At 27.9% G+C, this 72,089-nt stretch overlaps 1 protein-coding gene across 30 annotated transcripts; it reads right to left on the bottom strand.

The window, feature by feature from the left end:
- Positions 1 to 4,517: 4,517 nt before the first annotated feature.
- LOC147812585 (disheveled-associated activator of morphogenesis 2-like) lies at positions 4,518 to 57,972 on the bottom strand. 30 transcript variants are annotated; one of them, XR_015433429.1, is made up of 13 exons: positions 57,498 to 57,608; positions 56,420 to 56,519; positions 53,044 to 53,126; positions 51,963 to 52,102; positions 49,001 to 49,084; positions 41,065 to 41,126; positions 35,036 to 35,222; positions 32,136 to 32,253; positions 30,084 to 30,172; positions 23,327 to 23,456; positions 20,916 to 21,017; positions 10,667 to 10,810; positions 4,518 to 5,529 (listed from the first exon to the last, which is right to left on the bottom strand). XR_015433429.1 is itself a non-coding variant. In XM_087162386.1 (11 exons), exons 9-11 carry the CDS (start codon positions 30,087 to 30,089, stop codon positions 16,799 to 16,801), a joined length of 324 nt encoding a protein of 107 aa, XP_087018512.1. In that variant the 5' UTR covers positions 30,090 to 30,172; positions 32,136 to 32,253; positions 35,036 to 35,222; positions 41,065 to 41,126; positions 49,001 to 49,084; positions 51,995 to 52,102; positions 53,044 to 53,126; positions 56,420 to 56,519; positions 57,498 to 57,608; the 3' UTR covers positions 16,790 to 16,798. The 30 variants fall into 30 exon arrangements, 19 of the variants coding, with proteins under 19 accessions (XP_087018512.1, XP_087018508.1, XP_087018513.1 ...); XR_015433427.1 differs by lacking the exon at positions 23,327 to 23,456 and having other exon boundaries at positions 57,608 to 57,972; XR_015433433.1 differs by lacking the exon at positions 32,136 to 32,253.
- Between the last annotated feature and the right edge of the window lie 14,117 nt (positions 57,973 to 72,089).

A 72,089-nucleotide genomic window follows, 5' to 3' on the forward strand; every position in this document is an offset into this window, starting at 1 on the left:
TTGAGTCAGCTACTTTTAAAAAAAAATCTTTCTTGTGTTTCAAATTTTATAAATTAGAATGTCTTTAAAGATTAACAGAATATTGTTTTTTAAGTTTATACGATTGTATAATATTTTTATACTTAATTGACTGAATTAAATGATAAATTTTATATTGTCTTTTGAGCTAACAATATGTCTTTGTAAATCTGTTCTGGCTCTTTCTTTTAGTATCTTTCTTTTTTTTATGTGTCACGTTGATGCATTCTTTTATATATATATATATATATATATATATATATATATATGTTACGGCGAATGATCGAAATAGGTGGTTGTTGACTTTTACTGGTGAATGTCGAGAAACACCAAATAATTAGGTGACAGATCGAATATTTCATTACATTGTTGTACATTCGGACCCTCACCGGTGTATGTCAACAATCACATAGTCGCTGCGGTGAATGTCCGAAGTATTTGTTATATCCAATTTTATTCGTTGATATTATATTTATTTGATATATTTATTCTGTATTTTAATACTTACTGACGATAGATTAGAAGAAACATCAGTGTTTGGAGTATCGGGGCAAATATATACCGGGCAATGGCACTTGACCTTAAAAAAAAACATCAGTGTCGGGTATACCGGGCAGTGGCACTTAACCTTAATAAAACATCAGGGTAGGTTATACCGAGCAAATGTATACCGGGCAAATGTAAATGTTTGGTCCGATACTCCAAACACTGATGTTTCTTCTGATCTATCGTCAGTAAGTATTAAAATATCGAATAAATGTAATTATATCCAAGAATAAATTCATATCAAATCGAATGTAATAAATATTTCGGACATTCACCAAAGCGACTATATGATTGTTGACATTCACCGGTGAATGTCGACATTGTCGAGATTTCGGTCATTCACCGTAACATATATCTAACGTCGTTGCCGAGAGGAAGGATAAAAACAGGTCTTAGGCAGGGAAAGAGGGCACAATATTTAATTTTTAGAGAGAGAACAATCATCAAAGTGACACAAAATCCTTGCGTTCTTCGATAAAAGTAAGTTTCCCAAAACTGCGGCTTTTCTTCAAGTCAAGTGCTAGTTTCTATTGTTCAATACTTATCAGTATTTCAATCAAATGACTTCTACTAATGTACTATTGGACATATTTTCTAAATTTAAGAAGTTTTTAATTAAATACAGTAGCATTAAATTCGAAATTTATTTAAACTGAAACAGTTGCAGTGAAATAGTAGTAAGCTTGTACATAAAGTGAATTAAGTACCTTGGATAGATATTCTATAAAATAGCAGCTTTCCCTTAATATGCATCTTCAAGAAATGATAAATAAATGAGATACATTTTCTTTTGATAATTTTTATCTTTTTATTTATTTTTTAGTGGTAAGTAAGAGTACAGCATATGTAAAAAGTATAAAATAGGACGAAAAAAAATTATAAAGTTGGATCAGACAATTTGAAGCATGCATATTTTTTTCATTAGATCTTTCTATTTAATATATAGGTTTAACGAGTTGCTTTGCACTAATTGGTATAAAATAATTGCTATATGTTCTTTATGTCCATTATCTAATATAGCTATAGTTTAAAATTGTTCTATGCTATCCCTTCGAAAATAAATTTGATATTGAAGTACATAAATGATTAAAACAATTTTCTGCTCCTAATTAAAAAAAAAAAAAACTATATATTTATTTTCTGATTCTTTAAACAAGTTTTTTTTTATCAAGCTTAGTTCTTTGAAAGAAAATTTCATTGATATTTAAAATCGAACAATTTAAATCAAATTAATTTAGATAGTGCTTATTGATTAGTAGATGCAGTCTTAATCTGTTTATCAAATATATGTGATTATGTATATATTAATATGTTGTTTTATTGTTGTGTTATTCTAGGTCCTGTTTTATACTAAGACGTACTTATAGAAGCTAATGTTGGCTGGAAACTTGTAATAAATTGTCACAATTTTTTTTACTGATAAATGAATTGTAGTGGTATCATCAATGAAGCATTTTCTACCCCAGATAAAAGTTGGATAAAAATAAAAATTATTATTATAATATCTGGTTATTGTAACTAAAATTGTCCGCAATATAAAGAAATGGCTACCTTTTTAAAATGTTTGACTTATGAGCAGGATTGTTGATTTTGCAAATTCTTATGAAAAAAAGTCAGCTTTTATATAATTTATTTTTGTTTTGTTAAGACATATCTCTTAAAAAAATGCATAGAAGGAAAATTATTCAACAATCAAAGAATATTTTCTAATTAAGGATTAAGCTTTTACTTAAATATATCAGGATGAAATGAGAATTGTGTATTACAGTATACACTCAATATTGTGAAAACCTTGTTACGTCAAAAAAATATTTTTCTCCTTGACATTATACATCCACCAATTTTAATTTGAATTCCTATGTTGTAGAGTTTCTTCTCAGAACATTATGTTGATTTTTTTTAAAAAAAAAAAATCATTTCTATTTAATGCATAATTATTTTTTTCTCACTTTTAAAAATAAAATTATTGTTGTGTTTAAAATTATATGTGAATGTACATTTCTGAAGCATTGATGTTAATTCAATAGAAGGGAATATATAAATTTTCTGTAATTTTTTAATCACTTTGTATTTTAGAGTAAATAAAAAAGCATTAAACACCTATCAAAATTGAAAATAATTTATGATTTTTTAGTGTTTCTTAAATACTGTTGAGAAATACATAAAGCTAAAGGTTAAAGTAATTTGTTAAAAATGGTTTAGAATTACATACTCGCTCCTGTAAACATGAATAAATATTTCATAATAATTCATGTTTAAATAAACAATTTCCTTATTCAAAACCATTTTCAACAAGTGTGTGATTTAAGTTCTCCAGCAAAGTTCGTCTTCTAAAGATAGGAAAGTAATCGCTATATTTTTTAAAAATAAGTGGTTGTAGTTAACTATATTTATAATAAAGTAGTTGTAATTAAGTACAAAAATGTAGTTTTTTTGCACATCTGTATATGCATATATACTATAAGTATATGCATACATATTACTTGCTGCAAATTTATAATTAGACTAATGTAATCTGCTTCTGTTTTGTGATTTCAAATGAAAATACAGTTTTCTAAATTTAAACCTGTTATTCTTAAAATCTGTTTTGGTAAAACAAAGATTATTTTTTATACAAGCATTTAAATATTTGATGAAAAACACTTGGTATATTAATATAACAAAATCTATATTTTTGCATCTCTGTTTTTTGTGCCAAGATATCACTTTTGAAGTGACAATTAATATACATAAAAAATTGGGGAGTGTGGTAATGAATTGGCCACTCATAATATACGAAAAAGTATTTTTATTTACATGAAATAAATTTAAATGCTGCCGATAAGTGGAGTTACTTGCTCTGTCGAACACATCAAACGTGAAAAATTTGTGACTTCTTTTTTTTTCTCTGAACAAAATACTACCTAAAAAATATCTGTTATTTGATGACAACTACAAAACCCTTTGTAGACTAACTTTAAATGTGTCAATGCTTGAATTTAAATGATCTTCAGAATTCTGAATACATGTGCAATAAGTATACGTTCGACTGAATGGACCTCCTTTGCCCTGATTATGAAGATTATTCTGCTTTTGCTTGGTTTTTTTTCCTATTTAGAATTCTTTTTTTTTGATGTATGAAACTATTAAAATGGCTGTTAAAGATTTTAGATTAAATGGCAGTTCAAAAGGCATAATTGATATTCATTTCTGAAGAAAAATGTTGCCTGATGTTAAATTCTTCAGAATATTAGTTTATTAAAAATTGATTACTTGAAATTTAATTAAAATAAGTTTTTGTTTCAGATGGACAGTGTTTTCAAGTCAAAAACAGACCAAGGATATAAATTTTAACTGATGTAAAATTAATTTTGATAAATCATTATCTGTTATATTTAGTTAATAAAAGAAATTGATACTTACTTTTTAATAGAATTTCATGTGGCCCATTCATAACTATCAATGGCACATTCAACCTCACGTGTTGGAATTGAATGGGCTAAATTTCTATTTTTTGTTTATCTATTATTCACAGTAAGTATTCAGTATTCAGATAACCAAATATATAAAATAAACATAAAATCAAATCGAAAATATTACAAAACTAACTGAAAATTGACTCATTTATGAACACTCTCTCCTATGAGAGATTTCCTGGTTTATGAAAAACAAAAACGACCTTGTTTTGTTAAAAGTAAATTATTTAATTTGTCACATGCTTCCATCGTGAAAAGCAGTACAAATATATACTAATTAGTCCTCACACTACAGGCTCCAGAAAAAGCTGTATTGCAAATGTTGTAAGATTTATAAATTCATTTTTTCAGAAATTTTGAAATTCTCTCTACATCATTTTTCTTAAAATGTATAAATAAATATTTCACACCAACTAATTTATGTGAACACTCATTAGACTTAATATGCATTGAACAAAATTAAAGACACAATTTAAAAAAAATAAAGACCAAATAGTGTTTTGCTTTTTATAAGTATTTATTTCATGAAAGATAAGAGATACATTAGGCAACATACTAAGTAAGCTGAACAAAATAAACAAATCACAAATTTTCAGCTCATTTTAAAATGAGAAAATAAATTGTGTAGCATGGAGTACAGCTTAATTTCAGAAATTATTTAAATACTTCTTTTATATGTGCACTACAGGTCAATACTCTCAATTAGACTTCGTGTTCTGTCAATCCTTGTCCTTGAATATTTCTTATGGTGCAAAAAATTTATTACATGTCAAGTTTTGTTTTAGTTTTTCTCATTTTAATATTCACAATAAATTTTAAATCATAAAATGAAAGTAAATTAGTTTTTATATCTTTAATTGAGCTATCAATGCTTTCAAGAATTAATTTTCTGGTGAAAAGCCAATCCCAACATAAGTTGTGATACAGTTGAATAATGGTGGAAATTTAATGATATGTCATGTCATGGCATGATACTGCAGAATTACACATTTTGAAAGTTGATTCTTGTGAAAATTTTGAGTAACTTACATTCGTCAATAAACATATAATACAGGGTTAAAGAATACCTATAATCACTCAAATAAAATAGGGCGAAATATGCAAAATTCCTAATAAATTAATTTCATTTATGTAAAAGTATGGTGACTGAAGGTAAGAAATGCTAAAATAAAAAAAGAGGAATCAGGAATTATAAATAGGTTACAAAGAAAAAAAATTTAAAATACATGAAACTTAAAATATGATCTTTGAAAATAAATATTTTACTGCTAGCTAAGTAGGTTTGTAAAATAAAAGTAATATTTACAAAAAAATAAATAATTCACAATCTCTGACCTAAAATTGAATTAATTTTTTTACAGAAAATCAAACTAGAATAAACTTGATTGCAAAGGATTAGTCAAGGGTCCCAATCCTTCTTTCCGAAACACGAGTGGCAGTGCCTTTCTATGTGGAAATGTATGGAATTAGGTTGCCGGACGCTCTTTCACTGTGTTCCATATAATTTTTGCTAAAAATAAATGAAGTCTTGTTATAAAAAAAAATACTCTCTTAAATAAAAGGAATGAAACCACTCAATTTAAGGAAAAAATTAGAATTAAAACCTTTCACGCTATTAAAAGGATGCGTAAAATCAAACAAATATTAAAATATTTGAGAACTTGTTTACTTAAAGAATTAAAGTTTACTAATAAAATCTTCTTGAAACAACTAAGCCACACAAAAAATTATTAAAAATTTCTCAAATAAATAAATATAAAGCTAACTTTTTAAAATTTCTCAATATAACTCATGATAACAAATTCTCTCACTATAGAATATTTTACAAAAAATTTTTTTTTAAAAAAAAGAATTCAAGCATCCCCATAAAAAAAATTTTCTTTTTTAAAATATAAATAAATAAAAAACAATATTCTCTGGGGAAAAAATTTTTCTTTAAAAAATTAAAATCAAGAACTTTAAACGTAGGACAAGATATACTTTAATTGCTTAAACCTTTCTTGCTTATTTAGTTAATGGTATACTTTAGTTACTTATATGCATACCATGAAAAAATACATTATTGAAGAAAAATAAGTTTAAATCTGCAAAATAATAATAACCTAGTTCCAGAACTAAGATTTATTTAAAATCAATTTAACAGAATGCGCGGATAAAAAACAGAGATTGAAGTTTGAAGAAAATATTAATAATTAATTGAGATATATAAAAAATCAAATATATTGTCTGACAAGAAAAACATGCTATTGAAATAAAATCAAGAAAAAATAGTTAAACAAAACCAATAAGCTAAATATAAATTTTATCTTTTGTTCTAATACTATTATTCAATTTCAAAATTTAAATGAGTATAAATACAGAATGATAAAGCATTACTTAATATGGTAAGACAATTTATACTACTAATTGGCAAATGAAAATGAAATGTATTTGACTGAATTATAAATGACTAAGTAAATTATCAACTTACGTGGAAAAAAAGACATTTTGTTGTTAATATTTTTACAATTCATAAGCTTGCAATAATGAAGTGATTGAAGTGGTACGTGAATGATATAAGTGAATAATGAAGTGATGTCAATAATGAAGTGATTGAAGTGGTAAGTGAATGATAGAAGTGAATAATGAAGTGATGTCAATAATGAAGTGATTGAAGTGGTAAGTGAATGATAGAAGTGAATAATGAAGTGATGTCAATAATGAAGTGATGTAAGTGAATGATATAAAATAACAGTCTTCACGCATTCATTTACAAAAAAACATAACTTTTTTTTTAACGAGGGAAAAAATTTATAAAGACTTTTGGACGAAAATATATATATTTTTTATTAATTTATAATTTTGTAATGCTAATATTATATTTTGCACAGCCAGTTTGCTAATGTAAATAAATTTGCCCAAATAAAGATACTTAATTATTTATAAAAAATATTTCATAAAAAGAGAACGTGTTTTTTATATACTAAAACTGTTGAAAAGCTGATGAAAAATAAAAAAATGGTTTATTTACTTAAATGTGTTTAATTATAGCAGCTTTACTGTTCATTATAAAGAAACAATATTCTAATTTACTGCTCCGCCAATCAAAACATATATGTAAGCATTATTTCCCAGTTTATATGTATAAAAAATTTGCTTACGAAAAGTACTGAAATGAATTTTAATTTCAATAATTTTTTAATTTAGTAAGCTTGCTTATCGCTAATAGTTAATAAAAGGTTTCAGTGCATATTTGTTTTTTATTATGAGGAGCAGAAATAGTTTTTAATAATTCAAAATAGATATTGATTACTTGATTACTGTTTGAAATCACCAGATAAGTATGTTTGAAGTTCTTGAAGTAAAAAGAATGTGGGAGAGAGACGGGAAGGAAGCACATTTTGTTCCCTACCCCCAATTCTAAGATACATTCTTTTCAAGTAGCGAAAATCTGCCCAGTAGGTGGTCCTTGATTGTACAGATTCTTTTGGCGAGAAAGTTTTTGAAAAAAAAGAGATGAATACTCCTTTTTTTAAAACTTTCTCACCAAATTAATCTTTGCTTAGTTCCTAGTCCCAAAGGGGTCTACTTTCTTCTTTGCAAAAAGAGAAAATTAAACACTTTAAAAGAGCAAGTAAGTAAAATGTTTTTTCTCTTCAGCTAATGCATTTATTTTATTAATCACATACTTTTCATAATTAGTTTTATTCGTTTTAATTGTATTTGTTAAGTTTTTAGAAATTATGTTTTATAACAATAATTCTTTAGTTGGCTATTTCATTTTATGCTCTCCTGTAAACTGCTAGTTTAGTTTTAAAATGAATTAGAAGATTTTTTCATAAATAAAAGTTCAATTAACTCTATCTAACAAAAGAAGAATTTATAATTTCTTAGTCATTAATAACAAATGTTTCTTTCATTTTTCAGAAGCATTGCTTAATTTAATAATTTGCTTAATTTCGGTAGCCATTTTTTTTCTTTGAAGGACTGTAAAAAAATATTATTTGAATAATCTAAACCGAGGGTGTCAATTATTGTTTCAAAAAATACTTTTGATTAGATATGAGAAGTAATTTTAAATAATTTTTAAACCATCAAAAAATAAATAAATAAAACAAATATTTATAAACAATTTATTTGTTTTGATACTCAATATAATATATTTTGTTTACTAAATAAATGAATAACAAAATGATATATTATATAGAAGGACCTTATTTCTAATTTTTATTTTGTTACTTTTATTTTTATTTTTTTTGCATTTAATGAATTGCTGTAAAGGTATAAGAACATTTCAAATCTTTATATTAAGTTTAATTTTACAATTAAATTTGTTATAAAATGAATTAATTTGTTATAAAACTATTATTACGTTGTAAAATTAAATTTGTTATAAAATTAATTTACTTCAAAATTAAGGTTCAATTATTTTGAATTGAAATTAGAATATTATTTCATGGTTATTATTTTAATTTACTATTTTGAGTTTTTATCTGTTTTTATATAGTTGTTAATTCTAAAATATACCGTTCAGCCTTCACCTTTAAAAATTTTGTTTTTAAGAAACTTATATTTGACACATTTTCAACAATAAAGTAACTTTAATTAATTGTTTAATTAAAATTTAATTTGTGATGATAACTGTGTAGATATAATCCAGAAATTGTTGGAAACTTTCCTCAAAAATTCAGGAAATTTTATTTCTAAAATTGAGTGGGAAGCCTGAACAACAAAAGCTTTATTTAGAATTTATCCATTTATTTTAATTCTAATTGGCTAATGTCTTATTTTTTCATACATATCTTATTCTTTTTCTAAATTAGAATCAAAAAAATTGTAGGAGAATTTTTTTTACTTTAAAAACAACTTCATTATTTTAGAAAAATATTTAACTTATTATTATTTTGTAATTTTATTATAATATTATTAAATATTTAGTAGTTCACATATTTTATCCAACTTCAAAAAACGATGCATAATAAGTTAAAATTTCAAGTCTAATTATTTACTTTAGATTTAGACCTGTCCTCTAAATTTTCCCCTACAATTCACGACTAAATTTTATAGTCTTTTCCATTGATAATTATTTTTAATCAAAATCATCAGTAGTTTATGCTAAAATACAATATGCATTGGGCATAAAAAAGATAGTTGTTAGACATGCAACTTATTGTTATTACTAAAAATAAAAATATTTGCCATAATTTTAATACATGATCTTTCTCCTTCATTTAAATCAAAATTAATTTCATTTAAGTAAAAAAATTATTTTTAACAAAAATTATAAAATATAAGAAATAGTTTTGATTTTGTTGATTTTTAACTGTTTTTATGACGATCATATTCTAATTAATTCTTTTTCTTTTATGGAAAGAGAGGATGAAAGATCCAAGAAATGCCAATCCAGTAGTCAACAGAAAAGGTAAGAACATATAGTGAAACATTATTTTGTCTCAGTGACATGAACTTTATCCCATATTTTGTGAAATAGGGTGACCCGGGGTAATTCACGATCACTCTGCTTCTAGGGAAAATAATGATCACCTAAGTTTTATTTACAAAAATATAAATATATTTTTTTAATTTGAGACATGGACAAGAATGCTTGTACACTTTCCTAAAGTATAACTACATTTACTTAATAATAGTTTTTTGTTTAATCTAACAAAATAAGTATCTTTTAAACTGCTTTCTGTATTTTCTATTTCAAAGATGGGTTTCAAAATGTGTACATTTCTGCAAAGATCCTCCTCCTTCTCTTAATAATAAATATTTTGAGTTACTTTCTTTTTCTTTGATATAAAAATAGTGTAAGCTTTTGTTTAATTGTTTCACCTCTACTGTAAACATTATAATTGATTATAGGAAACTCTATCAAATGTTGCCCCTTATAGATGGGGTAATTATTGATCACTGGGGTAATTCCTGATCATTGTCATTTCTTCTTATAAATAGTATAAAAAATTGCTAATAAATAGCTAATTGACTTTTCTTAAATAACAGTTCATATTTATTAAGTGGGGCAACTATAAAATATATTTTAACTGTAATCACAAAATTTGTTTTTAACTGTATACAAGACAAATGAGTTCTGATTTTCACTATTTCTGGTTTGTCTTAACTTGCTTCCATCTTAATTTTATGTGTGTGCATTGATAGAATAATTTTTAAGTTTATAAATTAGCCTAATATAAACAAGAATATAATATAATTAGCCTAAATATAATATATATAATATAATTAGCCTAAAAAGGATACTATGCTTCTAGAAAGCAAAATTAGTGAATTTCTTTTAATGATTGAAAATAAAATTTTCAGTCTGTGAGCTGTTGACAACCCTTTACTTAACTTTATACTTAGGATACAGAGGTGACCGTTAATAGTCGTAAACCCAAAAATTGGGTCGGCTGTACAATGACGGTTATATAAATATGTATATACTCTTCATTTTAATTATTTAATTAGGGGCGTGAACAACTCGCTCTCTAGCCGAGAGCCAATCACTACACACCTAACATGTCACGATAATTTTTAGAAGAACAAAACAATTAATTTGGTCTAATTTTCGGTAATACACATTTTAATAGCAAGCGTGAAAAGAGAAAATTTCCTCTGATCTTAACCATGCTTAAAAGGAGTCTTATAAATCTACATAGAATAACAGTTACCATTACTACAGCTTCAGCTACACCAGTCAAAACATCAGGCCCTGTGAATGGAAAAGTATCTTTTGTTCAGTCAGGGCAAACAGTAGGATTTTAAAGCATTTGTCAGGTCCGACATTTTTCAGCAACTGAATAAAAGAAGAACCCCTAAAAAGAACAAAATTTAAAATGTGCAGATAAAAAGCTAAATATTTAGTAAGCCTAGAAGATAAAAATAAATAACTAATAAAGTATGCAATTAAAATTATAATTGTTTTTACAATATTAAATTGAAGACATGTCAAATAATATTCTAAGTGAAATTTATTGAGTTAGGGAATTTAAGTACTTGGGTTCAGTCGTCACTGAAAGCAATAATATTATGCCAGAGATTAAGCAAAGACTAAATGCTAGAAATCGCAGTTATTTTGCACTTAAGAGATTGCTAACATCAAAAGTAATAACGAGGCTTCAGGTTTATAAAACTATAATCAGACCAACCTTTATCTATGGATCAGAGACATGGACTCCAACCCAGAAACAAGAAAAAATGCTGATTACCCGGAAAGGAAAATTCTTAGAACTATTTTTGAACCGGTCAAAGAGGGTGATCTGTGGAGAAGGCGATACAATTTTGAAATTGCAAGACCATTTAAAGAAAAAGGTATAATAAATTACATAAAAGCAAAGAGAAGTCAATGGCTAGGACACCTTGAAAGGATGGAGGAAAACAGAGGCATTAAGAAAATATTCAAGGGGCAGTGCCAGAGGAAAAGAGGAAGATCGGCCAAGAGATGGTTACGAGGTAGAAAAAGACCTTAAGACTCTAAAAGTCCAAAACTGGAAACAAAGAGCTAAAGACAGGCGACTTTGGAGGAAAATTGTTAGTAAGACCATGGTCCAACATGGACTGTAATGCCAGGGAGTTAGTCAGAAATTTATTGCAAAAGGATCTTTTACTTATTAACTTTTTCTCTTTTATTATTTTAATTGATTTCTTTTGAAAAATCAATAAATGTAGGAATATCAGTGGATAAATGTACTAAGAGATAATCCGAGTATTTCTGGAGTGGAAAAAAACCCTAATTGAATTCAGAAAAAACTATTTTTTTTCTTTTCATAAATTTTTTTTTTTTTTTTGCTTTTAATGGAAAAAACTAGGACACTTACAAAGATGATTGTTTAATCAAATGTGCTTTCTTTACGAATATGCTCTCCAGTGAAAAAAAATTAAAGCTTTTGGTTTGAAATAAAGGTGATGCACTTCTTTTTTTCCACTTTAAATTAATACTTCTTTTTTTTAAAAAAACTTTTCCTTTACACAGATAAGTTGTTTTTTTACATACATTTAAAGTAAATATATATATATTTAAAATTTAAAATATCAAAAGAGATTACACTTAACAAATTTAATATATTAGGAGGCTTTGCTTTATTTGTGGATGAAATATACCACAACTAAAATTGGGAATAGTACTTATAACTATCTATTAAGTTTTTTTTTTTTTTTTTAAATTTTTCTATAAATATTGAGATTTATAACTTATTAAATGGTAAGATTTTGTTAGTCCAAGTATTTTTGGAGTGAAAAAGTTTTAATTGAATTCAGAAAAAAACTCTCTTTTAAATATATATATATTCTCAATTTTTCGAATGATAATAATAACTGGGACACTTATGAGGTTGATTGTTTAATTAAAGATGACATAAAATGTGCTTTCTTTACAAATATGCTCTCCAGAAAAACAACGAAAGCTTTGGGTTTGAAATAAAGCTTTCTTCCCCTGTTAAATTAATACTTCCTTAAAAAAAACTTTTCCTTTAAAAAAAAAAAAAAAAACTTTTCATTTACTAAAAATAAGTTTATTTTACATGCATTTAAAATAAACTTTTTTTTATATTTAAGATACCTAGAGAGATTACACTTAACAAATTTAATATACTGGGAATCTCCACTTTCCAAACACTCATAATTGATTTTTATTTCTTAAACATCAATATTTTCCACAAAAACACAGAATATTTCGTTAACATGTAAATAAATGAGAAGTAATTTTACTTGTCCTAAAACTAAAATAGGAAACTCTGGATTGAATTTTATTTTTAAAAAATGTCACTATAAATGTTAAGACTTATAATGGGCAACACACAATCTCTTTTTTTCTTTTGCTACTTCAGATTGATTTGACTCTAGCAAGAATTTTTAAATAAATTTTCTTTACAATAATGGATAAATAGTCGATATTTAAAGAAAAATGAGCTGAAAAAAACTGACTTAAGTTTGCAATAGCTTTTGAACAAATGCGAATTTTTAAAAAGGCTGAGAATAAATCAAAGTATAAAATGGTACAACTAGCTAATTAAATTTTACCTCTGTAGTTACGTTTTACAGATAGTAGATTGACGAACATGTGTTTTTTTTTCTTCTTTTTTTTACTACAAGTTTAACAGTTAATAATTCTTAAACTAACAGTGGAATCATATATACCTAATTCCTTAGAACATTTTGTGTACTATTCTTCACACCTTCGTAATTTTAAGTTTCTAAGTCTTCTAGATGTTAGGCAACACAGTATAATTTAAGGTAAATCAACAACAAAAACATGGGGAGAAGTAGAAAAAGAATTTGCAAAAAAGGCACTTAAAATTGCAATGCCATTTAATCAAATTGGAATTTTAGAAAAAAAAAACTTTGTGTTAAGTTCATATACAAATGTGGCCCTTTCAGCATGCCAAATATCAACTCAGTAGTTGAATTCTTAAGGACTGTAGAGGGGCCTGTATTTTTACAACAAGTTCAACAGTTAATAATTCTTGAACAAATAATGGAATGTTAATTTTTTTATAGCATCATAATTCCTGAACAGTCTTCTACATACCTTAGTAATTTAAGCTTCTAAGTGATATAGTTTTTGGGCAGCAAAGCAAAATGCAACATTAAGTTAAAAACACAAAATAGCGGCATTGGAGTAGATGGTAGCTCTTACGATATTTTTTTTTTTTTGTACATAGAGATGATTACTTGAATATTGATCAAACATATTTCAATGAGACACCTAAACTAAATTCTATTTGCACTTAGGTAACTGGCAGTTGTGTATCTCCTAGTTGGGAAAGCGTAATAGTACATTCAGAAAGCGAGAGGGAAAATACAACATGATCATTCATTTGCCTTCACTAGAAAATAATTTTTTTTAAAGTAATGAGTCTTTAAATTTTATATTCAGTTACTTTTCCTTATCCAAACATATCCATTAACAACATATCCAAATCATTATCTGATTTAATCAAAAATCTTAGATGACATAAATAAATAAGATACGTCAAAATTAGACATTAGGATAAATGAGATATTTAGACAACAGTATAAACTAAACCTTTAAAATTTGGAGAACTATAAAATTATGGCATACTTGAATTAAAATCCTTGGTCTTTGTACTGATGGGTTTGTATGAATTTCAAGCATGAAATTAGATATTATTCAAGAAAAAAGGATTATTTTATACTAGTAAAATATTGTTTAAACCAGAGGTTCCTGAACCTTTTTGTTTCGCAGATCCTTTGCCATGTTTTTCCATTTTGGATAGACCCCCTGCTTTCCTGATATTGATTTTTTTGTAAATTCATCAACTTAATTTTGTAATGTATTTTTGATAGCTGGTACAGTGCTACTCACAGGGAAATACTTAAATTTCTAGCTGTAGTGAAGTATATTGTAGAAAAAAACTTGTTATTTTATACATTTATTAATTAAATTCAATCTAATTTAAAATATAAATGGAATAAAATAATTCCACTATATAACCCGTATCCGCTACAAATATTATAATTGCGGAAACGAGTTTGTATACAAAACCATAGTAGGGTATTGTCAGTCTGTTTATTACGTTTTCATGTAAAAAGTAGGCAGCAAATCTACGTGATCTTGTGCGTAGATAAAGTTAGCAGTATAGCTAGCTAAAGAGTTAACACAGGTTAGACTACAATTTACCACAGAAATATACTTTCTTGTTACAAAATAAAATCTTACATGCAGAGAAAATACAAAAGTACACAGGCAGAGCTGCAGGCAACTGCTAGTTTATAATAATTCAGTTTCAGACATCAAAAAAATAATCCTAATAACTTAAATTTTCATAAAACTTTTACTTCATAGCTACTTTTATAAATTATGTAGAATGTAGATAGATATATGCTTTTATATTATAAGGTAATATAATGTAAGTAATTAAGTACTATCACTGTATGTTGATTATTCCATTCATGAAATGCCAAAATTAAAAGTCACTACCTGCCTATATGAGATCCACTATCGTTGACCCCCAATTTTTTTTTTTTTTTACTCGACATGGACCCCTTGCAGGTTGTCATCGAATCCTGGGAGACGATATAGACCACTTTGGGAATCACTGGTTTAAATTATTAAATATTGTTCAAATTATTGTTAAGAATTTTAAGACATACAATTAAAAGAAAAATGTTTTCAATACCAATTTATCATTATGGATTTTAAGCTCAGTTACGTTTATTTTCAACATATTTTAAAAATCTACAGAAAACTAATAAAGACCGATTAAGGATTGCCACTCAAATCTTAACAAAAAATTCCCTGTTACATATTATAAACAATATATCAAGAGGGAATACACAATCACTATGCTCATGTATTAGGATAACTATACAGATTTTAATTGCAGGAAAAACTCAGAAATAAGGAACAGTTCAACAAACTACTTAAAAACAAATGCTACAATAAATGAAATAGCGTAGCGGAATAACGGTTGCTAATCAGTCACAGGGTGATAAAATATAACTCTAAAAAATTGTCAGTCAGTAGACACCAAATTGCTCTTTTCTTCTACAATGCACCCCATGTTATAATATTTTAAAATAAACATGGGATTATTTTTTGTATTTTGTAAAATTTCAAAAATTACTTTATTTCATACTTAAATTTTTTTTTAAATTTTTAAAAATGAATTTTGTAATGTTGTTCATATTTTGAGAATGCTTAAACAGGGTTCCCACTAAATTTCAGAAAAAAAATTCCCTTGTAAATTCAAATGAAAATTGAGCCCTACGTTCATCAGAAAACTTTGATTCTTTTATTTATAATGTGAAATATTAGATTTTCTGTGTAAAAGATTATTATTAAATGAACAAAGGGAACATTTCAGTTTGACTAAAATGTGAAACTTTTACAACAAATAATTGTAACAGATGTCAGAATTATTTAACTTGAATCTCAATAACTGGTTACTGTTACTGACAATTTTAATACTGGTTATTTTCTAGGTATTATGTAGGAATATTCCAGGTCTTTGTAAACAAATTGCCTGATAATTCCAGGTTTTCCCTGGTCTCCTTGACCCATTTGAACACAGTTTAAAAGAAATGCCTTACGTTATCAAAAGTTTTTCCATTCATATAAAATTTTTAAAATTGCATTACTGTTAAAGATGTTGGCCATTAGACGGTATCAGAAATTTCTGAGTACATCCAACATGAAGAAGAGGTGATTGTGACACAAAGTAAAAGATCCTGAAAATTTTCTCTGCACAAAAGTGAGATATTAATTTATATGCCATACATGTTTCATATTTAACATAATAATCCTTTTAACTGACATTAATAATTAAATGAAATACTAATGGAAAATATAACACCTTTATAGAAACTAATTCAAGAAAAAAAAATACTTCTCAGTGGAATTGCGATATTGGATTTTAAAAATGTGCAATATGAATCAAGCTATTGGATTTTAAAACTTATACTTTTTATATTGTGCAAATACAAACCATGATGCATGTAATTTTTAGATTTTGTTAATATGAATCGCACTGCGTAGTTTTCAAATCACCTTTAAATACAAAAATAGATGTTTGATATGGGTAAATATGAGCCATGATATTGGGTTTCAAAGACTCATGAATATGAATCTTGACATTGGACTTAAAAAAACTTGTGAATACGAATCGTGACATTAAATTTTTAACTCATGTGAATACGAATTGAAATATTAGATTCTGAAATCACGTGAAATAAGATTGCGATGCACGATTTTTAAATTGTAAAAATACGAATAACATAACTTTTAAATTAGATTGAGGGGGAGGAACCCTCTCATATTAATTCGAAGACAACTATGACAAAAATCAAACAACATTTATTACTAACTGAAACGTAACAAGATAAAAACAGAAACGTAAAATTAAGTATGAGTGTGCACAGAGCAAAGTTCGAAGCTTCTTAAATACTGAAGAAGGGTACAAGGCTGCCGATCCAGCGTATGTCATCCAGCTGATTCCCTTGGCGACTACGACTGCACAATTGCAGTCATTGGCAGAAAGCCAATGACTAGTTTGCTTTAGCTAGAATTTTAAATTGATAAAATTTAAAAAAAAAAATAATAAAAATTCTTAAATCACAGAAGAGTTTAAAAGATAATTCCCTCTAGAAATGATGTTTTTTCTTTCATTTTTGAAAGAACACCATAATTTTTAAAGAACATGATAAAATAATTTTATATTCTAATAAAATATTCCTGAGTGGTGATTTTGTTAGGAATTCAGATATTTGGAACAGGATGAAATTGGGTAGAGGGGACTGTATTTTAAAAATTAGATTTTTTGGAAGTGGTGCAAGTGGCAAAACATTGTTTTGGAGCATCTTTGGAGCAACAAAAAAGCAATTTTGGAGCAGCAAAACAAAGATTTGGAGCATATTTAATAAAAGGAATTTAAACAATAACTTAATAACAAGAGTTTTTAATTTTGTTCATTAATAACATATCTTAATTTTTATCACTTTTTTGAAGGTCCCTGCATAAACAAATTAAGTTTCTTTTTGGTATCTTCCAATGCTGTTAAATATTCTGCTATCCGCGACTTAGCCTCAGATAAGAGGATCTGTCCACTTTCTATAATCGACATGTCTTTATTAACTCATCTTTAATATTTTTTTCAGCTGTGGCTAAGAGATCTTGAGAAGCCTTCAATTTTTTTAGCAAATCAATTTCAGCAGCTTTGAATCTGCTTTCCTCAGTTTCAGTGTTTTCACATTCTATTCGCTTTCTTTTTTCTCAACCTCTAATCAAGCAGAATAATTTTTCAATTCTGCACAGGTCCCTTTAATCATATCTTTGTCAACTTTAAAGTTATTTAAATTCCCAGCTGATATGTGAAAACTTGTCTCAAACTATTAACACTATGCAAATTTAAACTTGCCCTATTGTCAAGTAGCTTTTTATTCACACATATGAACAAAACTAAAACCTCTCTGGTACTAAAACCTCTTTCAACATCGTCATTCCCATGTGGTATGCACAAAAGAGCTTTAAAAAGCTTTGTTATAAGAGGATATTTGATATTTTCCAAATTATCTTTCTTCACAAAATAGTCCAAGTACACACAAAAACACATCAAATCACAAGTCACAAAATAGTTCCAAAACACATCAATTGGTGCATATTCATTTGAGTCAGAAGAATAACCTTCTGGTTCTCCACGTAACAGTAACAAAGATGCCTAATCTGGATTTATAATGAATGGAGTTACTGTTGCTAGATATCTTATTGACTTAATAGAAGTGTCTTCCATTCTCATTACAGGACGCAACACTTTAAGATGGTACAGTAACCTATTTTTAAGAGGCAATGCCTTTAATAACTTTTCTACACATGCCATAGACCTGGCACCTAAATACATTGAATTTTTTCCTGAAGAAGATAAGGATGTCATCTTATTTGTGATATCTAGTCCAACATGTATTAAATTTGAATTTTGGTAAATTTCTGCGTTTTCTACATCCAAAGATTTTAGTCCTTCCCATTCAAACTAAGAAAAGCAAAACTCTTTAAAAAAACGCCCTAACAATGCTTAAACAAGAGACACCATTTCATCATACAGCAAGTTAGAAATGAACCGTGCAGTGTACATGAGATTTTGATAGATGCTTTACATAAATAATGTGGATGACTATTTTAATAGTATTGAAAAAGAGGCAACTAAATTTCACACGTCATTTGAATTATAGTTTACTCTTGGTCTTATATTGGTTTTAGTCAGAACTTTCATTATATTTTAATTTACTCTATAATTTATATTATATGGTTTACTGAGAGGGGCATTTTCTTTAACATTTAATTTTTTGGTTAGCAAGATTTCCACATTACGCTTTCCACTTTTTACTTTAAACTTTACTTCACTAGCTGTTTTCTCTACTTTACATTTAGCTTTACATTACAGCTGTTTTCTTTAGTTAGAATTTTCGTCTGTGACAGAATTTTTCTGTAACAATGAGAAAGATTAAAAAAATAATTGTCTGTTAACAAATTTGCCATGTTAAAACAATTAAAAATGAAATTATCTGGTCCTTTTAGCTCAGCTAAAATTTTACATTTCAGAATGTTTAAACTTTAATACAAACAATATTGTTACCATATTAAATTTTCATGTTTAAATTATTGCAAAACAATGAATAAATAATTTTTATTTAAATTCCTTAAATATAGACTGATGTGTATGTTTTTATATATCATTTATATTAATTTGTAAATGTTAATTTGTAAATAAACAATAATATCGTCAATTCAAAAGGGTGTTTATGGTGAACGAAGAGCAAAGCTGGAAAGTTGGTTCAATTTTTATTACGGACGTTTAAAAAAAATTCTAAAATTTTCTGTTGGCTTCATATAACCTTTTGCGATGTATTAAAATTAGAAGCACTGAATTGTAAATACATTTTCGTATCAAAATATGCCTGAATGTTTACTCTAACTAAAAAGTATACTTGAAAATTTATATTTTTAGTTAGTATTCTGGGAGACTAGAATGTCTTAGCAGCTGCTTTTTCCTTAAACCTATTGAGTTGCTGACTGATATCAATGGATACAAAAATATGCCACTTAAGACATTTAAAAGTCACATTTTGCTAACTTTTTTTATTTTTATAAAATTATTTTTTCAAAAAAAAATTCCTATTAGATATAATCTAAAGCTGTAAAAATTTACTTAAACAATAAAAAAAAAAATATGCGACAAAATTTAGTGACTTTTAAAGAACGATAAGTAAAAATATTTATGGGGAGGGGCAACATATATTACAACATCGAAATATGTGAATTATAATAGAATTCTCCTTTTACATGATTTTTTCAACCATGAATTGATGGATTCTGAATTCCCAGAGTATTTTTTTACATAGACATAATTTATATTAAACAATTTTTAAAATAAGCACTTGTTCATTTAACACTTTTCGCCACTTTTTTGGTAGACTTGCCACATAGCGAGTACTAGATATTTTCTAATAAAAAGAGTTCTATTTGGAGTAAAAGAGTTCTATTTTTGGAAATAAAAGAGTTCTATTTTAAAAATTGAAATATGTTATAAAAGGTTAAAATGAAACAGAAAAAAATAGCATTAATGCAACAATTGTAACAATTTGTCGACAAACATTGCTGTTAGCGATTGTAAAAAAAAATGAGTGATTAGTAGGTTTGCTGAGAAAAAATAATTCACAAATTTCTGTGAATGGAAGTACAAAAGCTTCCAGAAAAAGAATGCAATATAAAATCTATTATTATCAAATTATAACCAACTAATTTTTGGAGAATTTTATAAAGTTAAAAAAACAAAAACATTTTGAATCATTTCATCAAAATGGAAAACAATTACCACCAAAGAAGCATCGGAGCAAACTTGAGCCTTAAATAGATTCAGCCCATGGACAGAATTTAAAAACAGAAGCAAATATCCTGTTATTATATAGCTTATGCATTTTATCTATTATAAATTTTTATATCGTGAAGTAACTGAAATATGAATGTTTTTATTACATCATTTTATTTTTCAAATGGTGTGACAAGAGGGAATTAAACAAATATTGATTTGAATTTTGCTTATACCTGTTAAGCAAAATTAGGAAAAAAATAAACATTCTTCAATGGAAGCTAGAAAGCGAAGTAAATAAATAATTGATTGGCTAGCATCATTTTATTTACTGAGTACATATAATCTACAGATAATTTTCAATTTATGACATTTTTAAAAATGCATGCATTAGCCAAAGATTTGAAGGTAAATAGGCAGCTCTACCGTTAATCTACTCAGGACATAAAGTGTATAGAAAATTAGGAGGCATCATATTACGTCTAACTTATACTGGTATATAAATTCGATGTTTTTTTCTACTGAACCTAGGAAGAGAAACACTGATGTTTGATAGTTCTAATTTAAAAAAAAGTAAGATTTTTTTTCAAATTCAACTTACCCCTTGTTGAACAGCAGCCTGGACTTTAGCATCGTTCCCTGATGTATCTACAGATGATTTTGAAGTTGATTCAGAAGAATTAGACAATTCTTGAACTGTAACCTAAAATAAATAAAATTGAACAGTAAAAATATTAGCAAATTTCAAAAATCTACAAAAATCCCCATACTTTGTGGAATAAGGAAAAAAATAACCAGCAACATACTCAAAAACATTTGTTTAAGCATATATGTATAGCATTTATTGATTTGCGTTCATGAAAATATTTTAGCTTTAAACTATAAATTCATGCTTTTTTTAGAGAAAAAATATTTTAACATACATAGTCTAATAAATATAAAGTCTGGTTCTGGAAATTTTTAATATCATTAATGTCGAAAGCATTGCTCACAGATACAGCAGATAAATTTCTTAGTATATTTGCATTTTTCTTGAAATATAGGGAAACAAATGCTATAATTCCATCATCACAGACTTAAATATAAGTGGAAGAGCTAAATTTTCGTTTGAGTTTAACAAATGTGCTCAGCAAGGTGAATCCCTATTATTTATGCTTTTCAATATCACCTTACTTTTGAGAATCACATCATTCGACAACTAGGCAATATATTCACAAAGTCAACAAAAGTCTGTGCCCATGCACACAATATAGGAACTAATGCAAGAAAAAAAAGTAGACTAATAGAACAAATAAAAGAAATTACAGGAAAAGCAAATGAAATAGGTCAAACCAAAATAAAGATCATGATAAAGACAAAGACAGAAGAGCAAACACAAATACATATCTGCCAACTTTTAAACCTTTTGAGGATGATTTTCTCCAGTGGTAGAAAAATGGAATCTAAATTACAATTTTATGAAGAAGCATGCGCTGTATTTTGAGCGAGCTTAGGCGGATTAACAGAACAGTATTACATATTAATAAATGTGCTTAATTTTTTTAAAAATAGTGGTGGATCAAAAAGATTATAAATTAAGTTTATAAATGCAAGGAATATATAGAAAGCATACATTTTACTACCACTTTAAATACAGAAATAAAATTTTACACCAAATGCTTAAAAGTTGGCAGGTATGCAAATACAAGGTCTAAAAATTGATAAAATCTTTTAGGGTATCCTTTACTTATCACGGTCACAAAATGAACAATAAATGTGAAATTCCACGGACACAAAATGGAAATATTTACAAATAATGATTACTAAAACGGAAATTAATTTTGAGAATATGTATAATATATAAAACCCTAATAAGACCAATAGTAACATATGGGTCTGAAACCTAGGCTTTCTTCAACAATATGAACATATATTAGAAATTTTGAACATAGTATAATTAGAAGAATTTTTGAAGCATTAGTTAAAGTAACAATTAATGGAAAAATTAAAAAGGAAAAACATCATATGATTTATCAAAGCTAGAAGATTATAGTGGATAAGACATGCCTTAGAAAATCATGAAAGGAAAGGAGGAAGATCAAAGTTAAGATGGCTGGATCAGGTTGAGGAAGAACCAGAAAAAAATATTAAACTGGAGAAACATGGAACTTTATTGTAGAGAAAGCTCACAGGGCTTTTGAGTTGGAAAAGAAGAAGTATAATTCTGATAATCTGACATGACTCTAAGAGTTTCAATCAATTATATCACAGGAAATTACTTGCCATCTTAATATTTTTTTAAAATCCATATAACATTTCTTCATAATTAGTAATAGTACTGATCATATGATGTATACATCATATGAATATAAATTATATTTCCTTCTGAATTCAACAAAATTACATTATCACATAATTTAATTGTGATTCATAAAGTATGATTCGGATAAGTACAAAAGCAAACCATGATGATCAACTGTAAATACCTATGCAGCGTAACAAAAGTAAAAACTTTATTAAATCATTCACATAGATTTGAAATTTTTTTTTCTAAAAAGCACTGTTGTTGTTGTTGTTCATTTACGTCACACTAGAGCTGCACAATGGGCTATTGGCGACGGTCTGGGAAACATCCCTGAGGATGATCCGAAGACATGCCATCACAATTTTAATCCTCTGCAGAGAGGATTGCGCCCCCGCTGCGGTAGCCCGACGATCTGCACGCGAAGTCCAGCACTATGTCATACAAACATGATATAAACTGTCATTTTATGATTGCAATAATGTATTTACTTTTAATAACTTAATTCAGAGTATAAATCATAATCTTTTAGAAAGTTTATCTAAAAGGCAACCAAGATAATCCATGGATTTTGATTTTCCAATATATCTGCAGTCTTTTGTGGATGTTAAATAATCAGAATTTTAACTATTATTTAGCTATTAGACAAGAAATTCGTAAAAATATTCGTCAATATCAACACAATAAATGAGTAAGAGACATTTAAATTTAAAAGACAATAATTGAATAACCTCTCCCTTTTACAACATCTAATTCTCCTGAGAAATTTTAAGCTGTTGTTCGTAGATTAGATTGTTGATCTTTGAGCTCTTTCACATTGCTTTCTAGAGCTGTCATTTTACTTTCAAAGTTAGCTACACTCTAAGAATAAAAATAAATGATTATTACTTTTCTAAAAACAGAAATTACTGTATTTTTCACATAAATGATAGTACATTTTTTAAAAAAATAATTAAATACATGAATTAAAAATTTTATTCAATAAGTTCCAGAATTACCTTTCTTAAAATAGATTAAAAAAATACTTTAAACTAGGGGTGCGCTATCTCTTGATCTGCAGCCCAAGACAATATCAAAAATAAAAAAATTTTTTTAGAAAAAAAGAATCCGAGAATTTTGAATTGCAAATTTAATTTTTTTCCAGCGTTTTTTTTTTTTTCATTTTGTTTAATCGGTATTTTTTCTCTTTTTTTAATGAAAAGGAAATTTTAAAAAAAATATCAGATTTGCATTTGTTGAATTTTAATTTATAATTTTATGTCTAATGTTTAAAATAATTTAATTTTATTGAATTAACTGATAAGAAAAAATTTAGTATCTAGTATATTGATGTTTCTGTATGAAAAATACTATAATTGTTAATATCTGTCTAAATACTTGGACAAGCAAATTGGTCAACCTGCTGTCCAAGTGGCCCTTCTCTTAAAAAGATTGTGCACCCCTACTTTAAACACTTTTAGTTTTTTTTTAGGTATTTTAGGTGTGAAACTATCTACCGCAGTCTTCCACCAAACGTTTTTTTACAGTTTCCCATACGAATGATTTTGCTTTCTAAAAAGATGACTATAAATTCTAATCTAAGGTATAGTGTTTTCTAAACTAATTTTTAGGATCTTTGTTAAACACTTCGGAGGTAAATTAATGAGGTCGAAAAATCATTGATAGAAATAGAAATGTTACTTAGTGATTTAGTTTCATCACACTAGTAATGATCTTTGTGCTTCAATTATAACAATTCTAATTTCAAGTTGCAGAATTAGAATTTTTAGATCATTCTAAATGAATAAAAATATCATTTCATCAGATACTGTACATTAAATGGTTATTTTCAAAGAGAGATTACCCATCTTGAGTACTCATGGTACAATAAAACTATGAAGAAGCAACACCAACAGAAATCACGCTTTTTAAAGCTGGAACCTAATAGTTTTTAAAAATTGAGTTATCATAAGCAACAGAAATGAGTTGTATTTTTGAGAATAAATAAGCTTATTTAATTTTGTATAATTCTTATTATTTCAAATGATAATATTCCTCTGCATACTATTTATTTTTGTAAGTTTATTCCAAAGTCAAATACTTAGAGGGAAAATTCAGGAATATTACAACATATTTTAACAGTAGGATGAAAGGAAATTGTTTTAGTACATCAATACATTAACAGGCACAATTTTTTTTCATATTAATTAAAAAAGTACATGACATATAGATTCAAACTATACCAATTAGTAAAATAATTTTTCATAGAATTAATATAATTTTTTAGCATAATTTTGTTCAGAATTGAGATTTTTTTTTTGGTACGAAAAGAAAGACCTAAATCGACATAAAATAGAAATACTTGACTAAAAACTCAGAGAGTTAGTTATTGGCCACATAAGTATATTTTTATCAATAGAACTATTTGATAAGGCATTAAAACTGCATTCTCAATGTATTTATTTCAAATATCAATAGGCATTTAATTCATCAAACATTGTGAGAAGATTTTAAATTAATTTAAAAAGAGAGTTCTGAATAAAAATGAACTGTATAAAAGGGTTTTGAACTGTTTTCTGTAAATAAGGTTCGCTTCATTGTGTATAAGTAATACTTATTTAAATCAAGCCTGTACAAAAATTCTATTTCATAGGAAACTGAATCAATTTTAGTGAATTTTCTAAAAAATACAAAAACTGGGAGAATTGAACCAAGAGAAGCTGGCAATAAGCACTTACATTCATTGAAGTAAAAAGTATGCATATAAATCTTAATCTAAATATAATTTCTTTAAACCATTATGCATAATTACTTAAACTATTAACACTCAACATACTGCAGCACTGGCCATATTCTCACACTGGTAACCTGTTCTGAGATAAAAGAATTATTTTTGCCATCAGTGGATATTTGATCGCCCAAAAGTTTTTTTTTTAAATTTCTTCGACAAATACGGAGAAATTTGGGAATATAGGAGTAAACAGGAGATAGTCGTAAAATACTGGAGTCTTCTTTACAGGTACACATATAAATAATGACCTTAAAACATATTCCTCCAAAATATAAAGGGTTCCCACTTAAAATTTTTCCCTGACTTGTCCAGACATTTCAAGTAAATTTCAATGAAATCTAGACCATGTTTTATCTATAATAGGGGTGCACAACCAGAGGAATCTGAACGAAATGAAAAAAATTCATTCCAATTTTTTTTTTCCTTTAAAAAAATTTGGAAATTTTACATTTATATATTCAAGTTTTGGATGCACCCAGTCTCAATCAATGTAGTTTTTCGATCGCTTTTTCTCCGATAGTTAGCGCTACGGATTTGCGCATAGTTTTGAGAATCCTAACATTTTTAATACATCATTATTACGATACACAAATTTCGAATTTTCGTTATCACTTTTTGACGTTTTCATGTAGGCCAATTTCAGCGTTAATCCAATGACTTTTAAGTAGTTATTGCTACCCATTTTCACGAAGTTTCTGAAATCGCGAATTTTGAAAATTGTAAACGCTTTATTTGCGCAAACTTCATAGCAAATCTAAATTACTTTTGTTCCTTTTTCGGCAGTTACTGCTTAGCATTAATGCATGGTTTTTAATTTTTCGATGCTTTAACACGACATTATTACGAATCGTGAGTAAAGATTCGCTAATTTAGATTACAATTTTTTGACGTGGTTTATTTGTGCCAGTATTATAGCATGTCAAGTTATTTTTCAACCGTCGTTTTGGCAACTATTGGTACTATTGCTACAAGGTTTTTAAAGTCCCGATATATTTTATACGCTATAGCGACGTCTTAATTTCGAATCCCGCATTTAAGTACATCACTTTTTGATACGCTTTATTTACGCCGATTTTATTGTAAATATGAAAGGATTTTGATAGTTTTGTTTGGTAGTTTTTACTCTGTGAATTAAGAAAATTCTTATATTTTTAATACTAGTCAGACAACAGGCAAGTTTTGAATCGTGCATTAAAATAATTACTTTTTGCGTGTGCTATTTGCGTTGATTTTAACATAAATATAAGAGGTTTTTCGAAAGTGTTTTTTTCTTCTTTTTTTCCATTATTGTGATTTAGAATATCCTGATATTTTAACACAATATTGCAAATCACGCAATTAGTTTGTGTTTATTTATTTATTATTTTTTTTGTAATTTGAAAAGTAATTACGTATCTTATCAAAATCGACACCTTCCTGAAGAGAATAAAAAAAAAAAAAAACGAGATGTGTAAATTTACATAAAACACGGTCCCATTTGCAAAAAAATTATTCAAAACATATGCATACATAGCTGCCAACATGGATAGGAAAAAATCCAGTAGAATTTACGAAATATAAATTTCCTGATAACTATTGCAAACTAAACTAAATATTTTACTTTTAGGGAATTTTTATTTTAATCAAAATACAAAAATTTTACTACACTAAACACTATAAATGATCTTCAACATTTTCCATTTATAAATAAGACAATAAATGTACTTAATATTTTTTTATTATGTAAACTCATAATTTTGAATACTAATAAACAAGTAATTTATGATTGATAGTTGAAAGACTTTTTTAAAATTAGTTTAAAAAGGGAATTCAGAAAAAAATTTATTGAAAAAAATAAAATAATAATACTAATAAATAATAATAAAAATAAACTGAAAACAAAAATAAATAAATAAGCCTTAAACTGATATAAATGAGGCTTGTTTCATTAAGTATTAGTAATATTTGTTTAAATATTCAAGCAAAGCAATAAATGGTGTAAAAATTCTAATTTAAAAGGGATTTTTTTTTTTTTAAGAAAACTTACTCAGTTTTAGGGAATTTTCTAAAAGATGCAAAAACCAGGAGAATTTTTATTAAACCAGTAGACCAGGAGAAACTGGCAAAATCCAGTAGTCTACTGGAAAACCCAGTAGAGTTGGCAGCTATGTGCATATTTTTTTAGCCCCATGAACATGTGGAAGTTTAACAGCACACACTTAAACTATTCTTTTTGCTGTCATGTGATTTAAAAATTACATATTGCGAATCGAATTTAGGCGTTTTAAAAATAATACGTTATGATTCTTCTTGCAATTTAAAAGTCGCACATCATAACTCGCATTTACGCGATCTTAAAATTGCACATCGCATTTCGTTTTAACAATAACGAGATTTAAAAATCATCCATCGCGATTCGTATTCAGTCGTTTCAAAAATCATACGTTATGAGTCTTCTCTCAGTTTAAAAACCACATATCACTATTTGCACTATTTGATAACCATGCATAGCGGTTTTTATTTGCGCAATTTAAAAATCACACATAAAAATTTGTATTCAAGCTATTTAAAAATAAATAACACATCGCTATTTGTATTCACGAGATTTAAAAATCAGGAAAGGAAGAACACCATTTGTGATAGATTCCAAAACTGATGAAGTTATTTACCCTAAGTTTATTACTGCCGTGTAGGCAGTAATAAACTTAGTAACAGCTTCTGTCGAAAGGCAGTTTTCCACAATGAATTTGGCCTGTTAAAAATTACAGAGCAGTCTTCAAACAAAATCATTAAAATTTTTATTTAATAACTCGAAAAAGCTACCATATGATCAAGTAGATAAAATTATCACAATATTTAAAAACTTTGCAAATTACAGGATAACCATTTCAGATCATTTATGATCATATGCTGGGAAATGATTTCTATATCATTAAATTTTAACTTTAAAAATTTAATCAAAATAAGTTTCAAAAAGTAATGTAAATTTTAATTGATTTTAAATATATATGTGTAAATAGTAAGTGTCATTTTAAAAAAGTATTGGTCATAAGGAATTGAAAACAAGTATCTTAATAGTTTTTTTTTTAATAAGTAAAATAATTCCTTCAAAATAAATGTTTTTCTTCTTCTTTTTCTTCCCTCTCTCAGACCCTGCCTCTTATGATTAATTTAAAATAATTGTTTTAAAGTTAAAGTATATTCCCTACTAAATGCTATTTCTTTTTAGCCGAAGGGGTTTTGTTTCAATTTTAATCATTTTTAACCTTTATCTTTCTTTAAATCAAAGCATTTAAATTGAATTTTCTTTATGGACAAAATATTTATTTTTTTAAATTTAATTCTGTGAACAAATTTTTTAATGTTAAAATTCATGTTTAAATGGACTTTTGTATTATGTAATATGATAAAAATAAAAATGATTTTTCCAAAATTTTTAATTATTTCAATTTATCTAAAAAACAATTTTTGATAAATTGATTCTGATTCTGTTTTTCCCCCCTAAGTCATCAGTTTTGCAGTTACTCATTTTAAACATTTAAAATTATTCAATTTCATGCAAAATTATTACAAGGTTAACTGACAAAAAGAATTTAATCCCGAGAACAATGATGTTTACATAACAATTACTACCAACAATTGCTGCCAACATGTCTGTCTAAATATTTTGGCCTGCGGCCCTTTTTTGGTCAATCTGCTGAGCATGTGGCCCTTCACTCAAAAACGGTTGTGCACCCCTAATCTATACCATGTAATTTGTCATTAGAAAACAAGAGTTTTTAATTTGTAAGGCTTATTGCGTTATAAGACTTTTAGAAGGAAAAAAATCGTTAAATGAGCCAGTTTCCCTAAAATAAGAAATTTTTACAACAAATAATTGTAATAGACATTGGAATTATTGAACTTGAATCTCAATCACTGATTAGTGTAACTGACAATTCTAAGATTGGTTATTTTTCTCGAATGATACAAGAATTCTCCAACTTTTTGCCAGAAATTGCAATCTTTCCCGACTATTCCCTGCTTTTTAAAGTTAAAATAAAATTCCCTGAGAATTCTGGGTTTTCCTAGACCCGAGGGAATCTTGATATCATAAATCTGCTTTTAGTAGCGAAGCAGAATACGGATAATGATATGCGGAATTATTCAATATTAATACAAATAATGAAACATTTATTATTTACCACTTAGGAGACCAGTGAAGCATTTAAACAAGGCTTCACTCAATTCTCTCTCTATTAAAAAATCGGAAAGGCTACTGTTTTGGGCGTACAATTTAACGTTAAATTTTGTTTCGTTGTGCAAAAACTAAACAATTTAGAAACTTGAAATTATATAGGTGAACTTGTAGGAAAAAATACTATGTGGGCCGCTCTACAGACAGCAGGAATACAACTTCAGAGTTGAAACTAGGAATGTTGAAAAGGCCACGCTTGTTTATGCACAGCGTTTTTTTCTTCCTTTTTTTTTTTTTTTGAAATTCCAATTTGTTGAAAGTTATTGCACTTTTAAGTGCTTTTTTATCTTCCTTTTTTTGCTTTAGGTTACATTTTGCTCTGCTGCACAAAACTCTATAATCTACTGTGACAATGTCACTGCCACGGGGGTATTATTTATACATTTTATCTGAGTTTTTGTTGGTAAGTGTATAAAATTCTTTAAAAGAAAAGATCAATTAATTAAAATAAAATATAATTTTCTTGATTTAAAAAAAAAAATAAAAAATTCAGGAAACTCACCCTCATATCTGATATCCTGAGTAGAGACTGATGTCTAGAAGGGATATACAGAACAAAGTTCACGTTAGGTTGGAGAGATTTATCCGAACCTATAAAAGGAAAACACAAAATCCATTATAGTTTGTCTATGGTAAGAACAATGTGTATGTAGGAGCATATTTACAGATTGCTAACACTTTTTGCAATTAAGAAATTATAAACTCCAGTTTTGTGACAAAAGAAAAAAAAATTATAAACTTCCTTCATTGTCTTATTTTATGAAATTTCGATTCTTACATATTAAAGCATAACTGAATAAAAATCAAAATTATAAGCTATAGGGGAGAGTGGGGTCAATTGTAAAAGGGTACGACTGTAACAGAGCAAAAATTTCGAGTGTCTGGTTCTAGATTTGGTTCCTAGGTGGCGCACAAGGTGTATTTAATAAATCTACATGCACACCCCTGCTGGCAACCATTTTTATGTAATTTTGAAAGAGTCACATCACAAAAGATATTTTCACGCAACGTAAGTGCTTTTTTGGCATTAGAATATTATATTGTAACAAAGTAATTTTGTTTAAACAAATAAAAATTATTAACCAAATATGTAAGTGGACACCTTAATTAACATTTAAAAAAAAGATTAGCATTGTTTTTAACAAATGAAGCTGAAATGGCGTCTTGGGGATGATTGTAACAATAAGTAAAGGGACAATTGTAACAGCTGAAAATAAATAATATTACGTTCACAAACCATTACTTAACTCTTTAAGAACCACCGATAGTTTCTTACATCATTTATATTATGTTGCATGTGCATTATTTTATTTGACACCTTTCACAGCATAAATTGAAATTTTTAACCCCTTAAAGTTAAAAGTTTAACCCTTTAGGTCTCTGCTCATTATTATTTTTACTCCTAATATATCACTACTATTTTGATCAATAAAAAAATATATCACAACTATGATAATATGTATAATAAACTATGTTTTAGTTGAATTTATGAGCTGTTACAATTGACCCCGTAAGTGGGGATAATTGTAACAAGTGCACGACTGTCAAAAATTGTTGAAAACTAATATAATAACATTTAAAATAATGTATTTACTTTTTTTTCTAGTAGAGGATAGTCTACTTTACTCGTCTGTCAATTAATACTAATAATTTTTTGGATTTTTTGTTAGGTAAAAATAGTTAAGTAAAAAATGTTACAACTGACCCCACTCTCCCCTATCATTATCAGAAATTAAAACGCTGTATCTATATTAGTAATATAAGTTTATAACAATATTGCTAATATAGATATAGATTCTTTGCACAGATTTGGATAAGTGAGTATTAAAAAAATAAAAATCTGTGACTTCGGGAAAACAATGTAAAAAATTTTAAAATTACTTTCTTATTGTCTGTATGAATTTTGAATTTATGTGACAAGTGATGTTTTGAATTATGAGGAAACCAGAGACGAAACTTATTCTTTTTGCTCGGCAATGCTTTGAAATTGAATGAATACAAGTATCACCATATTTAATTTCTCGAACGTGTGAATACGAATAGGAACATTCACTTTTTAAATTACACAAAAAACTAGATCGTTTTTTTCACAAATTAATAAAAGGGAAAAGTGCCAAAAAATCATTCGCGTATTATATTTATATGCCACAATATATGAAGAAATAGTCGCCTAAATATTAAAAAAGTCACTATTTTTGAAGAAAAAAAAGACTTTAGACACTTTTTTTGCTTAAAAGAGTCGCCATAGTCACCCAGGAACAAAATAGGTGGCAAGTATAGTTTGTCTATGGTAATAACTCCCCCCCACAAAGTCTGAGGCCATCTGCTGCTATGGAAACAAGAATAGCACATCTGGAACAAGATAGCTTCTCTTCTCTCTAGGGCTAATACAATAGACTGAAGAAAAAGATTCCCTTTCTCCCCCCTACCAAAGCCAAAAGCCTGTCTAAGCAGTGACCCCTCACCCCTACTTGGGATAGTAATACCACTGTCACTGACACTGGACTAGATGAATGGCTAGGGGAATTTTCAAGATCAGATAAAAAGATAATACCAAGTTTATCGTCAATGGGGTTGACCAGAGGTGGTTACTGTTCAGACTGAAGAACAAATTCTTTTTCAACATTCATGGGAAGGTGAGCTGAAATAGGGAGGGAAGTCATGAACAAAACCTAAAAAAGAAAAAATCATTTTAATCGGGAATTCAACAACTCAATTTAAGATCCAAAAAGCAGTTTCTTGAATTTTCAATGTGTTTTCAAAATTATTAATAAAAAATTCTTATATACCACTCCCAGGCAAGGTGTAGAACAGAATGGATTAATCTACAGTTTAAACCGTCTTGTCCAAAATCCTTTTATTAAAATTATGTCACAATTTAAAAAAAAATATTCTGATAAATAAAAAGTTAATTTTTGAATATGAAACGAAATGAAGACAAGTTTTTGTTTTATTTAAAAAGTTTATTATTATTTTTAACATTGCATAATTTATCCTTATACAAAAACATAATTTATCTGTATTAAAAGCATATTTATTCATATTCAAAGGATAAGGTATTCAATTTTGTTGTTCAATGAATTGTGGAGCTTCAAAACTTAAATATTTTTCAGATTATATTATTTTTCTTTTATAAGTTAAAGCATACTGTATAAAAAACATTAAATATTTATTAATATGTGTAACTATTATGTGTACAATGGTTACACCTATAGAAATTTTACCAAAGTTTTTGGACACTTTAAGAGTTTAAGACAGTAAAACCCATGTATTCTGTCCAAAATCTTAATCCTGTTGTTCTCAGGGTGTGAAAATATGAGGCAGAGACTTAGAATAAAATATGCAAACATGAAGCTACAGACGGATACATCCGAGCAATACAAAAATCTAGATAGGTCTCCAAAAAATTGAAACTTTAAATACGTAGTAGATCAAAGAATCCAACTCAATTAAAGATCTTTTTACTTTCTTTTAAGTCATAGTTACTAAATATTTATGTCATTCACTACTATATCAGATGAAGAAATGTAACGACAATTTAGCTGCTTTAATGAAAGACAGTTAAATTTTTAAGTTTTTCAAATGTGACATGGTTACAAAAATGATGCTCTGTTTTTTTTTTTTTTTTTTTTTAAACGAAAATAACACTATGTCGAAATAAATATTACTCAATCTTGGAAATTAAACTAAAGGAAAATGCTATTTGAAAAAGTAATCATTTTTTGAAGTAGCAAAATAATAAAAATTAAGAAGCTTATAATTATACGGATTATTACAATTGCTAATAAAGTATAAAAATTTTGGTTAATTTGCGAGTCATTAAATGAAACATTAGTGATTATAAAATAGTATTAATTGCTCTATAAGTTACGAAATCAGACATAAAAGTATCCTTTTTTTCGTTGAATTTCTAAAACTCACATTTTGGATTAGGAATAATCTGGGAAATATAAATTCAAAAGTTTAAGCAGGAAAGCTACAAAAAAGTGTGAACCCCTTAATTCATTAACGCCCAAATTTTCTCTACTTAATATATTTGAATGAATCTTTCAAATCTTATTTATTTTGTCTGAATAAGAGTTTAAAACTTAAAATGTAAGCATAATTTGAATTAATTTTAAAATTTTTGCATTGAGCTCTTGAAGAAAATTACAAAAATTTAAAAAAACACCTAAAAGGAGAAAAAAAGTTCCTAAAATAATGGATATATTGTTTAAAATATGTCTGATAGTTCCTAGCAAATCAAATAAAATTCATAGCAAATCAAATAATTCAAAGCAAATCAAATAATTCAGGTGTATTTAGTTTATTCTAAAAATAATTGACTTTAAATTAAAAATATTAACTTCCTGGCTTTTTCATTTTCCAGTTTATTTTTCATCTGAGTATACTAGGACAGTCACCAAAATTAAAAAAGCAAGTCTCTCACAGAGACATAAGTAAGCTTTTCTTCTGTTATCTGTTCAATATTAGATGGCTAAATATATGGCTCATCATTAATTTGGAAGCATTTGAGTTGCAACAACATCCTCAAGAATATTCATAGAAAAGATCGGTATAATTAATGTTATTGTGATGTCATAATTAATGTCATGAAATTACTAAAATATTTGTTGTGAACTTCGTTAAAAAAATTTTTCCCTCTAACTCTGAAATGTAAACTAATTATAATAAAAGACTAAGAAATAGAAGTTCTATCACTTTTTCTTTTTTATTTGTAGTGACAAGTAGTTCTGGTATGATAACAACAAAAGAAAAGGAACAATTCCGGCACTGCTGAAATAGAACACATGAAGAGAAAGGTATTTTGTTGCCGTTGAACATAAAAAATTTGAAAATGGTTTTTCCTACCTTCCAAAAATACATAAACTTATAAATACAGATTTTAGATAAATGATAAATAGGTTTAAGAAGCATTAAATTTTACTCAAAAATGATAACTAATTGCATATTAGATAAAAAAAAAATTTTGTTTAAATCAGTGACATTTAAAAAAAAAATCCAAGTGGCTTAAATTATGATTTTTCCTCTTTTAATACCTATTCATGTTAAATAATTCCTTGTTAACAATGCTGGATATTTCTGATCTGTACTGAAATAAATACAATAATGTTATTTTTTTAACATATTAATAACTGGCACATTCATATATTTTAAATAGGCGCTAAGAAAAGATGTTGGTGCATGCAAAAGTCTAATTCAGACATGTATTCTTTAATCCAACATGCTAAGCAAGACATGTATTATGAAAAAATGTTGAAATTTTTTAAGCACTGGGAGATTCTGAATAACACACAAAAATAATGGGTTATCGTTATTTTGAAAAAAATATCTATAAATGTATGCATATAGACATAAATTTATTAAAGAAAATTATTTAGAATCAGATAATAATAAGAAGAACAAACAGGTATGAAAGTTACAACAATAAATTTAACATGTTAAGCAACATACCGAACTGGTTCCAAGAGTTCTTTAGCAGTTACACTATCTCCCTGCTTTAACTTGATCAATGCCAATTCAGTCATAGTGAAAGGTATCAAATACACATCATCTTTAACTCACTTTTCAAACTTACAAAAACAAGTGCTGCCTAATTCTACAGACTGTGAAACATCTTCATTCTATTGCCATTAAATATCTGTAAAATAAAGTTTCAGGGATTGTTAAGCTACTTAATTTTATTTTAATAATTACAAAGATGATAAATATGTACAATGCACAAAAAAATAAATGGACCACCTTGAATAACTTTTTATCTAATGATTAGTTCAAGAACATAGACTTAAGGGTTTGGGGGGGTGACATTAAATATTGCTAATGATTTGGTGCAGACGGCATTTAAAATTACGAAATCAGACACAAAAACGAACCGTCTCTGAATAAACTTTTTGAAAGATTTGAATTTCTGATACTTAAAATATAGGAGTGGCAGCAGCCTAGGAAATATGGTCTCAATAGTTTAGATCCTTTAAGTGTTAATTTTACTTTTAGTGTATTTCGCCATATATTGAAAAAAATTTAAGCATATTGAAGAATTTTACTTATAATTAATTATTAACTTAATTTTGCCAAAAATAATTCCATGCAAAAATTACTTTTAGTGACTACTTACTATTTTTTATTATTTTACTTAGTAGTAAAAAAATTTGAATTGCATGGTATACAATTTTAACATTATTTTGAAGACTGTATTTTTGCCTGGAAAAATAAAAATTTTGAGCAAAATTGGTCAAATAATTTCTAGAGAAATTAAATTTAAAAAATACATCTTTTTCAAAATTAGATTTTTCAGAAACTATTCAAACGATTTCGCTAAAATTTTGCATTTAGAAATTTACAACTGCATTCTTTAAAAATGATCTAAAAACTTAAATACCTTACAATCCAATACTTTTTGGATTATTACTATTATACAAAAGTAATGTATGTATACTAAAAGTTTTATTTTGCATGGAACCTTCATAAAAATAATTTATAATTATAAGTAAAAACTTTTTAATTTGCTTAAAAAGTTCTCAGACTGATGGTGAAATAGGCAAAAGGTAAAATTAACATTAAGGGGTTTAAACTGAGGAAGGGTCTCTTGACCAGCCTATAGACTATATTTTCCAGAATACCGTTAGATCCTATATTCTGGGGATCTGAAATTCGAAACCATCAACAAAAAAAGTATGTTTATACAGAGAAAATACATTTATGTGTGTGACTTAAAATATCGTCTGCATTAATTAATCAGCATATTTTAGGTCACCCCCTTAAACCATTAGGATTGAGTCCCAAAAGGTGAAGATCTGATCATTAAATCAAAATCTATTCAGAGTGGTCCTTTTTACTTTGTGCACGATACATAAGGTATAAAAGATCAAAAGTCATTTGACAATTAGTGTTAAACTCACAAAGCAAAAGCACCAACAAAAAAAAAAATAGATCACGATTCTTTTGATTTTTATTAAGCCAAACCAAAATCTTTTTTCAATAAACAAACTAGAGGCTGAGCCTATCTCATCTCTATTTCCAATATATGAATTTTAACCAATAGAATATAATTATGAGAGTGATGTGAAGTTTTGTTTTGCACTGACAAACACTTTTGATTCCAAGTGTTTCAATTGAACTATATATAGCGCCTACTTTAGATTTCATACAGAAGGTAAGTAAATACAATATGAAATTTAATGACCAATATTATAATATGGGATTTATATATAGTATTATTACTTGATTTAATTTTCTGGTTTCTAATGTACAGTACACATAAGATTTAGACATTTCTTCTTTTACAAAATTAAAACAACGGTTTGCATATCTCCATATAATATTTCTATTTTGTGTGTATTAGTACACCTGAATTTCTATCTTAAATCTCAATCTCTATCTTTGAAATGCAAAAATTAATAAATAAAGTAAAATAAAATAATTTTTAAATATCCTTTTTTTGTACAATTCTAAAAGAAAATTAAAAAAAAAAAAAAAAAAAAAAAAAAAAAAACACTATTTCAAGAGAACTTTAATGTTTCCTCAACTGGAACTGCTATTAAATCCTTCCCTACTCATACCCCACAAAGGCTTCTTCCTTTTGCTGACTGATGGAAAAATTCTTAGTTTCCAATGTCAAAATAGAGCAAAGCATGGGAAGAAGAGGAGATGGAACAAGGTTTCTCATGAAGGACTTATTCAAGCTCACTTTTGAAGGTTGGAATCAGCTCAAGAAAACCGAAGCCAGATATAAATATGATTACTTAGAGCCTGGGATATATGTCAGATGAAGGTTTAAAAAGAAATTAGTATCAAATTTCTTCATCTATTCCTTTTGCATTGTAAATATTTTAATTTTTAAAGTTCAAATAAATATCAATGTGCAAATAAGTTTACATAATTATTTCTAAGTCATTGTTCTAAGAACAATTTATGGAGTTATTCTAAAAACATTCTCAACAATTGTTATTCTAAAAACAATTTATGGAGTTATTAATGTACCCTTCCTATAAATGGAGAACCCTTGTAAGCAGACAATTTTTTCCCTTATGACAATTTTGTCCCAAGAGTGTCCACTTAACCAAGATTTCCTTATATATCATAAATTAACTATACCTTGAAAAATTGAACAATTGCCAGAAGACAAGTTAACTCCTGGACCAAACATAGGTACAAATATGCCTTCATAGAAGACATTTTAAATGAAATTTGTGTTATATAGAAAGGAATCCACAAAAAACTCTTAAGCTTAGCTCGAGGGCAACTCTGATTCATAATTTGTCTATCACTGAAAATATTTTAAACCAGTAATGTGAACAGCTTTGAACCAGTCATTACCGGGACTAGGATTTGCCAATGGTTTTCCTCTCATTGTCATTTTCTTATTTTTTGTCACTTTATGATATTTAATATTTTTGAGTTTACTAAAAAATTACTGCATGCCAAAAACTTTCTACAATATAAAGTAAAAGCGGTTATTTTTAATAAAAAAAGAATTTAGAGGAATATAATTTTATATAAATTAATTTATATAAAATTAAGATTGAGACAAGGTACTGACTAGTACTTAGTTTTTTTAGCTGGATTACTAAGGAATGATTTGCTTTTGTTTTGAGAAGTAATAATTTTTACCATTCAACAGAGATTATTTTCTGCAAGTGTCTGAAAGTAAGAAAAAATAAATTTCTTTAAATGTTTCATACAATTTTTTTTTTTTTTTATATGATAAAATCAGGGTTGGGTTTTTGACGTCAAAAAGTGGTTTTTGACATGACAAGGGTATAATACTGGTTTAAACTGTCAAAAACCTGTCGAAAACGTCAAAAACTGAAGTTTGCCAAGAAAATATATAAACTTCAAAACTACCAACAGTTGTCATGCATTACATTGAAATTTAATTATACTATAGGTAATCAGCAGGTTTTAAAATATTTTTTAATTAAATTTAAGGTAAAATAACAGATTTAAAATCTCAGAAATTTATATTCAAATGCATGTGCAGAAAAATTTTGCACAAAAATTGTTTAAATATTTATATTTTGAAGAAAAAAAAATTTTTTTTTTTGATATTTAAGAAAATTAAAAGTTTATTACCATGCATTTTTGACATATAAGGAACATATAACTAATATTTATATTTATAAGGAGCTTACAAGTTATGTTGTATAAATACAAACTTGATACAAGTATATAAAAAAAAATTCTTAATGCTAGACCGAATATCCTTATTATCCTGTATGTTAATTTGAATTTAAAAGTAGTTATATTTATGAATAATGATAAATATAATTCATATTGTTTATTATATTTATTTATAATTATTACACTTATCATTTTAAAACAATTTTTATCTCTTAATTTTTTTTTCTCCACTTGTATTACAAGTACAAGTACAAAGAATACAAATAATGTATATCTTGAAAGCAAGAAGTAATTATTCAACAGCTGAATATTTAGATATCAACAAAACTATATAGTATTCAGCAAAATGAAATTTACAAGTATTTGGATAAGCTAAATTTTCAGCATAGTAAATGAATAGGCTGAATATACTGTAAATCGACACTAACTCTGTGTATTTAACAGAAAGCACTTAAATTTGTATTGTCTTATGTTAACTATGAATTTAAAAAAATTGAAGATTTAAAATTCAGAATTACTGATTTTTCTGAAAAACTAACAACCAATCACAAAAGTCAAACTAAACAGAAGAACATTACAGTCACTGATCCATGAAATATTTAAACAAATTATAATGGAAATTTTTTAATTATCCTAATTTAATACATAATTTTAAAAATTAGAACATGCATCACACTACATAATCAAAATGAAAATGATGGAAGTAGAAATTTAATTCAAAATTCAATAGTCTAGTTCATTTGCTCCTCACAGCATACGGTAGCACATAACTAGTTTTGAACATTTTTCCACCACCAAACAAAGTATGTTGAAAGCAGTTCACTAATCCCCCTCCCCCCAGTTTACTTTAGAAGAGCAAAAAATAGACAAAAATTCCCTGATTGTGAATGTTGCATGTGCCCAACCTGTTTAAAAGATTTTTCTTTAAAAGATGTCTAATGTACAAAACTGCTAATGTTTATCTCTAAAAATGTCTAATTTTTAGTATAATCTATACTATACACTAAATTTGGTTATAAATAAATTTCTTAATAATATCACTGCAGATTTTCAATAACACATGAAAATGAATACATAATATTACAAAAGATGTGAGTTTTCAAAAGTACAAGATTTTGGTTACTATTTAAAATATAAGTGTTTCTTCAAAATTTAAAATTTATTTTTTCTAGAACATATTTAGAAACACTATCCTTTATAAAAATATATAAATTTTATGCATTAATTAAATTTCACATATGAATATAGGTTTTTGACATTTTTGACAGTGAGGTTTTTGATGTGACGGTTTAAACCATGGATTAAACTGTCAAAAACTGTCACATGTCAAAAACCTGCCAACCCTGGATAAAATCAAAAATTAAAATGAAATTATTTTTTACTAATAATGGAAAATGTGGAATAAAATAATTTTTAAAAAAAAGGATACTTATTATTTTTATTTTACAAAAAATAAACATTTTCAAAGCGTGTAGTTAAAAAAAAAATTTATAAAATAAAATTTGTAACAATTAGATAAAATAGGTATTATTTTCATTTTAAACCAACATACTAGTTTTGGCTCATAAAATTAATTAATAACTAAATTAATTAGTTTTGAAACTAACTAATTTCCATTTCACACATTTATTAAGTTTATCTTAATCTCATATTATCCAAGATGGTAAAAATTAATACTGTGGTAGATTTATAGCTTAATTTATTTTCAATTAGTATGTCTTCTGTTTTAAATCACTAGAGAAATGGAAAAAATTAGAAATTTTCTCCCCTGCACAAAACTCCTCAGTGATCCAGTAGTTGAAAATAAGAATTTCATTTTTTCCCCATCAAATATTTAAAGATGAATTTTAAATTTTTATATCCTTGTCAGCCTACTGTTTCTGAATTTCTTATTCGCCTCTGTGGATAATTTTATTCTTAATAAACAAAATCAACATATTTTAATAGAGCACACCTTGAAGTTACAGTTTCCAGTACAAGGACAGAAATATGGTATGTCTGCTTTTCAAGAGAATAGTTAGACAATTAGTAGATTAATTTTCTTGTTAGGACAGGAATTCTGCAGAGTGATTATCTTGAAATATCACAATTTATTTATCAAAAAACCATTTGAAATGTTAGAATTATTATATCAAATAATTATGTTCTTACTCTCCCTTTAAAGTCATTAATTTTGAATGAAATAAGCAATAGTAAAATACATTTTGACATACAAATTAAATTACATATAATTTGGAAACTCATATGACTCTTAAAGAAAACACAAAGGTTTTAAAGAATTTAAAATTAAAAGAAAGCATCTTCAATTAATAAAATTAAGAAATTTTGCACAGATTAAAATAAAATATATGAGTAGTACGCACTTGACTTTTACTGCCAGTCGAACATGATGAATATCTCCTTCAATTTTCAAAGCGTCTTTAAACTGTAAAAGAAAAAATTATTTTAATTATTTAAAGGTTTCACAAATTTTGGGGGAATATTTCTTCCTTAATACTATTTCTTTTGCTAATTACATGAAAAAAACTTTCGAACGCAAAGAAGACTACAGATTAAATCTTAAATAATTAATAAATTAATTAATTAAATAAAAAGTTTACTTTAATTTGAATATGATTTTAAACCAATCAGTTGGAAACAAAAGTTTCAAAAGAGTTCTATTTGTTATTATCGAAAAATGTACCTTACATTCTGGCTCTGAAAAAATGTGCTATTTTTAACTCTGTCTTCTGCGTGAAAATTCAATCATTAGATCAAAAGTTATAATTGTATTAGCTTTGTGCATTCATTAGAAGCCAGATAAAATACATTAAAAAAAATTGCTTATTTAAAAGAAATGCCAGATTCAGCTGCAATCATGACAAAGTCAAAATCTACGCTGTTAAAAATTTGGAGAACTTTACAGATTTGGTTATTAATCTCTGGAACTTAGTGAACTGGTAAATTTTAATGAAATTCGTTTTGGATAAGTTGATATAATACAGTCAAACCCCGCTATAGTGAACTCCCGGATATAGTGAATGAAATATTCGGCTCCGTGCCCTGCTATACCCGTATAATGTTATTTTTTGTGGATATAGTGAACCAAAAAAGTGATTAAGTTGGATAAAATGAACTTTTTCTGTCTTCGACTGATTTTTTTCTTCATTTTTTTGTAATAATTTTAAAATTTCTACTTCAAAATAAATACATATACCGATTTTTAAAGCCATCTGTTGAGGGGAAGGTAGCGGTAAGCATTTTTTTCTTGTTTGCTTCCTTTATCTTACTTTCCCATCCCTAAACAAATCAAGTAGATGTTTCCTACCCAGGCAGATGATGCACCTGTAAGGTGTCAGTGGGATCAATATGCATTTTCTGTCAGAGGGAAAGAGTAATTATTCATTATTGGTCAAAGGGTTGGACACTAATATGTGTTGATAAGGCCCTCATTTCAACTCCATTTTGCTCTCAGTTCAGTTAAAAAAAGCTTGCAAACAAGTGTCTCAAATTTAACTATGGCGAACAGTAAACGTAAAATGTTCTTCATTGATTATAAAATGGGCATAATCAGGATGTAATCAAGCTGATATTTGCAGGGAATATAAACTATCCAAATCTACACTTTGTAACATATGGAAAAATAGGCAATTAACAATTTCTGCTCATGAAAAAGAATTAAATGGCAGAAAAAAGTTGAGAAAAGCAGATCCCAAGGATGCTGAAAAAGCATTACTAAAGTGGTTCAGCATTCAAAGAAGCCGCAATCTTCCAGTATCTGGACAAATGTCGAGGAATTTGCTGAGCGATTTTATTAGACTACTTTTATGTGCTCGAATGGCCAATTCCAAGATCTGAGTGGCCAATTCATCTGGCGTATAACTTCAATTTCGAGAAAATTGTGAGAGCAAACAGCTCTAAGTGAGTGTCTATTGTTGATCAAAGCAATCATAGAGTTTTAGATTTTACTCATATGCTGCACACTAGGTAATTTGCCTCTCTAAAGAACATAGAAAGATTTATAATTACTTAGTATAATGCCTGCCAAGATTATCAAACTTCCTCTGCTATAGCAGTTGATTTTTTTTAGTTTGTAGGTAAATAGTGAGTGCCTGGTTTGAATAATTCATAATTATATAAGAAAAGAACTAGGAATTTGATGCCTTAAAGTTCAATGTTAACCTTTACAGAATGTAATCGGGTGGCGATTTCATTTTAATGGAACTTGGGCAGCCATCAAGCTTACCTAGTTTAAACTTTAAAAAGAGGGGATATTAGTTGAATCAATTTTCCAGCCAGATATCAACTTAATAGTGTATTAAAATCTGGTCTGTTATAATGGAGATAGGCTACCAAATATGAAAATTCTCTTATTTTTGAACACTAGTGCATTTATCTTAAAATTTAAAGAAATGATTAAAGCAATTAACCTTTTAAAACTGACTAAAATGTAAACAAATATCATTTATCTAGCTTGAAAAATTTAGTTAAAAAGAAATTATTCAATGCCTCAAATCATAGTAATCATATTTTCAAGCAAACCTGTGATCCTTTTTGCAACTTTAGTGTTCTTTCCTTTGCTTTAAAAACTAATGAAATGGTACAAAAAAATTACAAAAACAAATTATAATGTGAGCACTACATGAATTTAAAATGAATGTTTCAAAGACATCATGCAAAGAGAAAAACTTACCCCACAAGTAATTTCAGATTTCAAACTAAGAATATCTAAGGTTTCTAAATTAAATTTAATCTTCCTAATTGTTTAAGATCTTAGAATCTAACAAATAGAAAGCTAAAAATATAAACAAAGAATTCCAATTGAAAGAATAAACTCTAAATGGTGGTAAATTTATGGAAAGATATATTAAAGAGACAAGAATTTTTTTAATTAAAAGAAAAAAATTTTCTTAACAACAAAAGTAATAAAAAAATTGTAAGCATTTAAAAACATATTTAATAACAAATATTTTTTTTTTAATTGTGTTTTACCAAAAGATTATAGAGACGTTTATGCAAAAAGATAATGGTAAGAACATATTGCTTTTATAATTAGATGAGGTTTATTTCTTAGTATGATTAGTTTTCAAATTAAATAGTTGTTTCGCAAAATAGCTGTAATGTTAATCAGGATTTTTTTTATTCTTATTTATTATTAACTCAAATAAGAATTTAAAAATTCAGAAAGAAATAAGGTCAAGTATTTATTCTGCAACTTTGCAATAAATCTTTAGAATAATAGAAAAAGTGGGTTGGTAGATACATGAGCATTGATGAAACATATTATGTTGAAAAAATTTCATAGTACTTAGGTTCCTCCTTATGAAACTGTTGAAAGTATTTAAAATTTGGTTACTTTTAATTTATCAAGAATTTATGGATTTTTATCTTTAGAGTGATACAAAACAAGAATTTTCTTTTATATTTAATAAATGACAAGACTTTTGTACTAATAATAATGTGCTCTAAGATTCATTTTTCTCAAAATTTCGTTTTGATATTTTCCTGCTTTATTAATTTGTTCCTGGCATATGATTTCTTCTCTTACATGCGATGATAAAGGTCACTATTCTTTGCAATAATAGATTTGTTACAAAATGTTTCGTATTCGTTTAATTGCATCAAAATGAAAGGATATGATATTAGAAGCAATTTCCTTTTAGCAATGACAATAAACAATATTTATATTATCAAAATTGTGTTTATTACTTTAAATTTAAATTATTTGGCTGAAATTTGAGACAAGTACCTAAATTTTTATTCGCATTATGTTTAAAATAATATAACAGTAAAATAATGATAATAGCAAAAAAATTATTTGATTGACTTGATGTTTAAATTTTAACTGAAAAACATCTACATTATGGTAAACGAAAAAAAATTACATCACTGTAGAAAAGAATCTTATATAAAGTTTCATCTGAAAGGTCCTGTATAGTCTTTGTAAAAACAAGATTTGTAAATGCTTAATATAGCTTTTTCTATTGCTTATTCATCAATATCCGAAATTTAACTTTAGCATCTCTTCAATTTTTGTATTTTCTTCTTTTAAAATGCCCCATTAAAATGTTTACATATTACACCTTTTATTGTAAACCTTTTTACAATGCTTGTAATGCACAATCTCAAATGAGCAAAATACAGGCAATGGTATAGGTTTGCTTTAAACAAAAATAAATGTTGTGATTACTTTCTGAAAATATTAACTGCAAGGTATCTGCTACATTTTAGATTTTCAAATTCATGACTTTTCATGACTAATTCCAAGAACTTTTCATGACTTAAGGAAGTTACTGTTTTCTCCTGACAAAAACAGAACAATAAATTTAAAAAGCATTATAATAACATTAATTTAAATGATAGGTATAACCAAAACAGTTATACTCTGCATCTTCATATTTGCAGATTTTAAATTTAAGAAACATAAAAAAAATAGTTGAAACAATAAAATAGCTGAAAAAAATGCAAAAGCAAATAATTTTTTCTTCTACAGAATTATAATCTAAAGATACTTTGCCTGTTCATCGGAAAGGAAAGAAATACTCCTGATTTTTCCATTCTAATTTCGGATTTAAAAAAAATTCGCCAATGACTGGCTTGATTCAACTAGAATTTTAAATTGACAAAATAAAAATAATAAATAATAATAAAAATTCTGAAATTACAGAAGTTTAAAAGATAATTCACTCTAGAAATGATGTTTTTTCTTTAATTTTTTGAAAGAACACCATAATTTTTAAAGAACATGATTAAAACATTTTATATTTTAATAAAACATGACTGTGAGTGGAAATTCTTTTACAAATTCAGATATTCAGAACACCATGAAATTTGGGGGAGGGGAACAGACTACACATCAACAGTTAGAGGCCACAGGTTGTGCAACCCTAAGTCAGAACATCATATTCTTAATAAGTTACTGTCAGCACCTTCATTCTTTAAAAGAAAGAAATGCCAACAAATTATAGACTTGATTTGAAAAAACAGATTCTAAAGCAAAAATGTATAAAGGTTTGAAGATATATTAATATCCTACTAAAAGTAGAATACTTTCTTCTACTCTTAAAATATTATGTGAACTGAGAATTAATAACACGGATTTGCAAATTTTACAACTAAGACCAACACCTTGACATAAATTTAAATTTATAATAAAACAGAAACTTTTTTGTGATGCATATTTTTTTAATAAAATAAGTAATGTTTTATTATTATTAAAAGTTTTGAGTTAGAGGTTCTAAATTATGCCAGAGAACATTACCTAAACAAATCAAACCATAACCATAAACAGAAAATATGAAAGAATATTTAGAAGAAACAAAAAAAAACAAAAAAAACTTTGATTGATGAACTTTTGACTTTTCGGAACATATGACTTAAATATCTCTTAAAAAAATTAAAAGTTAAATTGAAAGAAAAACTTTCTGAAAATAAAACACTGAAATGAAATATAAATATTCACTTATTGTTCTGAACAAATAATTCTTTTATTAATATAGTGATAATCAAATATTGTTCTCATTAAGTTTTAAGAACTACAAAAATACCTTTGGAAAATAATTTTATCCATTAAGAAAAAAAGCTGAACAAATTCATAATAGCAACCATGCTATGTCATATCTACTTACAAAATATATGACTGTAGAAGAAGCAAAATATTTGCAAACCAGTAAAACAGTATCCTTCTTTTTAATTAGTAATTTATGAACATGGGTGCAATATAATATATTTATTATATTGGTACTTTTAGATTGTAAAAATAAATCAATGCTTTAAGCCTTTGGTGTGCTTTTAAATGTTTTATTCTAATTTAGCTAGTATCAATATGTTTTTCAAACATTCAATGTCATTCTTTTAACAGAAATAGTCAAAAGAGTTTGTAATTACTTAGGACAAAAAAACTCTTTCATCTACTTTCCAATGCTCATGAACCACAAATAAGATTATATTTCAAAATCCTAAAACAATAATTCAACACTAATGGTTAAGAAAAGATAGTGAATCAAATGCGACTAACAATTTAAATTGTGGTAAAACCATGTTACTCACAATTCTGTTTATAAATTATGATATAAATTAATAGTTATTTTTAAAAAAATTAATAAAAGAAACAAAGTGTTTTTACCCCACTCTTTATTTTAAAAAAAATCAGAGCTTTTGCTTGGTATATTTTCATGTTTATCTTATAAGAATTGGTAAAAATAAATGTAAATTTAGTACTAAGGAAATGATACCAACTTCATTTTAAGTAAAAGAAATGGATATAAAATAACAGCAACAGAACTGAAACTCATAACTTAAACGACTGTATATAATACCTGTGGTAGGTACTAAAAGCTGAATATGTTAGTTAAACAAAATGGCAATACTGCTTTTTGTTAGCAAACATTATCCTTAAGAAACTTGTTTTACTTTATTAATAAGTTTAAAGATGCAAACACTTCATTCTCATAAACATATCTATCATCATAAACTATTTATTTTATAGTTTCAAAACAACTATCTTCATTCAGAAACAATAAAAGACTTACAAAATATAAAGAAATTACAAACAACCTTCCTAAAATACAGAAGTTTGAATTATGTTTGTAAATAACATTTTTGGTAGGACAAAAAAATTTATAATTTTTTTTTTTACATAATTCATTTAACAATTAGAGAGAAGTCAATTTAACTAGTTACTTTCATAGATAAATTGTTTTACAAAACCTTACATTAAGTGATTTTAAAATTGATTGGAGGATTTAAAAATTATTACCGATTTAAAAATAGAAATTCTGTTATTTGCAAATAACTCAAGAGCATCAATTTACATATTTTATTTTTTATTCCATAGCAATATGTGAAAAATTTAACGGCTTTTTGCCTTCCTGCGGAATAATTTAAGTGTAATACTGAAACCTTATATTTTAAATACATTGTATCAGATTAAACTTTTCCTAAAAACTCTGGATTGGTGTATTCTCCCTACAAGCCTGTTGCTAGAATTTCTTTAATCATTCTGCGATATATCTCATCCTCTTAACCTTGAACAAAAGGCATTAAATATTTATTTAAAAAAATTAAACACACAACCACAAAAACAGCAATATTACAAAATGATAATTTACTTTTAAAAGAAATAAAAGAAACCAAAAACAAGAAAGAAACAAAAACCTCAAGCACCAATCTAGGATTTTATTTGAAAGCCAGGCCTTAAGATAAATGCACAATTCTTTAAGGAACAATTTCAAATAAATTTAAAAACTTCCCAATAATCATATTAGAAATGTAAGAATTAAAAATTCAATCACATAATCAATGCAACTCCACAACAATTAATTTTTTTTTCTATGTTCAATTTCCAAACAGGAAAAAAGAAAGTTGCAAGTAAAAATGGCACAGGGGAATAAATTTCAGAACAAAACAAGTTTACTGAAAAATACCACCATTTCACTTCATTGTATTGGTGGCTTTTTCGAGCAAAGACTGAAAAAAATAGAAAGTGAAATAAAAGGGTTTATTTTAATTGCTAGCACCTGATCAGGCCTTAGCAGGGGTGATTGTGAGCCCAAGTTAAAATTCCGGAAAATTTCTTGAATAATAATAATAAAAAAAAGCGCATTTTAAATTGAAAAAAATTTAAACAAAGTTTTTTTTTTCCTTTCTCTTAATATTTCTTAGTTTATTTAAAATATATTTAAAATTTTACACATATAGTGACCTGGAGAAGTAATCAAAATTTACAAATATGTCTTTCTTTCTTGAGTTTATGATTATAACAACTATTTACTGATAAAAAAATGAATATAATTCATGAATATAAGCTTATAAAGTATCTCTCTGGCTCTCCCTTACAAACAAATAAAATAAACTGTTTTTAAGTTCCACCTTTGAAAATTTGATTTCCGGAAACTTCTGTGATCAATGATTTTTTGAAACATCTGAACCTTCGATCTCCGGAAACTTTCGGATCACTGTTAGCGAAAATTCCGGAAATCCGGATTTTTTCCGGAGCACAATCCGCCCTGTTATTCTGACATCAACAGTTTCTTCAAGTAAAAGTGGGACTGGCTCAACTCTTCCTTAATTATTCAGCTATAGCATGCTTATTAATAAATAAAGAAGAACCCAAAATATTTACAGCAATTGTAACAATTAGAAAAGGAAAAATCTTAGTTTCAAAATAATAAGTATCCATCTAATTCAAGACTGAAAATTTCGACTGAAAAAATGACAATCAATTCATGAATAAAAATATGATTCATAAATTTTCTCATTTAAATGAATAATGATAAAATACGGTCATTATGCAAGCAATGCAATTTTAATCAATATTACTTTTTTGAATATAGAGCATCTTCTTCAGATATTTTCACAAACTCATTCTTAGGAGTTTCATATCTTTTTCTTCTGTTGCATCAGCTAAAACAAAATAAACGAATGTTTCAATTTCAGCAAAACTAAGGCCTAATTAAACTTTGACTGTATTATTAAGCAACTTATTTAAAGCAAAAGGTCCTTAAAATTAGATTACTAGGATAATAAAAGGAGTAATAAAAATTTAATTTGCAGTAATTAAAGATAATAGCATTAACAATAACTACACTAGTCAGTGAAAGTAATTTGAAGGGCACATTTATGAAGGCCTAAGGAAAAGTGTCAAGCTATGGTTATATAAAAGAGAAAAATTATTTAAGAGGAAAAGAGTAAATTTGAAACTAATTTACTTTCAATAAATATTTTAGTTAAGATATATAAGATATATTTATTTCCCGTTGTGATATAAAGCATTATCATAATTAATAAGCATTATAAACTGTCAAAAACCTGTGGCAAGTTCTTTTTTGTCATTGGGTAAATTTTATTAGATATTAAATCATGCACAATACTTTTATTATACACATGATGATTTACAATATATATCAGCTATAAAAAAATAGCCAAAATTATTGAAATAGTTGTTTTTTCTAGAAACATGGTACTCTTAATACTTTAAAATCAACATTAATCAATAATAAATCAAAATAAAAAAAACTAACTGCTCATTACATTATTTAACCATAACTGAAATTTTTTAAAAAAAATGTTCTAAATAAATATTCTCAATATTTTTATAACTAAAAAAAACTACAGGTTTGACTTAAATTACTTCAAAGTATTATGCAAAAATAATAGTTAAAGTGTACAGTGAAAATATTTGACATAGTTACATAGCTATTAGTAGCTGTTTCTTTTAAAAACAAAATCATAAAGGCATTTTTTCAAAAATTTAAAATTATAGTACAAAAATAAAACTGTTACACTCTGCATCTTAATATTTATAGATTTTGAAATTAAAAAAATAGTAAAGAAAGAGTTGAAGCAATATAATAACTGCAAAAAAATCCAAAAGCAATTTTTTTCTTTTTTTTTCTGCAGATACTTTTCTTGTTCATTGGAAAGGAAAGAAATACTCCTGATTTTTCTGCTCTCGTTTCGGAATAAAAAAAAATAACAAAAATTCTGCAATCAGAAGTTTAAAAGATAATTCCCTCTAGAAAAGTTTTTTTCTTTCATTTTCTGAAAGAACACCATAATTTTTAAAGAACACAGATAAAAACATTTTACATTTTAATCAAATATGTGAGCGGGGATGTTGTTACAAATTCAGACATTCGGAACACCATGAAATTCGGGGGAGGAGGTAAATTCCATCTTAAAAATTAGATTTTTTGGTAACTTAAATCACACACAATAGCAACTTAATAGATTTAAGATAAGAAATTAAAAAACATTTTCCACTGACATTGGTCGTGAACAAGGCGATGATGATTGTTAAGAATCGAAAATTTTGTGATCGATAGCATGATGGAGGCAATTTGGACAGCATTGTGCATGCATTCACCTCCTAGACAATCTGGAACCCTTCAATTTTAAGCTGGGTGGGCTTCAAGGTGCCAACAGAGATATACATCAAAATTATTAAATAGAAACTGTAATACTTAGTATTTTCCTTCTTAAATGATTAAAACAGGGTTGCCACAGAAAAAAATGAACAAAATAGTTGCTTTTAGTAGCCTAAAACATGAAAATAGTTGCCTAAATAAGAACAAAAATTCAGCAAAAATAAGACTAAAATTTTATTAAATGACTTAATTGTCATATTCCATGATACATTTAGTCAAGTTGGTGGCAAATACGATAATCTTTATGTCAACGTTAGTGTTCTAGCACTAAATTTTTATATAAAAAAATTTGCATATTTGCAGAAAATTAAATACTTTTAATTACTAGAATTCATTCAAAAAAAACTTTTTCATTAAAAAAAACCACACACACTTTTTCTAAGAAATTTCATATATATATATATATATATATATATATATTGTGAAAAGTGATTACTCAAATTCAAAATTCATACACTGTATTAAAAATTGGGATCTTTCAAATCATGCAGAATTTCTTAGCAATAACCGTTCAAAAGGCAATCGAGAAATGAAATAGACTTAGAATCTATGCAAATTGAATGCATTAAAAAGTGATGACTCAAATTTGCAATCGAAAACTTTTTATTTTTTAATGTTTTAATTATTTATTTAATTTTTTTTAATTTTATTATTTTTATTTTACATTTCCTAAGAAAAGAAACTCAGTGTCTTCAGAAGATTTTGCAGGCTGCAGGTTTTCAACCCAATTATGCTAAAAACATTGCTAGGAGTACAGAAAAGTCTCCTAATAGTCTCCTTTTCCTGAAAATAGTTGCTTTTTTTAGTCTTTTCAGACAAAAAAAAATTTTTTAATTCAATTTCTGAATTTTTCTATAAGTTACATATAGATTGTTTAAATCAATTATTATATAGTAAAAACCATTTTAATTTTTCACATGTTTTAATTACTAAGAGCTTGTTAAAATTATCAAATAATACAATCACTTGCAAACATAATTTTTTTTTTTTTTTTTTTTTGCTTTCATTGCAATAGAAGAAAATTTATTTATCTGTACTAATCCAATACTTTCAAAATTATATATTTTTTGTGGAAAAAAAGTATTTCTGCCTTAATATTTAGGTACCTTTATTAACAATGACTATTTCCAAAATAATTAACACTTTAGAGGACTAAACTCTTGTCAATAAGTTATAAGATTTTTCCACATGCCTACTCAAAAAGCTCCGTAAAACATTTCATGAAAAGATGATCTGTTTGTAAAATATTATAGATTTATTTATACTTTTGATTGGTATTAAAAAATATGCTCCAGTCTCTTCAGCAGTTGAACTTTTTATTCAACTTTCTTGAAATGTTAAAATACACAATATACTTAGGGAATTATTCATGAGTGTTTTCACTCGCCCTATTAGTGAGGTGTGAATAAGACTTTCTGTTGTGTTGTAATCCATACTGAGTAAGAAGTTCAATAATCCAGACAATCCATTTTGTTCTAAAAACCTCATCACAAAGCTGCAAATAAAATTATATTTAAAACTAAATGATAATTTAGAAAAAAATTAGTTTTTCTAAGCAATTGAATAAACATAAATCATTATCAGATTATATTAGCATTATTATCAGATTGTATTACCATTATTATGAGATTATAAAAGAATATTACAATAGTGAATATTGAAAGAAAAAAATTAAATTAATGAAAGTTTGAAAAATTAAAAGGTAGTTGATAACAATATTATCTAATGATCCTTCATAATTCATATTTTTGGAATTCTTGATAAATGCTATAAAAAAATCTGATGAATAACAGTTGATGAAGGCAGGATAAAAAAAAAATACAAGTAGTTTCATTGTTTGATGAAATTTGAAAAATTATTTTTCAAATTCCATTCTTCTTATAAATTCTCTGTTAACTCAACAAGTTACGTCTTTAATCTTGCATTCTTTGTTAATAATTTGTCAGGTTTTGATTACAATCTTCATTTTTCTCCGAACTAAATACTATTACTTTCCAACTACAAAAGCCTAACCCATCTCATCCTCTATTTTTCAATTAATTTCTTATAAGAATTCTATATGTACAAATTTATTAAGGATGGTGGTTGCAAAACAACTTCACACACATTCTGGCTAATCAAGCTTTTACTATGTATTTATTTTATTCACAAAAAACATTTTCATTTGGGAACAAATTATAAATCATAAGAATAAAAAATGTAATGAAATGAATTTAAATCCACGTTGGAGCAATTTAAGAATGTGCTACAACCCATAAATTTTCAAAATTAGAACAAAATTACTAAAGAGGTCAAACACCCTTTTGGGATTTATTGAAGATGCTCTAGTTAATCATTAAAATACTTATTATATTTTGCTAATGGTATTATATTATATATTATACCATTACATATCACTACAATACTTGTGCAAAAAGGATTTTAACTTTTACCTACAGTTGCATCCTTAATGCAGTTTTTAAGTTGTCTAAAAGTTTTGCACGGGATATTATTTCATCTTCTTCACGTGGAAACAATAACTGAAACATACAATAGTAAAATTTTTATTCTGTTAACTGAAGCATAGGAAAAAATACTTAAAAAATTAACTATAATGTAAATTTTGTGAATAAAATAAAAACATTTGTTTCAAAACTTACTTCAAAAAGTGTAGGGTGATTCCAATAGAGATGTGTCAAGTATTTTTAAAAATACTTTCTTAAACATGAATTTCAAGTGTAACTAAATAGATGATATGGTTGGTAATGTTTCTGATACAAGTACCAGAAGTTATCTAATTTAAAATTTCATAAAAATAAAAAATAAAATGCTTTTTTTTTAAATTCTTTTTTTAATAAAACCTGCAATATGAGAAATACCAAATGAAATAGAGGTAAATGAAATGTACTTAATTCATGTAAACTAAGAAATATGAAAAAACAGTTAATGGAAGATAAACAAGATCAATTTCATTGCCTTGTTTATCTTCCATTATTGTATAGTAAGGTATTTGTAAATAAACTTTTAAATGTTAAATTTTTGCATTGAAATTTCACTTTTCGAATTTAACATAACTAGGAATAGTTCATGTTTAATAAGCTTTGTATTTCCTGGTTGATGTTTGTTGTAAGTACATAACAGATTTTATTATAAACTGTTCAGCATGAAGACAGACTTTATACTTATAGTTTTCAATCAAATCACTAAAATCCAGACAAGTATTTTAACATACCCTGATGGAATGAGTAGTTCATGTTATGAAGAATAAAAATCATAAACTAAATTTAATATTCACTTTTACATAAACTAATAGCATATAAGGTTTGAGTGATGGGCATCATTCTCAAAAATTTTAGTCATGATTAAATTTATTCTGAATGATTATTCTATAGCAATTAAAAAATAATTCAATGTACTAGCAGTAAACTCCTTACTCTTTCTTACAAATAGATCTGTAAGCTACAAATCAATGAAATTATCTTTGATATGCCTTAAGTACAAATATTACAACAGGTGTCATATTTAAAATAGTTGAAAAGTCGAACTGTCAAAAGTTAAATTCAAAATAATGGGTAATGCTTAACTAGTCAGAAAATTCTATTTCGTTGTTTGCCTATCCTGCTTGAACAATTCATCACAAAATGCTATAACACTGACAATGATCGTCTCAGTGCTTTGAATTATTATGCCAAATTTCATCGTATTTGGCACACAGACTTAGCCCAAAGATATTCATTTATGTAAATATAATAACAAATTTAAAATAACTTTTATGTATGGAAAAATTAGTACTTACATCTCATTTACTCCTTTAATCACAAAACTAAGGAACTAGTAAAACTATGAGCCTTTATTACTTAGAATTTCAAGAAAAAAATTATAGAAAAAATCTATCAAAATAAGTGAGCAGGAAAATATTTAGAGAAAGGCTGTTAATTGTTTCAGAAGATATAGTTTAAAGCAAAATGTCGATATTTTAATTTCAAAGTGAGCTTTTGCAGCTATCTTAAATTTACAGAGTGGTGCAAAACTTATAACTTTGCTCTCTAGATGGGGAGGTGTTGTTCTAATTTGTACAGGTCAATAGAACTAAAAGTTTAAAACTTAATGCGATTTAATGAACAAAAAAACAAACAAATTTAGACTAATAAATATTTAAGCATCTGACACTGCTGTCTGGGCAAGTGAGGTAATGTTTCATAAGTTTCATTTTCATTTAATTTTCAGTTTTATATAAAACATTGATTATTAACATTGTTATGAGTTTTTAATTAAATTTACAGCATTAAGTTTTAATTAAATATTTCTTTAAATTAAACTCTTTGGTGAGTTGTAATAAAAATACAGTGCAATGGACAATATTAAAAATTTAATTAGTTTTTTAAGATAAGTTTTTCTTCAATGTTTGTTTATAGAATTATGGAAGTCTAACGCTTTTTTAGGGATGCACTTTTTAGGGGGTGTCATGTGATCCGTATATATTTATATCTCATGTTAGTATGTATTTATATTAGTATGTAGGATTTATGCAGTGTTTTCCTTAAACGATTTCAGAAGCCCTGTCTACCCTTTGATCTCTATAAATGCACCCTCTTTACCTGTTCTGTAAAAATAGCCACCATCCCTTAAAAGCACTGCCTATTTATTCATATTCCATTTTAAAGAGAAATAAATGACAATTACACAATGGTAAAATTTGTATAAGTATCTCTTTTTCCGAATAGGGAATATTAATGACTTTTTTTATGCGATTTTAAAGTTATTTTTTAATTAAATACTTTATTTTTAAAAAATGCTCCACTAAATGCTTATTTTCTAATAATTTTCTGTTTGAGTTATAGAAAAAAGCTTTCAAGCTGTTTTTTAAGAAACAGTTTTTTTTTTTTTGTTTTACAACTAAATATAGATCGGAGTTAGATTGCATAGTATTCATATGCAGAGAAATTTTTGTATGATAAATTTTCTAAAATAAATTACTTAAAATCTGAAAAATATTTTACATTTTAAAAATATATTTCTAAGATGAGAAACCAATAATATTGGAAATTATTAATCAAACTGTGAACTTCAGGATGATTAAACCATAGCCACTTTCAAATAAAAACTAAAATACAATGATTTTAATAATTTATGAAGGAATTTTTCTTCTTAGTTAAGAACTAATTAACTTCTGACCATCTAAGTAAAACTTAATTGTACCTTAAATATAAATAATTTTTTAACACCCAAAAGAACATGATCGTAGAATTTTCAATAAAATTCAGAAATACACAGGTATTTATGAATTTTAACTATTTACCTGGGTAAATATCCAGAGTATTATATAATATAATATCTAAATGTAATATAATATCTAAATGTAGGAAAATACAACTTATAAGTAACTAATTTTGAATAGAAATTTTACAGTACACAGATCAAGCCTGAAATTACTTAATTATTTAAGTTAGTTGATAAATATTCATTTTATGCATATTAAATATTTATATTACAATACAAATTTGATAACATTAGTTTATGCAATAAACAATTAAAAAATAAAACAATAACAATAAAATTTAGCCTAACAAATGGTGAAATACAAATTTTACAGCATCGTATCTGCTGTAGCATATTTAACAGATATGGGATAATAATATTCTATTAAATTAAGCTAGTTGATAAATATGCATTTTACAGTGCTGACACCACATGTTAAAAATTCATATTGTAGGCACATGATCAATTGACATGATTTATCAATTGATAAACTTAAAGTTTGGTTTCAGTAGTTATTATAAATTTTGAAACACACAAGAAAGAGAATTATTGGCTTAGGTTATTTTTTAATTACCATTAGATCAGCTGATAGCTTCTTAGATTTTTAACTACCAATGTCCATCAATTCTTTTATGTTTGCAATCTTCAGCTTCTAAAAATATTTCAAGGATGTTCTCGATAAGAAAGCAAATTTTTTTTTAATTAAGTGCAGGAATAAGCATAGTTATCAACATGAAAAGAAAAACAATATGATGATTTTACAAAAATGTAAATTTCACAACAACTCTCAAACCATATAGACATTTTTTCATGAGCTTCAAACTTTGATAATTAAGTTCACTTTAAAACCAATTTATGGAATGTACCAATTTAACTAGGGAATAATTTTTTTTAATTTAAACTAATTATCTCAAAGAAAAAAATTTTTAGTGATAAAATTAAAAACTTTGTATAATTTGGGTGTCTTAAAAGTCAAGCAAATATTTGTATGATGGGTGCCCTTTTTTTAGGGGCTCTATACAGTTTCTAATGCCCTGCCCTTTTGAAGGTCTAGAATGAGCACCACAGACTTTATATCTTAATACAAAAGTTACAAAACAATGAAATAAAGATAATATTCCAATTGAAAACAGCAATTGGAATTCTGAGAAGTAATGTTTAAAAACATTGGAATATTTCAGATAAACAAAGCTAAGTATTACACAATATACACAAATTTATCAAGAAAATAAATAAACTGGTTTCTTGAATGTTAAGCACTGTTTTAAACTAGCAAATGAATTATTTCAGTTTTTTAAACTCTTACTAATGAGTAAATTTCTTGTTTACTTCGTTACAGAACTATATAAGATATATTTACTACACCAAATAGGTTTACGCCATTAACAATATCCTACACAATTCAATAATTTTTCTCCAAATAAAACTTCACAATAAAAGAGAGCTTTTATAATAAATTTTAAACTAAAACTAGCTCAATAATAACAAGTGAACTATCGACCCAAATAAAGCAAAAATTGAAATACTATTTTCTGCAGATAATTTCGGTTCTGGATGCAATATTTATATAAAAAATTACTATAACAAAATACTAGAACATGCAACCTATCACTAGTCAACATGCAGAGCAAGTATTAAAAAAGGTTGTGCACCCCGAAATTTGTAGTTTCAAAGAACTTTTTTTATTTTAGTCGAATTTTTTTAATTTAAAAATTCTCTTTTCGTAATAATATCAACAATTCAAATAAAAAAATTTGTTTACACTAAGCCAGTTTCGAAGGATTGTGTGAAAATATTTTTACGCTTATAGCTTACTAGTTTTCTATCCATTATTAGTTTTTTCTTGGTTGTTGTTGTTGTTGTAGTTCATTTATGTCGCACTAGAGCTGCACAATGGGCTATTGGCGACGGTCTGGGAAACATCCCTGAGGATGATCCGAAGACATGCCATCACAATTTTGATCCTCTGCAGAGGGGATTGCACCCCGGCGTCGGTAGCCCGACGACCTGCACGCTAAGTCGAGCACTTTACGGTAGCACAGTTTAACGAGGACCAATACCGCACACCCTCGGTCCCTACGCAGACTGATCCAAGTGGGTCACCCACCCGCACACTGATAGCAGCCAGTGATGCTTGACTTCGGTGATCTGCTGGGAACCGTGTCTTAATGATCAGTCCACTGCGGGACAGTTTTTTCTTGGAATTCAAATTTTATAAAACGTAAGATAGCATTGCGGGGCAGACAATTTGGTAAACTTCTTTAAAAAAAGAGCAGAAATTAAAATAAATAATGTAATTCTAAGAGTAGAGTTAGTACGAATTAGAATAAAGCACGAATTAGAGGAGCAGAAATTAGATTGTTGTGGTTGTTAATTTACGTCGCACGTAGAGCTGCACAATGGGCTATTGGCTACAGTTTGGGAAACATCCCGGAGGATGATCCGAAGACATGCCATCATAAATTTTGATCCTCTGCGGAGGGGATGGCACCCCCGCTTCGGTAACCCGACGACCTGCGCGCGAAGCAGAAATTAGAATAAATAATATAATTCTAAGAGTAGAGTTAGCGCTTGCACTGTCCTTCTCAGTATTTTATTTTATTACCATCGTTGAACAGCCGATCCAATTTTAGGGCTTACGACTACTAATGTTCAACTCTGTAGCCTTGTAATTTTGAACCCAATCAAGAAGATAAGGGAACTCCTAGATCAAGTATTGGGGAGAATTTTACCTTCGTGGAGGATTTTTTGCAGTATATAGCCTACATTTGCATTACATGGAGAGGAAAACCTTCCACAGTTAGCTTGACGGCATATGTTTTGTCTAACCCGTGACCCGTCTACCACGGAGGATATTTTTCATTTGAACTGTGGTCGGTGTGAGCTGGGGGCTTAGTTCGAATTGAGCAGCTATCATTGGGATCGAACTCAGGTCACCTCATTTAGAGGCAAGTGCTCTATATTCCCTCAGCCACACTTCTCTGTATACACACTACTCTGTACACAATTCTATAGCAGTCGTTGAACAGCCGACCCAATTTTACTGTTTTTTCGTTGATTAAATAATAAACATTAACAGATATTTGCCTTTTAAAACATTTCATTCTATAATAAGATACTTATTCTGCAATTGTAATTATCTAAAACTAATTGCTAATTGATATAAAGCTTTAGTGTGTTCCATTGATATGTTGAATGCTCGTTTCGGCTGGATGCCCGGGAAAGTTGCTCTTTCACATCCTAGCCACTATACACGATCAAGAGCAGAGCTGATATTTTAAACCCGTATGACATTTATTCTCTCTGATATTTAATAGACCCTTTAATAAATCCTTAAAAATATAAGCCAAAAATTTACACAAATAGTGACAATTTTTTTTCTTGCACTAAAATTTAACAAATGCACTTAAAATAATTTTAAAAAAAGCAAAAATAGTGAAGAAATATTTTCAATATAAACATTAATTAAATAATATCAGCTTACGAAATGTTCCTTTTATTTTTACAAACAGCATTTATACAACGGCCCCCATCTGCTCCAGGGACTGCTGGATAGGGTTCAAAACGACAAGGCCACGGAGTTGAATATTAGTAGTCGTAAACTCGAAATTGAGTCGGCTGGGCAATGACTGTTATAAAATAAACTAATAAATTTGACCGGGATGCATGTAAACTCTTTTTACACACATAATATCCCTAAGAGATTTTGAGAGTGCTGATTGGCTTTCTCGGCATTGTCTTCTGTTAAGTCTTTTTGTAGCTCCTCCTCAATAACATTTTTCCGTAGTTTGTTCCCAAAATGTATATCAATCATAAATCAGTTCCAGTATATTTCTCATACTAATTTTATAACAAATATTAAAGTTTTTTTCAAAAAATTAAACAGCGTTATTAATTGTATTTTAATAATAATAACACATTTATTTAAATCTAATTTGCTTTAAATTTTATGCTAATATTTTTTAACATTAATGTTATGAATTTTAGTTAAATGCAAGGTAAACAATCATGTTTTGGTAAAACATCAAATTAATATAATAAAAATTAATAATAATATTAGTATAATTATAATAATAATTATCATAAATTAAAGTTTTATTAGTTAGCTTTAATGTAATATATATATAATAATTGATTAATATTCAAATTGAGTAGCATTGTGAATATCCTTATGCACTTAGAAATTAAAAACTCTTACTTAAATTTATTAAGTATGATTGCAGAACCACTCAGTTAAGTTTGAATTTTTTATATGAGATTTTAAAATGTATGTAAAAGCTTTTAAAATCATGTTTGATTACTTAGAAAAGATTTTATCATATCTTAGAGGAAAATATTCTAAAATGTTTAAAAAATTTAATTATGATTCAGCAAAAAAATTGTAAAAGTTTTTGAAAAAGTTCTTTTACATTTCTCCTGTGGCACTTTCATAAACGCACTGCGGTGACAAAAAAATAATTTCCTGCAATTAAGTAATAAAAAAATATTAACAATCCAATGGAAATGTACTAGAATTAAAAGAGAGAATTTTTTGATAATTTATTCTCTAATTACTTATGGTATTAATTTAGGGGACAATTCATAATCATTGACTTTTATTTTGATGGGAATTATGCAATCAAAAAATAATAAAAGAGGCATTTTAAAAGACATCTACTTGATTTCTTAGATGCCAATTAATAGTTTTTCGTCATTATAAAACATTCAACAACAACAAAAAACATTAAAAATAACTTATAAATAAGTAGGCATAATGCACATCTCTTAGTTTCAATTTATAATAATAGATGGCGCCACTAAAAAAATCTTAAATTTAAAATTTTACAATTTAATTTTAGTAATCCACAAAAAATAAATAAAATATTAATTTAATTCGATGAACATTAATTTAATTAAATAAATATCAAGTGAAAACTATTCAATTCTCATTTTATAGTGAGTATAAGAATTAAGCAAGGCAATTAAATTCGATTTCAATGTTATTCAATAAATTAGAAGGATATTAGCTTCATAAGAATTCATGCATGTAATAATCATAAATTTAACGAAAAAAGCATTTCCCATAAAAATTAATTACAATTTTTTTTTGAAAATAACTAAACTAGTTATTTACCTACAAACAAACCTTTTTCCATGAGGTTTGGATGTTCTAGAATTCCATTTCGTATTGGTAAGTTCCCCAAATGCCCTTACCCACCTATTGCAATCGTCTAAATTTAGGACATTACTTCTAAGGGTAATGGTATTTGAGGAACTATTTTTTACTTCATTTTTAAATGAAGAAGGCAGTTTCTCTGTTAAAAAAACTGACATTTTAAGTTCGCACACAAAAGCTAGAATATAGAAATTACTCTATACTGAAAATAACAAGCACAGCAGATTGAAATAGCCATACGTCACAGATGGCGTTGCCGTGAAAGCCAATCAGCGTGCGCAAAATCACTTGGGGATACTATGTGTGTAAAGAGAGTTTACATGCGACAGGCATGGTATGGTTGATAGGGCGTTGGAGTCGGATTCGTGAGAATGGGAGTTTGAATCCAGCCCGCAGAAGAATACTCATGTATGAAATGGTGACTGGTGCATGTTAAATCTGTCGGAGTCACAAAGTCCTCCAAGTTCTCATAACAAATAAATACCTCTGGGTTCTAATCTAGCATTTCCCTTGCCTTCTGGATTGGGTTCAAAAGGCTACGGAATTGAATATTAGTAGTTGTAAACTCGAAATTATGTCGTTTGTGCAATGACTGTTATAAAAAAAAATAACAAATTTGGCCGGGATAGCATGGTTGATAGAGCGTGAACCCAAAATTGAGTCGGTTGTTCTCCGGTGGTTATAAAAAAAATAAAACTAATAATCAAATTGTATTTTCTTGTTTTCTTTCTAACTCTTTACATATTTTCTACGCACATTCAAAATTTCATGTCTCATACATTTTGTAACGTAAAGAAAAAACAATTAAGAAAAAAATTCGCTAAAAAATCATTAAAAAATTGCACATAAAATATATTCAAAATGAATCTAAAAAAAAAAATCTCTGGTAAATATATAGCGGCTCAGCATGCCAAATTTTTACTCTGTGCTTAAAATGTGTTTCTTTTGTAACTTTTTCCCCTCGTTCAAAAGATATATCAATAAAATAAAGGTTCTACATAATAGTCTCATCACAATTAATATATTTAACAATGTTATCAAATTTTTTAATAATATAATGTTAATACTCAACAATAAAAAATAGTGACAGTTTACTTTAGGTGTATAGAAATGGAATTGAACTTATAAGGGCCCCATCATTTTCAGTAGCTTAGGGCCCCACCATGCTTAAATCCGGCCCTTTGACAAGGGAATCCCTGGATCAAATATTCGGAGAAATTTTGCCTGCATGACGGACTTTTTTGATAAAACTAACCCTCATTGCAGTTTCATGGAGAATAAAACCGCAAAAACCTCCCTCGGTTAGCCTATCCGCAAAAGGACTTTAACCCATGATCCGTCTACCACAGAGGACACTCTCTGTATTTTACTTTACTTTATTAAACAGCCGATCTGATTTTTTTTTCACGACTAGTAATGTTCAAATCAGTAGTCTTGTAATTTTTAACCAAATCCAGAAGACAACGGAACTTCTAGGCCAAGTTTTGGGAGAAATTTACCTACGTGGTGGATTTTATCATGGAACTAACCCGCATTTGAGTTACATGGAAAAGAGATTCACGAAAACTCCCACGGCTAGCCTGACGACAAGGGGAATCTAACCCATGATCCGTCTACCACTAAGGATACGTTACATCAGCACTATGGTTGTTGCGAGTCGGGTGCAGATTTCGAACCTACAATGTCGGGATTATTTGACTAAGGTTTAATAAGAATAATAAAGGGGGTATTTCCGTATCGTGATCTAAAACGCCAACTACAATCTCCAACGCACCAAATTGGTTTTAAAAGGGAAAAATTATTAAGAGAAACGTGTAGATGTTTGCTTGGGAGTGGCTATGAGTTACACCCTTCGAGTTGGTCTCATTTTGTGACGTTTCTTTTAGTTTCTCGCTGTCCGCCGCCTTGAAGTGGTCAAGACATAGCGATTATTCGGCCACAGATCACGATACGGCAATCTTCCCAGCCTAAATTGAGCACACGAACCAGCACATCTAATAAATAATAACCAAATTCTTCAGCAAGTTGGAGTCAATATTATGTGACTAAAATGTTGCCACAGTTATCAAAGTGTCTTCGAATGATGATCCGTTAAATATTTTATTTTTCGTGATTAATTTTTCTTTGAGGAATTTGTTTATTATTTTGTTAAAGGCATAATAGAGGTTTAATTTCTTTTTTTTTTATCTATTACTAGCTGAGTACCCGTTTTTGCGTTTTTTAATTAGTAATTAATTCGACAAAAAATAAATGTTTCATATATCGATCCTTAAATATTGGGGAAAAGGAATAAAAATTCTATGAGAAAAACTGTAATGCTCACTGAATGAAGAGTAAAGAAAAAAAAATACAAATGTACTTTAATGAGTAATTTAAAATCAAATTAAATATTTTTATTAAAGAAAATTTATAGGGTTTAAACAAAAAGTGAAACTTAAAAAAAAGAAAAAAAAACAATATGTAGTATAAATAAGACTAGGAGGCTCCGCCCCCTGCTCGCTAACGCTCGCCAACCCCCGAGAATTGCTACGCAATCCTATGTGGTTCACGCTGTGAACCATGGCTCGCTGCGCTCACTCGCCAATGAACGCAATGTTCTAGCACAACGACATAGTATATTATCATGAAAGACATAGTATTTTATCATCAAAGACATAGTATTGTACTTATGTAGAAGAATTCTATCAATGTTCTTATTGGCTTTTAAAAAAGTGTATTAGCTATTTAGATTGTACATGGTGAAAAAATCAAAACATTAGCTAAATGAGAAACATATTAGCAAAATAAATTATCAAATATTGCAGTTACTCACCTAAATTCAACTAAATGTGTATAATAAATTAGTTAATGCTAGAAATTTTGAAAGTTTTAGAAAAAAAATTATTATTTAAAAATATAAAACCCTAACTTTTCCTTGTGAGATAATAACCCTCAAAAAGTCTTTAATTTTCAAGAACACAAAAATTTGTTTTATCGCCAAATGAAATATTTTTTGGTGATCAGCATTATTGAAATCAATTTCTATATTAATTAACATTTGTGATAAAGCAACATTTAGAACAAAATAAAGCATAACAGTTTAGAACAAAATAAAGCATAACAGTTAAGAACAAAATAAAGATGTTTTACATACAATAAATTAAAATGAATGGCTGTTAGCATTACTCGAGAAATACCATGTGGAGGTCGCCATGCTGCATTTCTAATCGGGGAGTTTTGATTTTGGCAGATATTATACTCTTCGACATCTACTGTTACATCTTGAACAGTTATTATCGCACTTGATCTCTGTAATCTACGTCTTCCATAACATTCCTCAACACTTTCTTGGGCTCTTCGAACACGTTTTCTTTCATTACGTTTAAAAGCCCTAGCAGCTTCACTAATATTCTGCATTTTAAAGCGTGAAAATTCAATGCATAAATAAACGCGAAATATAAAGAAATTCAATGCATTTAGTACAAACACTTAGACGTTTTTAGACGTTTAGGTAGCTCCCAGTAGAAAAATATCAATTCAACAGCGGCCTTTTTAAGCATTCTCACTTCAATTAATTAATTAATTCCTAATTGAGTTTAAATTAAATATTTTCATGTTTTTAGGGCATGAATCTGAATTGAACAAACTGATAATGCTCACTCTGGTTATTGTTTCCGTTTTTAAAAGCGCCATATGTTGAGCCACCTCATGTGACATTTGCCATGTGACATTTTTAGCAGCAATCATTGGTCGATTTTCTAACGTTGCCATTCGGGGAGTTGTAATGAGGCTTTTTTTTGGTGCCGTGTAAGAGAAATATATATATATAGATTCTATGTTTATTTCGTTGCAGCTGTTATTGTTATTTCTTGAATTTTCAGAGGTCTTATAAATTTCAAATAAAAAACGTTTTCCTATAAAAAATCCTCTAACCTACAAAAAATTTTAAACGAAATTACAAACAGTGAGCAGTTTAAAAATTCAATTTTTTCTCTACTTTTATAATTTTTCTTGTTACTTTCCGATTATATTAAAATTTCGGAATTGGGAATGTCGCTAATTCCCCAAAAGATGACAGAAAAATAACTTATATTTACGAAGAAATGTGCAAAAAGAAATTGTATCAAAAAGTGAGACCTTAAATTTATAATCGCAATAATTGAACGAAAAAAGCATTAATTTACGATAAAATTAACACGAATAGAAACCCGTCTAAGAACAATTATTTGAATGCATGATTTATAATAAATAAATAAAATGGCGGAATGAAATAAAAAATAAAATAAAATAAAATGGCGGGACAAGGCTCGAATTTCGAAGTCTTCTAACTCCCTTTAATATCAAGTTATAATTTTGAAACTCGGACCCTAAGTAGGGGTCAATGGACCAAACTTGTTAGCTGAAGGAAATTTTTATAGGTGAATTAGGGGGTGCAGGGGGGGCCTCAAAGGTCTATTGCATAGCTGTCCGTGGGAGGACTTTTGAAGCTAAATTGTGTCAGACTTCTCGTGTTCGAGTGGCATGGTGGTCAAGATACCGGACTAGTAACTGACGGCTGGGGTGAGGGGGTCCAGGTTCGAATCCCAGCTTCGGCAACTTCACAAAAATGTTTCATTTTTTTCTTCCGCTTATTTTGCTTTATATTATTTTTTAAATGAGCTTTTCTATATTTTAGAGGGTCTTAAATATAGAAAATAATTTTTTTTAAAGTGGGAAAATATCGAATAATGCGTAAAAACTGGAAAAATCCCTGAAAATTGATTTATTTCTATTATTTTAAAATATTTTTACAATATATTCGACAGTTTATCATGCATAAGGTCTCATACAAGTAGAATCGTGCATCTTTTTTTGTTAAAGGACGCATCATGGAATAATAATGAAAAAAAAAATTAAAAAAAATAAAATGGCGGGGAGGGGTTAAATTTCGAAGTCTTCTAACTCCCTTTAATATCAAGTTATAATTTTCAAACTCGGACCCTAAGTACGGGTCAATGGTTTTAACATGTAAGCTGAAGGAAATTTTTATAGGTGAATTAGGGGGTGCAGGGGGGCCCTCAGAGGTCTATTACATAACTGTCCGTGGGAGGACTTTTGAAGCTAAATTGTGGCAGGCTTCTCGTGTTCGAGTGGCATGGTGGTCAAGATACCCGACTAGTAACTGACGGGTAGGGCGAAGGGGCCCAGGTTCGAATCCCAGCTTCAGCAACTTTTAAAAAATATTTCTTTTTTTTTCTTCCGCTTATTTTGCTTTATATTATTTTTTAAATATGCTTTTCTATATTTTAGATGGTCTTAAATATAGAAAATAATTTTTTTTAAATTAGGAAATTATTGAATAATGGGTAAAAACTGGAAAAATCCCTGAAAATTGATTTATTTCTATTGTTTTAAATTATTTTTACAATATATTCGACAGTTTATCATGCATAAGGTCTCCTACAAGTTGAATCGTGCATCTTTTTTTGTTAAAGAACGCATAATGGAATAAAAATGAAAAAAAAAGTATAAAATGGCGGGGTGGGTTTCGAATTTTGAAGCCGTCTAACTCCCTTTAATATCAAGTTATAATTTTCAAACTCGGACCCTAAGTAGGGATCAATGGTTTTAACATGTTAGCTGAAGGAAATTTTTATAGGTGAATTAGGGGGTGCAGGGGGGGGGGGGCCTCAAAGGTCTATTGCTTAGCTGTCCGTGGGAGGACTTTTGAAGCTAAATTGTGTCAGGCTTCTCGTGTTCGAGTGACATGGTGGTCAAGATACCGGACTAGTAACTGACGGCTGGGTAGAGGGGGTTTAGGTTCGAATCCCAGCTTCGGCAACTTCACAAAAATGTTTCATTTTTTTCTTCCGCTTATTTTGCTTTATATTATTTTTTAAATGAGTTTTTCTATATTTTAGAGGGTCTTAAATATAGAAAATAATTTTTCTAAATTGGTAAAATATCGAACAATGGGTAAAAATTGATAAAAATCCCTGAAAATTGATTTATTTCTATTGTTTTAAATTATTTTTACAATAAATTCGACAGTTTATCATGCATAAGGTCTCCTACAAGTTGAATCGTGCATCTTTTTTTGTTAAAGAACGCATAATGGAATAATAATGAAAAAAAAAGTATAAAATGGCGGGGTGGGATTCGAATTTTGAAGCCGTCTAACTCCCTTTAATATCAATTTATAATTTTCAAACTCGGACCCAAAGTAGGGGTCAATGGTCCTAACATGTTAGCTAAAGAAAATTTTTATAGGTGAATTAGGGGGTGCAGGGGGGCCCTCAAAGGTCTATTGCATAGCTGTCCGTGAGAGGACTTTTGAAGCGAAATTGTGGCAGGCTTCTCGTGTTCGAGTGGCATGGCGGTCAAGATACCGGACTAGTAGCTGACGGATGTGGAGAGGGGACCCAGGTTCAAATCCCAGCTTCAGCAACTTTTCAAAAAAATTTCTTTTTTTTTCTTCCGCTTATTTTGCTTTATATTATTTTTTAAATGAGCTTTTCTATATTTTAGAGGGTCTTAAATATAGAAAATAATTTTTTTCAAATTGGGAAATTATCGAATAATGGGTAAAAACTGGAAAAATCCCTGAAAATTGATTTATTTCTATTGTTTAAAATTATTTTTACAATATATTCGACAGTTTATCATGCATAAGGTCTCCTACAAGTAGAATCGTGCATCTTTTTTTGTGAAAGAACGCATAATAAAATAATAATGAAAAAAAAAAAAAAATAAAAAAATAAAATGGCGGGGAGGGGTTCGAATTTCGAAGTCGTCTAACTTCCTTTAATCTCAAGTTATAATTTTCAAACTCGGACCCTAAGTACGGGTCAATGGTCCTAACATGTTAGCTGAAGGAACTTTTTATAGGTGAATTAGGGGGTGCAGGGGGGCCCTCAAATTTCTATTGCATAGCTGTCCGTGATAGGACTTTTGAAGCGAAATTGTGGCAGACTTCTCGTGTTCGAGAGGCGTGGTGGTCAAGACACCGGACTAGTAGCTGACAACTGGGGCAAGGGACCCAAGTTCGAATCCCAGCTACAGCAACTTTTCAAAAAAAATTTTTTTTTTTCTTCCGCTTATTTTGCTTTATATTATTTTTTAAATGAGCTTTTCTATATTTTTGAGGGTCTTAAATATAGAAAATAATTTTTTTAAATCGGAAAAATATCGAATAATGGGTAAAAACTGGAAAAATCCCGGAAAATTGATTTATTTCCATTGCTTTAAAATATTTTTACAATATATTCGACAGTTTATCATGCATAAGATCTCCTACAAGTTGAATCGTGCATTTTTTTTTGTTAAAGAACGCATAATGGAATAATATTGAAAAAATAAAAATAAAAAATAGTATAAAATGGCGGGGTGGGATTCGAATTTCGAAGCCGTCTAACTCCCTTTAATATTAAGTTATAATTTTCAAACTCGGCCCCTAAGTAGGGATCAATGGTTTTAACATGTAAGCTGCAGGAAATTTTTATAGGTGAATTAGGGGGTGCAGGGGGGCCCTCAAAGGTCTAATGCATAGCTGTCCGTGGTAGGACTTTTGAAGCGAAATTGTGGCAGGCTTCTCGTGTTCGAGTGGCATGGTGGTCAAGATACCGGACTAGTAACTGACGGCTGGGGCGAGGGGGCCCAGGTTAGAATCCCAGCTTCAACAACTTTTCAAAAATATTTCTTTTTTTTTCTTCCGCTTATTTTGCTTTATATTATTTTTTAAATGAGCTTTTCTATATTTTTGAGGGTCTTAAATATAGAAAATAATTTTTTTAAATCGGAAAAATATCGAATAATGGGTAAAAACTGGAAAAATCCCGGGAAATTGATTTATTTCCATTGCTTTAAATTATTTTTACAATATATTCGACAGTTTATCATGCATGGGATCTCCTACAAGTAGAATTGTGCATTTTTTTTTGGTCAAAGAACGCATAATGGAATAATAATGAAAAAATAAAAATAAGAAATAGTATAAAATGGCGGGATGGGATTCGAATTTCGAAGCCGTCTAACTCCTTCTAATATCAAGTTATAATTTTCAAACTCGGACCCTAAGTAGGGATCAATGGTTTTAACATGTTAGCTGAAGGAAATTTTTATAGGTGAATTAGGGGGTGAAGGGGGGGGGCCTCAAAGGTCTATTGCATAGCTGTCCGTGGGAGGACTTTTGAAGCTAAATTGTGTCAGGCTTCTCGTGTTCGGGTGGCATGGTGGTCAAGATGCCGGACTAGTAACTGACGGCAGGGTAGAGGGGGTTTAGGTTCGAATCCCAGCTTCGGCAACTTCATAAAAATGTTTCATTTTTTTCTTCCGCTTATTTTGCTTTATATTATTTTTTAAATGAGCTTTTCTATATTTTAGAGGGTCTGAAATATAGAAAATAATTTTTTTAAATTTGTAAAATATCGAACAATGGGTAAAAATTGATAAAAATCCCTGAAAATTGATTTATTTCTATTGTTTTAAATAATTTTTACAATAAATTCGACAGTTTATCATGCATAAGGTCTCCTACAAGTTGAATCGTGTATCTTTTTTTGTTAAAGAACGCATAATGGAATAATAATGAAAAAAAAAAAATAAAATAAAACGGCGGGGAGGGTTTCGAATTTCGAAGTCGTCTAACTCCCTTTAATATCAAGTTATAATTATCAAACTCGGACACTAAGTATGGGTCAATGGTCTTAACATGTTATATGGAGGAAATTTTTATAGGTGAATTAGGGGGTGCAGGGGGGCCCTCAAAGGTCTATTGCATAGCTGTCCGTGAGAGGACTTTTGAAGCAAAATTGTGGCAGGTATCTCGTGTTCGAGTGGCATGGAGGTCAAGATACCGGACTAGTAGCTGACGGCTGTGGAGAGGGGACCCAGGTTCAAATCCCAGCGTCAGCAACTTTTCAAGAAGATTTCTTTTTTTTTCTTCCGCTTATTTTGCTTTATATTATTTTTTAAATGAGCTTTTCTATATTTTAGAGGGTCTTAAATATAGAAAATAATTTTTTTTAAATTGGGAAATTATCGAATAATGGGTACAAACTGGAAAAATCCCTGAAAATTGATTTATTTCTATTGTTTTAAATTATTTTTACAATATATTCGACAGTTTATCATGCATAAGGTCTCCTACAAGAAGAATCGTGCATCTTTTTTTGAGAAAGAACGCATAATAAAATAATAATGAAAAAAAAAATAAAAAAAAAAAATAAAATGGCGGGGAGGGGTTCGAATTTCGAAGTCGTCTAACTTCCTTTAATCTCAAGTTATAAATTTCAAACTCGGACCCTAAGTACGGGTCAATGGTCCTAACATGTTAGCTGAAGGAAATTTTTATAGGTGAATTAGGGGATGCAGGGGGGCCCGCAAAGGTCTATTGCATAGCTGTCCGTAATAGGACTTTTGAAGCGTAATTGCGGCAGGCTTCTCGTGTTCGAGTGGCATGGTGGTCAAGATACCGGACTAGTAACTGACGGCAGGGGCGAGGGGGCCCAGGTTCGAATCCCAGCTTCAACAACTTTTCAAAAATATTTCTTTTTTTTTCTTCCGCTTATTTTGCTTTATATTATTTTTTAAATGAGCTTTTCTATATTTTTGAGGGTCTTAAATATCGAAAATAATTTTTTTAAATCGGAAAAATATCGAATAATGGGTAAAAACTGGAAAAATCCCGGAAAATTGATTTATTTCTATTGTTTTAAAATATTTTTACAATATATTCGACAGTTTATCATGCATAAGATCTCCTACAAGTTGAATCGTGCATTTTTTTTTGTTAAAGAACATATAATGGAATAATAATGAAAAAAAAAAAAATAAAACGGCGGGGAGGGTTTCGAATTTCGAAGTCGTCTAACTCCCTTTAATATCAAGTTATAATTATCAAACTCGGACCCTAAGTATGGGTCAATGGTCTTAACATGTTATATGGAGGAAATTTTTATAGGTGAATTAGGGGGTGCAGGGGGGCCCTCAAAGGTCTATTGCATAGCTGTCCGTGAGAGGACTTTTGAAGCGAAATTGTGGCAGGCATCTCGTGTTCGAGTGGCATGGAGGTCAAGATACCGGACTAGTAGCTGACTGCTGTGGAGAGGGGACCCAGGTTCAAATCCCAGCTTCAGCAACTTTTCAAAAAGATTTCTTTTTTTTTCTTCCGCTTATTTTGTTTTATATTATATTTTAAATGAGCTTTTCTATATTTTAGAGGGTCTTAAATATAGAAAATAATTTTTTTTAAATTGTGAAATTATCGAATAATGGGTAAAAACTGGAAAAATCCCTGAAAATTGATTTATTTCTATTGTTTTAAATTATTTTTACAATATATTCGACAGTTTATCATGCATAAGGTCTCCTACAAGTAGAATCGTGCATCTTTTTTTGAGAAAGAACGCATAATAAAATAATAATGAAAAAAAAAAATAAAAAAAAAAAATAAAATGGCGGGGAGGTGTTCGAATTTCGAAGTCGTCTAACTTCCTTTAATCTCAAGTTATAATTTTCAAACTCGGACCCTAAGTACGGGTCAATGGTCCTAACATGTTAGCTGAAGGAAATTTTTATAGGTGAATTAGGGGGTGCAGGGGGGCCCTCAAAGTTCTATTGCATAGCTGTCCGTGGGAGTTCTTTTAAAGCGAAATTGAGGCAGGCTTCTCGTGTTCGAGTGGCATGGTGGTCAAGATACCGGACTAGTAGCTGACGGCTGTGGCGAGGGGAGCCAGGTTCGAATCCCAGCTTCAGTAACTTTTCAAAAAGATTTCATTTTTTTTCTTCCGCTTATTTTGCTTTATATTATTTTTTTATTGAGCTTTTCTTTATTTTAGAGTGTCTTAAATATAGAAAATAATTTTTTTTAAATTTGGAAAATATCGAATAATGGGAAAAAACTGGAAAAATCCCGGTAAATTGATTTATTTCCATTGCTTTAAATTATTTTTACAATATATTCGACAGTTTATGATGCATAAGATCTCCTACAAGAAGAATCGTGCTTTTTTTTTACTTAAAGAACGCATAATGGAATAATAATGAAAAAATAAAAATAAAAAATAGTATAAAATGGCGGGGTGGGATTCGAATTTCGAAGCCGTCTAACTCCCTTTAATATCAAGTTATA

This window comes from Parasteatoda tepidariorum, chromosome 4, assembly GCF_982258835.1.
Source record: "Parasteatoda tepidariorum strain Cologne lab strain chromosome 4, Ptep-v5.0, whole genome shotgun sequence".
Classification (NCBI taxonomy): domain Eukaryota; kingdom Metazoa; phylum Arthropoda; class Arachnida; order Araneae; family Theridiidae; genus Parasteatoda; species Parasteatoda tepidariorum.

What these genes read in the sequence shown, in the direction of transcription:
- LOC147812585 (XM_087162390.1), bottom strand. An exon ending in AGGCTGCTGTTCAACAAGGG is followed by an intron (nt 17,015 to 20,915) that starts GTAAGTTGAATT and finishes TTAAAATTCTAG; the next exon opens with CTAAAGCAAACTAGTCATTG.